Source organism: Peromyscus californicus, unplaced genomic scaffold, assembly GCF_007827085.1.
Source record: "Peromyscus californicus insignis strain IS unplaced genomic scaffold, ASM782708v3 Scaffold_5__1_contigs__length_169319896, whole genome shotgun sequence".
In the NCBI taxonomy this organism is placed as follows: Eukaryota; Metazoa; Chordata; class Mammalia; order Rodentia; family Cricetidae; genus Peromyscus; species Peromyscus californicus.
The window spans coordinates 10,180,376-10,251,355 of record NW_026294573.1 but is presented as its reverse complement, the minus strand read 5'-3'; the positions used below and the strand labels follow the sequence as shown (position 1 = coordinate 10,251,355).

The window sequence follows — 70,980 nt, the reverse complement described above, 5'->3', positions numbered from 1 at the left end:
AACTGTGGTCTGCAAGCCACTGCTGACTGGTCCCTGAAAGGGGCCACAGTCCAAAGGCTCAAATCCAGACCCGTCTCCACATGCTCTGCCAATCAAATCAGGCATTCCCCCAAACCATGAACCCCATTTAACATCCACAGTGCTCAATTTATGTCTCTCTTATGAGTTCTTCAGAACATTCTTCCTCCTTTCTTTTCAACACTGCCTTGTTTGTGTTCTTTTTTAAAGACCCAAATCAAGTGTCCCCAGTTCTGGGAACCTTCTGAGGATCCCCAAGGACTCTGGATGCCCTCCTCACTTCCGTCCAAGTCTCCATAAAGAGAATGTCATTGTGCTTGCCACTCAGTCTGATGATGGTCTGTTCCTTGACACTCCCTGAGGGTCCTTGTCCCCTCCACACACCATCTCATGAGTGTTTGCAATATGGGAGATCCCGATAAACACTTGCCACAATCACCTCCGCTCCCTCCCGCCCCTCCCCTCCCCTCTGTGTTTCCCAGACTCTAGGTGGGAACTGAGTCTGAGAGTCTTCATCCAGCTTCGCCTCCTCTGTGAGTCACCCCACATCAGGGCATTCATACCATCCGTGGTTGGTGGGGACAACTCCCAAATTGACATATCCAGTCCCAGCTTGAACGCCACAACCAGGATGTCACTGCTTCTCTTAAAGTCAGCAAACAGACAAAGGATGAGAGACACATAGCCGTCTGATAACTGCATGCGACTTGACCTCATGAGCCAGGCATTCTAGAAGTAAAGGAGCCAGCCCAGTGGGGTGCAGAGTTGTGCTGCCTAGTTTTCTGTCATCTTGACACAATCTAGAGTCAGCTGAGAGGAGGGGACTTCTATTGAGAAATTGCCTTCATAAGATCAAGCCGTGGCAAGCCTGTGGAGCATCTTCTCAATTGGTAATTGATGCGGGTGGTGCCTTCCCTGGGCTGGTGGTCCTGGGTTCTATAAGAAAGCAGTCGGAACAAGCCAAGGGAAGGCAAGCCAGTAAGCAGAACCCTCCATAAGTTGCCTTGGCTGTGGTGTGTCATCACAGCGACAGAGAAGTAACTAATACACGTGCCATACACCTGAGATCCCAGCACTCAGCAGGCTGAGGCAGGAGGATGGAGAACTCTAGGCCAGAGTGTGCTGCATAGCAAGAATTCTCCAAAAGAGAGAGGGAGGGGCCAGGCAGATGGCTCATCGGATAAAGGCATTCGCCACAAGCCTGATGACCTGAGGTCTATCCCCAGGACCCACATGAGGAAGGTCTCCCACAGTTGTCCTCTGACCTCCACACACTGTAGTACGGGCACACACAAATAGAATTTGATAACTAATAAATAAGTAAGAGGGAGAAAGGAAGAGAAAAAGAGAAGGAGGGAAGGATGGAGGAGTGTAGGTGGAAAGGGGGGAAGAAACAAGGAAGGAAGGAGGGAAGAGAGGGGGAAGGAGGGAGGAGGGAGGGAGGGAGGGAGGGAGGGAAGGAGGGAGGGAGGGAAGGAGGAAGGGAGGGAGGGAGGCCCAGAAAAACTGGTCAGATGCCTGCTCATCAAGCTGGTCCAGAGACCACAGCCAAGGGCCACCCCCAGACGCCTTGCTGAGCTCACCTCTGGCCCACACCAATAGGCCAGGGTCCGTGCACAGTCCCGAAGGTCTGGGCTGCAGGCCTAATCAGCACTTCCAAATAAACTTGGGAAGGAGGTAGCGTGCCTGGGATGAACAGAGATGCAGAGAGGCATCACTCCCCACAGAGCAGTTCCTAAGCCCTTGATCTTGTAAAACATTAGCTGTATCAAGCCCCAGAGCATCTCCACAGCCCTCCAGAGGCCATTATTCTCCTAAGCAGGCTCCGTGCCCAAGCGGCATCTTGAATGTCTGCCTATTGCTTCCTTTCCAGAGAGTCACTTTGTTACCCATCATCTTCCCAGACTCTTCTCGACTCCTACTTCCAGCTGGGACCCTTAACACCTGCCAGCTCAGGGCCCAGCTCCTCTAAATCAACCCAGAGGCCAAGTCCTCTCATCTTGCCTCATCAGCGGGCCCTCCAGCCTCTCTATCACTTTTATTGCCTTTTCCCGGCAAAACTCCCTCCAAAGTTATCAGTGAACTCCACATGGGAAGGCCTAAGAGAAAAATCCCCTGATAAGAAAGCATCCTCTCATCTCCCAGAGTGCTTTTCTGCGCAGATACTCCTCCTCAGGCTGATTACAGTCACGATTTGAGCCAGACAGGAGAACTTGAGGTTCCGGTCGGCTTCTGCCTGCCTGAGCCTGCATCCTCTCGGCCTGTTTCCCTGCAGGGCCTTTATCACCCTCTCGCTGTCCCTGCCCCAAGCACCTCCAACCCAAATAGCCAAGCCAGGGATCCTGAGGCTCGCAGCCTACCTGCTCTCCAGCATCCTCGGACTCTCGTAAATGTCCAAGGATTATCCTCACCCAGCCAGATCGTGTTAGCACATGATCCCATTTCATCCAGAAAGCCATTTTCTGCTCCAGGGTTTCCATTAATGGGAGGTAGGCACAGGTTCTGGCGGATTAAGCGACAAGTCCCAGGCAGCTGGGAAGGAAGCAACAAGACTTAAACCTGAGGCCTCACCTTTCCCAGGAACCCACGATTGACCCCTCAGTGCTACACCTGAGCAGTACATGATGCACAGAGGGACTCGAACTCTTAACTACTGCAACTCAGCAGGCAGTAGCCCCGGGCCCCTGGCTTCTGGTCCAAGCCAGTGAGTTACGCTCTAAAGAAAGTGTTCTCTTGTCTCCTTCCCACCTCACACCCTGGTTCTCGCTAAGATAAGAATGAAGAAAAACTCCTGAATTGGGTTATAAATCTCCTGATTTTACCTCTGGACAAGGGAGATTTTCTTCTTCCGGTAACTTTACATTGTCCTTTTAAAATTAGCCAGTCAGGGGCCAGCAACATGGCTCAGTAAGTAAAGGTACTTTCTGCTAAGCCTGAGGACCTGAGTTCAATCCCTGAGATCCATATGGTAGAAGAGAGAACTGTTTCCTGCAAGTTGTCCTCTGACTTACATACGTGTGCCATGTACACACACATACAATAAATAAATTGTAAAGAAATAAATGTTTAAAAATCATTAAAATTAAACAGACCAAGCAAAAACATGTACAAATATTATGACAGCACTATATACAACAACTAGAAGTGATAAGCAACTTAATATCCATTAAGGAATGGATGAATAAATACATACAGGCCATCCCTACTTGGAACATTACTCACCCATGAAAAGGGATGGCATTCTGACATCTAATGCATGCGTGAGCCTTGAAAGTGTAATGCTGAGTGAAGGAAGACAGAAGCAGAGTGTCCTCCGGTGTGTGGCCTACGGCTGTGAAATGCATGGGATAGAGAAACCCACAGAGACAGAGGCACTTGGCTTCCAGGGCTTGAGAAGACTCCTAGAGGTGCAACTTCGGAATCATGGGATAACTCTGTGTTCAACGCTCGGAGGAGCAAACAGAGTCCATGTGAGGCCGAGCGGGTAGGGATGCACCTGAAATTCCTTCACCCCTCGACTGGTACGGGAAGACAAGGAGGCACACAGGCCAACTAGCCTGCTTACACAGTGGGGACAACATAGACCCTGTCTCAAACAAGGTGGAAGGTGAGGATGGACAGACACCCTCTGATGTCCGTCCATACAATGACTCATGGCCACACTTACACACACACACACACACACACACACACACACACACACACACACTGAAGTGTATAGATGGATCATATAATATGTGAGTAATAGCTCAACAGAACTCTCTCTCTCTCTCTCTCTCTCTCTCTCTCTCTCTCTCTCTCTCTCTCTCCTGAAGAAACCCTGGTATAGAAGCCAAAGGTTCTCAGAGTGACACTCCGTTACAAAAAAAAGCAGGAAAGCCCAGGTCTGCATTCCCCCAGGTCATGGCCGTGGCCCTAATGTCACAAGTTTTTGAGTAAACATTCCTCCACAGAGGAATCTGAAATTCAACAAGTCTCAAAGGGTCTCAAAAGGAGTCCCCATTCTGGGTTGATTAGCATGGTCTCGTGCGCCCCCTGGTGGGCACTGAGGATTTAGACCAGTGCCAGTGGCGTCTGCTGGTCGCCCAGGGCCTGCAAACTGCACACTTATTCCTCTCAATCACCTGGGCCTCTTTGAATGACAAGAAAGCCAGTCTTACCCCCCACATAACTCCTTTTAAGCTTTTTTAAATTATATAATATATGAGTGAGTTCCAGGACAGCCAGGGCTACACACAGAGAAACCCTGTCTCGGACCCCCCCCCCCCCCCAGTAAACTAAACAAAAACAGTACAACTCCAGTCTTATTTCATACCCTCTCCCCCAACTGCATCATTGTAGCCAACTCCAGACACACTCTAGGCCCTCTGTAAATACTTATACATAAAAAATCAGGAAACCAAGGGACTGGAGAGGTGGCTCAGTAGTTGAGAACACTAGCTGCTCTTCCACAGGACCAGGGTTCAGTTCCCATCACCCACAGATGCTCACAATCACCTGACTCCAGTTCCAGTGGGAACAGCTGCCCTCTGCTGGCCTCTGCTGGCAACTGCGTTTACATATGCGCATACACATAGACACACAGACACATGTAAATTAAAAAAAAGATATAAAGAAACTTTGACACCACCATACTTATTACTGACATGACAGCTGAAAAGTCAATGTCACTGGCAGTCTCACCAATGATAAAATGTTGTTTTCTTTTCCAATCTGTCTGCATCAGAATCTACTCGGACTGATCTGACATTTCATGTTTTTCATCTTTAGGTTCTCTGTCCACTTTTACTTTCTCACTTGCAACATATTGTTGAGGAAGCCTGCTGGCCTGCTCTTTGTTTGTTTTGGTTTTGGTGTTCTCTATGTGGCCCTGGCCATCCTGGAACTTGCTCTGTAGACCAGGCTGGCCTCGAACTCAGAGATCCACCTGCCTGTCTCCCAAGTGCTGGGATTAAAGGCATGCGCCATCTCCTGGCACATGATTTATTGTTTTTTATTTTATGTGCCTTCATGTATGTCTGTGTAAGAGCACTGGATTCCTTGGAGCTGGAGTTACAGAGTTGTGAGCTGCCATGTGGGTGCTGGATCCTCTGGAACAACAGCCAGTGCTCTTAACTGTTGAGCCATCTCTCCAGGCCCCCCACTGTCCTATTCTAACCCAGATTTTATCCTTGTGGGCAGCCTGGGTGAACAGACCAAGCTGACTATTTCAGGGTTAAAGGCACAGGGGTATCATTTGTCTGTTTTTTCCAGTTGTTCTGTTACTTTTATCATTTAAAAAAAAAAAAAGTTTGTTTGTTTTTCCAGACAGGGTGTCAAGTAGCCCAGGTGATTCTCAAATTCGCTATGTAGACAAGGGTGACCTTGAATTTCTGATCCTCCTGCCTCCATTTCCTGGGTACTAGGATTATAGACATGCATGCCATGCCTGGTTTTATGTGGTCCCAGGGATGGAACTCAGGTGTCGTCCCCCCGCATCCTAAACAAGCACTCTCCCACTGATACAACCTCCTAAAAAATGATTTTAAAAAACAGAAACTGGGCTCTAGAGCAATGGCTCAGTGGTTAAGAGCCCTTGTTGCTCTGGCAGAGGACGTGGGTCCAGTTCCCAGCACCACATGGTGGTTCACAATCATCTGTAACTCGGTTCCAGGGGACCCAAAACCGTCTTCTGGCCTCCAGGAGCAGTGAACACATGTGTTGTACTTACATACATGCAGGCAAAACACTCATAACATAAATATAAGTCTTAAATATAAAATAAAATAAAAACAGACATTTCACAGAGTTACTGTCATAGAGAAGTCACGCGCTCCACATCCTCCTTCAAGTGACATCAGCCTGAGTTGTTTCGAGATGCTTCTGAGATTTCTGGGCAGTTAAGAAGGACTCTGTTCCTGGGTGGTGGTGGTGGTGGTGGTGCACGCCTTTAATCCCAGCACTCAGGTGGCAGAGTCAGGTGGATCTCTGTGAGTTCAAGGCCAACCTGGTCTACAGAGTGAGTTCCAGGACAGTCTGGGCTACACAGAGACACCCTGTCTCGAAAACCCAAACAAAATCAAGAAGGGGGAGGAGGAGGACCCTGTTTATGAATGCTTCTGGTGAGATAAGTGGAGGAAGTGGGGGACAGGTAAGACGGGGGGATCTTTGCTCTGCTTCTCTCCCTGATCACCTACCCTGTACCCTGTTTCTGATAGCTCCTCAACTTCCAAGGGGACATCAATATTAAATCTACATGTGACCACCTCTGGCTTAGTGGACAGATTTCGGGGGGTGGGGGGTCCCCTCTGCTTCCTAGTTAATGTCGACTGTGGGGAGGGGGAGTGAAGGCACTGTCCTTCGGAATACTCCCACAGGTGTCCACCAGGTGTCCACCAGACTTGTCCTGTGGCGTGAGAGGGAGGGAGGAAGCTGAGAGAAATTCAGCAAGGGCCCCGGTGGCACAGAAGCAAACCGCCCAGACTAATGCAGCCCAGCCCTAAGAACCTCTCCCGTGGCTGTGCCTCCTTTGCAGCCACTAGAGGACACAATGGCGCCAGAAGGAGCCGCAGGGACAGGTTTAGTTCTCCTGAGTGCATATACTGCCCTCTGAGAGGCAACTCCTGTTACCTCTGTGGTCTAGGCCAGCAGAGAGAAGGTAGTGCATTAACAATGATGCCGTGACTATTCTGCAGTCAGTATCGACTTAATAGGCTCCTAGCTGGCAAGCAGTGGCCAAGGACCTTGAGTCTCAACTGTCCTGCCCAGGGGACAAGCCGCCAGTCCTCGCTTCTCAGCCACCATCAGTCCTCTTGTTTGTCCCCAAGCCCTTCTCCAAGGGCACCTCCTCCCTTCCCCTCCACTCCTGCATCCACAGTATTAAGTTTGAGGGAGCAAGGTTGTGAGGTTCTGGACCAGGCCACACACACCTGCAGCAGCCTTCCTCTCCCCCGAGCCTTCCGGCTACCCACAGGCTCCTTTCGGAGCACCTGCCGGGAGTCTAACAGGCTCCCCTGGGTACCAGAGTCTAAGAAAGAAATACTAAATCCCAGGCCAACTCTGATTAAGTTATGTCCACCCGAAGCTCTCCCTTGGAGTTGATTCCAGAATCCCAGACAGCCTGGCTACGGATGAGCAACAGATGCCCCCGTGCCTGGATTCCAGTTGCTATGTGCCCTTTGATAAGTAAAAATATCCCCCATTAGTGGGTAATTCTGCCGATGCAATAAGCCAACCAACCTGAATTAGTAAGTCCAGATTTAATAAACAAAGCAAAGCAACTCCAGGGTGACTCTCGGGAAGGCAGGAGAGAAAATCACGGGCAAGTCTGGCAACCAGGTCTTAAATACCCTGTAGGCGTGGTCTTGAGCAGCCCCAGGGGACAGCTGACTCTTGGCAGGCTTTCTGAGGTCAAGGTTTGGAGAGGGCGGCTCCAGGGGAGATCCCCAACATGCTTCCCCAAGGAAGCATACAGACCTGGGGCTGACAGACTCTGAAACATCAGAGCACTACCCATGGCGTGAGTTTCCCATCTAGAACAGGGACACTGCAACTAGATGCGCCCTCCCCATTTTCCCCAATCCTTGGAGTTGTATATTCCCACCCCAAGTCCTCTCTGTTCCGCTTGCTACCCAGGAATCAGAAACAGTCTGGCTACGTGACCCCCTCCTCTAGCAGACTGGATGTGTGAACCCCCTTCCTCTGAGACCTGTAAGAAGGGACCCTACCTGCCTCATGGGTCAGAACTCTCCTCAGAGCCCTGCCAAGCTGCCATCTGCCTGCCTGTCTGTGGAATTAGTGAATCTTCTGATAAATCTCTTGTCCCAGTGATCACTCCACCTCGTGTTCTCCTTGAATCCTACACCCCCAACTTCTCAGTAATGAATTAGGGTTGGTTAGTTGGTTTTGTTTGGACTTTGGGATTTTTTGTTGCTGTTCATTTGGGTTTTGTTTTTGAGAAAGAGTGTACCTGTGTAGCCCAGGCTGGCCTCAGACTTTCAATCCTTTTCTCAGCCTCCCGAGTGTTGGGATTGCTGATGAGCACCACTACACCAGGCTTTTCCGGCTTTTCTAGACTATTTTTAAAGCAGTTTGAGAGTCACAGCAGAGCTGAACCGGAGGAATACAGGTTCCATGCACACTTTCTGCCCTGGCACGCCACAGCCTCCCCTCGGCACCGCCCCCCTGCCGCTCCCCCCCCCCCCCCATATCAAAGCCTTCTGGGGAAGAGGAGCACCTGTCACAGCTACTAACCACACTGACAATGTCAATATCTCCCAAAGTCCAGAGTGCTGCAGGGCTGGCTGGTGATAAGTATTTTTAAAATCATCTCCGATAGTGGGTAAACTCGACTGATGTAATAAGCCATTTCAAGCCGAAATGAAAGTCCATATTTAATGAGCAAAGCATCCCCGAGTGATCTCGGGGAAAAGGAGAAACCACATGACAGGTCTAGGGACCATGTCTTAAATACCCTGAAGGCCTGGTCTTGCCATCTCTGGGGGAAGAGCCGACCCTTCGCAGGCTTCCTAAGGAGTGGGGTCTGGAATGGGAGGGGTAGGGCTAGAGCAGAGATTCCCAACAGCTGGTTTCTGATGTCTGTACTGGTTAGTTTTATCAACTTGACACAGCTAGGGTCACCTGGGAAAAGGGAACAGCAACTGAGAAAATGCCTCCATCAGTTTGGCCTGTAAACAAGTCTGTAGGACATTTTCTTGATTGATGATTGATGTGGGAGGGCCCACCTCACTGTGGGTGGTGCTACCCCTGGGCAGGTGACCCTGAGTGTGGTGGTATTGTGTTCCCCAAAATATTGTGCACACTAATAAACTTATCTGGGGTCAGAGAACAGAACAGCCACTAGATATAGAGGCCAGAAAATGGTGGCACTCACACCTTTAATCCTAGCATTCCAGAGGCAGAGATCTGCCTGGATCTCTGAGTTCAAGGCACACTGGAAACAGCTAGGCATGATGACTCACACCTTTAATCCCAGGAAGTGAGCTTTTAATCCCAGGGAGTAATGGTAGAAAGCAGAAAGGTATATAAGGCGTGAGGACCAGAAACTAGAAGCTTTTGGCTGGTTAAGCTTTTAGGCTTCTAGCAGCAGTTCAGCTGAGAGGTATCCAGTCTGAGGAAACAGGATCAGCTGAGGAATTGGCGAGGTGAGGAAGCTGTTGCTTGTTCTGCTTCTCTGATCTTCCAGAATTCACCCCAATACCTGGCTCCAGGTTTGTTCTTATTAATAAGAACTTTTAAGATTCATGCTATACCTGAGTGTATTAGAAAGGTAGGCTGAACAAGCCCCGGGGAGCAAGCCAGCAAGCAGGGGTCCACTGTGGCCTCTGCTATAGTTCCTGCCTCCAATTCCTGCCTCGAGTTCCTGCCCTGACTTCCCTCGATGAAGAACTGTGAAGGGTAAGATGAAATGAACCCTTTCCTCCCCGGGTTGCTTTTGGTCAGGGTGTGTATCCGCAATGGAAAGCAGGCCAGGACAGTGCCCCACGTTCTATAGACTGGGACAACTCTATCATGCCACACATCACCACCGGGGCCTCACAGAGCACACTTTCAGCATCCCCAACCCGTCTGTGCTTCACCTGGTCATCGCTTCCTAACCCCTGATCTTTTCACTGTCTCCACAGGCATCTGGTGTCCCAAATATCATTCAGTTGGAATAGTATAGCATACAGCCTTTCACATTGGCTCTGTGGTGGCTAATCGTGGTTGTCAACTCCAACTGAGGAATCGCCTCCATCAGATTGGCCTATGAGTATGTCTGTGGGGACATTTTCTTGATTGCAGATTGATGCCAGAGGATCCAGCCTACGGTGGACCATACCATCGCTAAACAGGAGCAGAGGGGCTGGACTGCGTAAGGAGGAGCTGAGCAAACCAGAAGCAAGCTGGTAAGCAGTGTTCTTCCGTGGCCTCTGCTTCAGTCCCTGCCTCCAGGCTCCCGCCTTGAGTTCCTGCCCTGGTTTCCCTCCACGGTGGACTGTGACCTAGAAGCCAGACAAACCCTTTCCTCCCCAAGTTGGTTTGGGATGGTGTTTTAGCCCAGTGACAGAAGGCACTAGGACATGCTTCTCTCCGTGACATGCATTTAAAGCCAGGAGGGGCAGGAGCTCCTGTAATCCCAGCATTCCAGAAACTGTGGGGAAGACAGCTGAAAGTCAGCCTGGGCTACCTGGGGAGACTCTGTCTCAAGAACAAACAAACAAACAAACAAAAGCAACAAAATAAAATTATGTGCATTTAAATTTCCTCCATGTCTTTCCTTGACTTAATAGTTCATTGCTTTCTAGAATGTTCTTCTGCCATCTTCATGATCCAGGTCATCCATTCACCTTCCAAGAGACATCTTGGTGGTCAATTCCAAGTGTGTGTGAGAGAGAATTGGTTCTCAATACAGCATGCTGTGATGTTGATTGACATTGCAACAAATTCATAGGTCAGTCTGGGGAGAACAGACATCTTGGCAATATTGAATCTTCCTATCCAATGACATGGAATCTCTCTCCGTTTAAATGGTTCTTCCTAAAAATATATTTATTTAAATTTTTTATTAATTTGTGTTCATTTGTGAATGCGTAAATGCAGTATGTGTGTATGGATGGATGTGCCCACAGAGGCCAGAAGAGGGAATCAGATCCTCTGGAGTTGGAGTTACAGGCAGTTGTGAACTGCCCAGTGTAGGTGCTGGGAACTGAACCTGGATCCTCTGAAAAGGCAGCATGGTTAGTTTTTATCAATTTAACACAAACCTAGGCATACCTGGGAAGAGGGGATTCTAAGTGAGGAATTGTTTCCATTAGATTGGCCTATGGGCATGTCTGTGGCCCACTTTCTAAATTACTAATTCTTCTAAGAAGGCTCAACTCACTGTGGCTAGTGCCGTCTCTGGGTGGGTGGGTCTGGATGAAGGAGCTGAGCAAGGCGGAGGGAGCAAGCCAGTGAGCAGGCTTCCTCCACAGTTTTGCTTCAAGCTCCTGCCTTGAGTTCCTGCCTGCCTCGCCTTCCCTGATGACAGACCAAATTAACTCTCCCTCTGCCCCCCACCACCAGTTGCCTCTGGTCATGGTGTTTATCATACAACCGAAGTCAAACCGGAAGCAGCAGCAGGTGACCTTAACTGCGGAATCAGCTCTCCAGCCCGCTCTGATTGCTCCTGTAGCTGTCCCTGTGTGGATTTTTTACAGGCCTTTATCTCAATATTTTATTTTGGAAGTGCTAATATAAATGGTAATAGTTTTGAACTTTCTGTTACGTTTGTGTACTGGGTGGGGCGCGTGTGGTACAGTGCATATGTGGAGATCAGAGAGTATCTTGCAAGAGTCAGTTCTCTCCTTCCACCATGTGGGAATCAAATTCAGGCTGCCAGCCTTAGCAGCAAGCGCCTTTACCCAATGAACCATGTGGCTGACTCAGTAATATGTTTTTAATTTCCAATTCCACTTGCCCGTTACCTGCATTAGGAAGGCAATATATACTTTATATACTAGCCAGGCTGACCCAAGACTTTCTCAGAGGCCCCGACAAAAGGACAAAGGGTACTTTAGTTCTGTGTCCTTTCCAGGAATGGACTTGGCAAGGCTGGTGTGAGGCAGGAACCAGTGTTTCATAGGAGTCAAGGCTGCTGTGGCTCCTGGAAACCCAATGTTTCCCACTGGGCTGTGGTTGCCAGTCCTCAGGCACCTGTGTCTGAGCTATCCGTGTGTAGTGACCAGTCCTCGGGCACCTGTGTCTGAGCTATCCGTGTGTAGTGACCAGTCCTCGGGCACCTGTGTCTGAGCTATCCGTGTGTAGTGACCAGTCCTCAGGCACCTGTGTCTGAGGTATCCATGTTCTCTTTGCCATCATTGCCCGACTTAGCTCTGCTGACATGCTGGTTTCCCCCTGTAAATAGTACACAGATATTGTACTTAATCAACTTGCTTGGCGTAAGTCATGAGCTTATGCAAGACCTCCTGGTCCCAGGTATTTCTTTTTTTTTTTTTTTTAAATTTATTTATTTATTATGTATACAGTGTTCTGTCTGCATGTATCCCTACACACCAGAAGAGGGAACCAGTCTCATTACAGATGGTTGTGAGCCACCATGTGGTTGCTGGGAATTGAACTCAGGACCTCTGGAAGAGCAGCCAGTGCTCTTAACCTCTGAGCCATCTCTCCAGCCCCCTCCAGGTATTTCTTTTGTCTTCTCTATTTCTCATCCCTGATTCCACTCAGCACCTTGCCATTAGGGTCCCTTATTCCTCCTGCTAGTTCAGGTCAATGTTTATCTCATAACCTTTCTATGCTCACTTTTTATATTTAGTTTTTGTTAGTTGCAGGAACACTCTTGCTGATTAAAATAAAGAAAGGAAGAAAGAAAAGAAAAAGGAACCAGGCCTTTTATGCTTTCTGTTTCCTTTCTGGTCTTATTGCATCGGTTAGAACTTCCAGTGTGGTGTCTAACAATAGCGGTGAGAAGGCACTTGCCTTGAACCTCGAGTCTGTCGGTAGGAGAGCTACCGTTTCTCATCATTCACGTGGCACTAACCATTCTCTTCCTGCAGATTTTTATTATCAAGTTGAAGTTCCTTTATTTTACCTGTTTGTTGGGAGTTTTATCACAAATGTGTTTTGTATTTTGCCACCTCTCTCTCTCTCTCTTTCTCTCTCTCTCTCTCTCTCTCTCTCTCTCTCTCTCTCTCTGTGTGTGTGTGTGTGTGTGTGTGTGTGTGATGGATAAGGTTGTTTCTTTTTCACTTCAGACTCTTCATATGGTAGATTCTACTAATTGGTTTTTTAATATTGAGCCAGCCTCACATCCCTAGCAAAACTCCCTTCTAGTGGTGGTGCTGAGTAGATAATTGATACACCAGTCCTACGGCAGGATGTGGGTCCCTTAGCTGACACCCCTATCCCAACAACATTGACGGAGAAGATGAAAATGTCTTTCTAGCCTCGGGCTACAGCTCAGCCTGTGACTCGGAGGATTTCCTTCTACCCTCCCCAGGCTTGCTTTCATCGTTTCAAAGCCAAAACCATAACTACTGCACCGCCTCTGTTCTGCTGTCCCAGGGCCTTGTCCTTAAGCTCTGCCCACTTGAACCCGGGACAGCCGGGACCTTCTGGGCAGGTCTAGAGCCCCCACCCTCACACACGGCTCCACCTGGCCATTTCAGCCTCGAATCCTTTTACCTTGCTTTAACTCCAAATCCTTTGAGCTCTGCTACATTCAACAACCCAGCAAGCAGCCTCCACAGTTCAGAGGTTAACTGAGGGATGAGGCTGGTCCTTCATCCTGCTTCTGGGAATACAAGCATAAGCTAGACCCTGCCCCTGCCCTTGGGAACCTACAGTGCTGTGGGAAAGAGCTGTGAATAAATCACAGGGGTTCAAGGTCAGAACAGGGCGGCAGGATGGTGTGGTAGGCAACTCCTGTGTCCTTTTGCAGCCATCGTAGCCTACGAGGCAACCTAGGATCCTGTTTCAGCTTCGATGGAATCTCCCTGGCTCTCCCTCTGGTGCCAGTCTGGGAGCTCTGTCGCTGTCCCTTCCTTTCCACTGTAAACAACATCAATGGCCGACCACGACCCAGACCAGTCATCACTCCAGATTAAAAGCCCCTGAAGAGACTGTGGAGACGGCCCAGTCACTAGAACGCCTGCAGCCCAAGCATGAGGACTCGGGTTTGGATCCGTAGTGTCACGTGGACACACAGGGTGAGGTGGTGCACATCTGGAGTTCCAGCACTGCAGGGGCCAGGGGTCTGTCACACGTGGGTTTCTGGAACTCACTGGCAAGCCAGGCTAACAAAGTCTCACTCCCGTGAGAAAGTCTGTCTCAAAATATGAAGAATGATTGAGAAAAACATCTGATGTTGACTTCTGGCGCTCTCTCTCTCTCTCTCTCTCTCTCTCTCTCTCTCTCTCTCACACACACACACACACACACACACACACACAGACACACACACACACACACACACACACACACACATACACACACACACACACACACACACACACACACACACACACACACACACAGTGCTTCTCAGCCTTTTAGCTAAGATGAGTTCGAGGGAAGAAACAAATAAACAAACCAACACAACCCCTTGAAAACAGGGGGTATTGTGGGCCAGGCCCTCCCTGTGTTATTGAGCAGAATTTCAAAGGCAGAGACGGACATTTATACTCTAGGACCATAGATCTGTGTTTATTGTGCCAATTTCCTGACAGCCAAGGGTCTTGAAAAGGGATAATTTCTCTCGTTTTTCTAGAGGAAGTTTCTGGCCTGGGGCTGAAGCGTCAAATACTCGAGTGGGGGTGCCGCCTTGTGCTAGGTGATATCGTGGACACTGTGCCGGGTGAAGACAAAATGGGGGGAACCAGGACTCAGGGTGGCTCCAGAGTGCACTGTGCTGTCTGCTGCTGGCACTCATTGCCCACTGGGGCAGACACATAGGGCTACTGATTAACGAAGGCCTCCAGGCCCCCATGTGAGGCTTGCATCCTGAGCTGGGGGTGGGTAAACTTCTCAAATATGGGTAGAGATGTATCTATTATATCTATTACAGAGGTTGAAATAAAGTTTGTAAAGAATCAGGAGGCCTGGATTCAATCCCAGCTCTCTGTGACCTTGGACGAGTCCCTTGATTTCTCAGTCCCCTAATCAGGGGGATTCCCCCCCGCTCCAGCCTGTGGTGAAGAAATACAGCCACACCGGCAATCCTACTCAAAACAAACCTTGATGCTGGAGACTGTTTAAGAACGACACTGGGGGCTGGGGATGTAGCTGGCTTCCCTCATATGCACAAGGTTCTGGGCAAACTGGAGGTGGCAGTACATAAATGTCACCCAAGTACTCAGGAGATGGAGGCAGGAGGATCAGAGGGGCAAAGTTGTCCTCAGCTGCATAGAGATCAAGGCCAGCCTGAATTATATGAGACCCTGCCTCAGAAAGAGGAAGGAAGGAAGGGAGAGAGGGAAGGAGGGAGGGAGGGAGGGAAGGAGGGAGGGAGGGAGGGAGGGAAGAAGGAAGGAAGGAAGGAAGGAAGGAAGGAAGGAAGGAAGGAAGGAAGGAAGGAAGGAGGCTGAGGAGATGGCTAATAAAATGTTTGAGTCTGAGTTCAATCCCCAGAACTCATACTTTAAAAACACTTGTGACCCCAGCACTACGAAGGAAGAGGCAATGAGGATCTTTGGGGCTCGCTGGCCAACCAACTGGCCTACTTGGCAAATTCCCCCGCCAATGAGAAACCTGCCTCTAAAAAGAAAGTGGAGGGGCTGGAGAGATGGCTCAGGGTTAAGAGCACTTGTTCTTGCAGAGGACCCGGGTTCAATTCCCAGCACCCACATGGAGGCTCACAACCATCTGTAACCCCAGTCCCAGGTGATCTGACACCCTCTTCTGACCTCCTTGGGCGCCAAGCACACGTAGTTTACAGACATACACGTGAGTAAAACACACCCACAAACTAAATAAATCTGAAAATGAAAGAAAGTAGACTGTGCCTAAGGAATGACACCCAATGTTGTCCTCTGGCCTACACACACACACACACACACACACACACACACATACACACACACAATTTTTTAAAAAGTTCCAACTCTTCTGTAAAGCCTGACTGGGTGGTCTTCATGACAAAATAGTCAATGTTTTCTTTTGTGGTGAAAGGGGCCTGTAAATGTGAAAACCCTGGCGCCATCTAGAGGGTGTGCTGGAAGCCCCTTTCTCTGAAGACTTCCATTCTAACTTGTACATAAAGAACCAAGTTCCACTGTGCCTCTGTCTGAGGAAGGACACAACTAGATGCAGATGCTCTAGAGGTCACCCCCATGCCCTGAGCCCACATTCCCTACCCATGGTCAACATATTTGTCCCCAGGGAAAATGGGAGAAAAGTCAGGCCTTGAACGTGGGTGGTAGGCAAATACTGACCCATTGATTTGCTCTAGGTTTGCCAGGGCTGTGCTCAGGTGCATATTCTCGCTGGGGGAAAAGGGGTGTGGGTAGAAAATAACAGCATGGGAGATTCAAACAAGTCCTAGCCAGGCTCCAGGAAGCCAAACCCATTAATAACCAGACTGTCTGACCAGCGCTCAGGCTGCGTAAGTGGCCACCCAACACAAACAATGACCGCCGAGTGCCTTTCCCCAAACCCCGAAGGGCCGGTGGCTCCCAGGCCAGCATTTCATCTGGTGGCATCAGCTGCTCTGCTTTGCTGGGAGGAGAGCTGGGAGCAGAGGAAGGCAGCCCACGTGACTTTCCTGTTTGTTTGTCCTGGTGAGACAGGCAGACCAACTCCCAGCTGGCCTGGGAACTGTCACAAAGCTAGTTCCGGACTTCGTGTCCCTCGGACCCCCGTACTCTCTTCCTGTATTGTTTGCTATTGTTGCTGCTGGCTTTTTGAGATGGGATCTCACTGTTTCTCAGGCTGGCCTCTAACTGGCAGCAACCCTCCTGCCTCAGCCTCCCCAGCACTGGCTTTACAGTGGTGTGCAGCCGTACCCAGCTATTAGATGTATTTCAACAATCCATCTGCTTCACTCTGGGGCACAAGGTGAGGACATGGGCAACCTGAGGGGACGAATATCCATAGAAACAGTAGCTAAGAACAGGCGCAGGCACACAGGGGTGGTCTGGGGGACCCTGGGCACTCTCATGATGATGGTCCATAAAACAAAACAAAACAGAAGTTTATGCTTTAGTATTCTGAAACACATGGGTTTAAAACCAGCATTTTTGTTTTTTTCAAGACAGGGTTTCTCTGTGTAGCTTTGGCTGTCCTAGAACTCCTCTGTAGACCACAACAGCCTTGAATGCAGAGATCCACCTGTCTCTGCCTTCTGAGTTCTGGGACCAAAGGCATGCGCCACAACCTGGCTGAAACCAGAATATCAAAGGAGATTTACGCTCTTTTTTTTTTTTCCTGGAGTAGGGAGGTTAGGCAGAGTGTTGCCCTGACTAGATCAAACTCACCACGTAGCTGAGGATGCCCTGAATTCCTGATCCTCACGTCTCCATGTCCTGAGTTCTGGGATTGCAGGCATGTGCTTCCATGCCCAGCTGGCCCTCCTTGTTCCTTCCAGACACTGGTGGCTTCGGGTCCCTTCCCTGTGTCTGTGTCCCTCTACCTCCCTCCCTTTTCACACAGTTCTATCTTCTATCTTCTCCTGCCTTTCGGAAGGGCACCAGCTTTCGGATTTAGCGTTCACATGCATAATCCAGGATAATGTTGTCTTGAAGTCTTTAACTACACAGCATCTGCCGCAGACATTTATTAAAAACAAGGTCACTGGGCAGAGTGGAGGCAGAGGCAGGCAGATCTCTAAGTTCGAGTCCAGCCTGGTCTACAGAGCAAGTTCCAGGACAGCCAGGGTTACACAGGGAAACCCTGTCTCAAACACACACACACACACACACAAAATAATAATAATAATAATAATAATAATAATAATAATAATAATAAAATAAGGTCACTTCCAAAGGTCAAGGTAGTCATATCTTAGTGTGGAGTTTGGGGGAACACACCAGTAAACTCAGCAGGATCATTTTCGGTTACTATAATAAAATACCCGAGGCTAGGTACTTATAATAAAAGGAGATTCAGTTATTCCATTTTAGAGGTTGGAAATCTAAAAGCAGGACTGTTTGTACCCCCTGCACACCACAGCACCTAGCCTTTAACCATGGACTCTGCAGATGGAGCCCAGATCCTCACCTCAGACTTGCAATAGAGCAAACAGTTCGCCAGCTGAGTTACCTTCCCAGCCCCGCTCTCTTCTCACCCCCTTCACTCCACAGCCTGAGACTTGGGGATGCCCATGGCTGGCTTGCCATATGACATGACAGTTGGATACACAGCCCTCGGGTAAGCTTTCAGTAAGCCCTGGGCTGGCCTGAAGGGCTCTACCCTAACCCCTGCGTTCATGAAAGGATTTGAGCTGTTGTCCATGTGCCCTGGAATTCACCGACTTCAAGTGTGGAATCCAATGCCATCGGTAATCTTCATGGAGTTACACAATTTCCACAATCAGTTTTCAAACATTTCATCACTCCCTCAAACAAGCCATATCCTTTAGCTGTCTACCCAGTTCACCTTCCCCACCCCCGTCCGGCCTCAGACACTGATCCACAGTCTGTCTCTGGATTGTTTGCGCTGGACGTAGAGAGAATCATACATTATGTGGCTTTTAGTGTCTGCTTTTTTTCACTTAGCAGCTGTCTTCCAGGCTTCTCCCACTGAAGCAATCTTCAGTACATCTTTCCCTGTTCAGCTGAGTCATGTCCCATTGGGTGGTAATAACGTACCACAAGCTTATTTCTCCATCCATCAAGCTGATGGACATTTGGGTTGCTTGGCTGTCTAGCTATTAGGAATAATGCTGCCTTGAGCATTTCTATAAGTAAGTTTTTAAAATGCTGCTTTTCTTTTGCAATCCCCAGTCAGGAGATGTACTGATGTCCTCAAGAGACTCTTGTGTTCCACCTGGTCAGCAGCACAGGGCAGCTAGGGTTATGAACTCCCCCACAGGCTTCACAGAGGAACGGGGGGCTGCTTAAGACTCCAGGGCCTTTGCAAGGGCTGTCTCGGGCTCAGATGTACTTCCAAGTGTGGAAACTGTGCCCAGTCCATCCTTGCTCCCCCTCCAGCTCTTACCATCCTGTCAGGGGGACCACGATGGCACTAGGAACTGGGGATTTGGGGATCTGCTGTGTAGATGGCTTAGGTCTGGTGACACACGTTATGTAATTCGTGGTCAAGCCTGTATGTTACTATAACAAAGGCTTCCCAGAGGCACCTGCACTGCCCTCAGTAACTCACGTTGCTGGGACACTGCACAGACCAAGAGTATAGGTAGGAGGGTATGCTATTACTGCACTGAACCTCATCCCCCTGCCTCCACCTCCCGAGTGCTAGGATTAAAGGTGTATGCCACTGCTCCTGGTATATGCCTTGCCGGGGATGGAACTCAGGGCTTCCCGTATGCCAGGCAAACATTCTGCCAGCTGAGCTACACTCCCAGCCCCCTAGAGTCTTCTTTTAAAGACTGTTGATTTTATGTGAATGGCTGATTTGTCTGTGAACCATGTGCATGTAGTGCCCAAGGAGACTAGAAGAGGGTGTCAGGGGGCTGGAGAGATGGCTCAGTGACTAAGAACACTGGCTGCTCTTCCAGAGGTCCTGAGTTCAATTCTCAGCAACCGCATGGTGGCTCACAAGCATCTCTAGTGGGCTCTGATGCCCTCTTCTGGCATGTGCAGATAGAGTATTCATATACATAAAATAGATAAAAAAAAAAATCTTGAAGAAGGAGAAGATGAGGAAGAGGAAAAGGAGGAAGAGAAGGGAAAAGAGGGCACTAGGAACTAGATACAGATGGTTATGAGCTGCCATTAGGATGCTGGGAATTGAACCTAGGTCCTCTGCAAAAGCAACAAGTTCTCTTAACTGTTGAGCCATGTCCCAGCCCCATATTTTGTTTCATTTTGTTTGTTGTTGTTGTTGTGTTGTGTTTTGTGTTGAGACAGGGTTTCTCTGTGTAGCTCTGGCTGTCCTGGAACTCACTCTGTAGACCAGGCTGGCCTCGAACTCACAGAGATCCACCTGTCTCTGACTTCCATGTGCTGGGATTAAAGGCGTGTGCCACCACCTGCTGCTGCAACCCATTTTTAAGTGAGAGAATAACAATATATTTTATCGTGTTGGTGTTACACTGTTGGATAACAAACTGCTGCAGGACTTAGCACACTTAGTAGGTATTCACAGATCTATGAATGGGCAGTTCTGTTGACCTGGGCTGGGCTCTGCTGATGTCCTGGCTTGGTGTGTCTATGTTAGATGCTGGGTTGGGGTGGGCTGCCTGGTCTGGAATGGACTCATGCTCATTTCTGATGGTAGAAGGGTAATTGTGGGGAGGGATGAAGCTTCCTCGACACCAGGTCTATTGTTTTCCGATGCGCTGGGCAGCAGACTTGTCTGCTTGAGGGGATCAGGATTCAGGGTGAAAAGCTTCAGTCCACGGTCACTTAGAGCCACCTACTTGGGCAGAACATTACAGCAGCAAGAGTCTGTGGTTGAAAAAGCCGCTCACTTCACAGCAGACAGGAAACAAAAGCAAACACACTGAGCTAAACACACTGATCTAAAGTTTCCTGAGGCTGGGGATGTAGCTCTGTTGGCAGAGTACTTGTCTAGCACGCCTGAAGCTGGCTCAAATCCCAGCACAGCATAAGCCAGGCCTTGGTAATGGGGAGGCTATCCTTGGGTACACAGTGAGTGCAAGACAACCTGGACTACATGAGATCCTGTCTCCAAAAAAAAGTCAGACAAAAAAGTATAGTTAGCTAAGCATAGCACAGCTGAGGCCCTGCATGCAGTCCCTGTCGTCACCAATTAAAAACAAACAGCTATTAGCCGGGCCATGGTGGCCCACGCCTTTAGTCCCAGCACTTGGGAGGCAGAGACAGGAGGATCTCTGTGAGTTCAAGGCCAGCCTGGTCTACAGAGAAAGTTCCAGGACAGGCTCCAAAGCTACATGAGAAACCCTGTCTGGAAAATCAAAAAGAAAGAAAGAAAGGAAGGAAGGAAGGAAAGAAGGAAGGAAGGAAGGAAGGAAGGAAGGAAGGAAGGAAGGAAGGAAGGAAAGAAAGGAAGGAAGGAAGGAAGGAAGGAAGAAAGAAAAAAAGAAAGAAGGAGAGAAAGAAGGAGAGAAGGAAGGAAGGAACGAAGGAAGGAAAGAAGGAAAGAAAGACAGCTTTCAATACTGAAGTCACTTTGGAAGCAAGGGGAGACTGAGGCTGGAGACAGGAAATTGTTGCTAAACACGACACTGGCTGGCAATGTCATGTTGAACGGGATCTAGATACAATCCAGAGCTCTGCACAGGTGTGCTGAGATCAAATAACGAGTGCACAGACAGCAGACGGTGTGAGTAGGTTCTCACTGAAAAGTTCCGGGTAAGCACAGTGGGAGGGGAGGGCTGGTGGCGTGGCCCAGCAGTAAAGGCGCTTGCTGCCACGGCTAAGGACCTGAGAACCGACTCTTAGAGGTTTTCCTCTAACCTCTGACCTCCACGGGCAGGTTGTTGTGCACACACACACACACACACACACACACACACACACACACACACACAATTAATATTTTAAAAGGGGGAAAACTAGAATAAATGGGGTGATGCTGGATTAGAGCTGGATCAAGACATCAGTATGACCACAGGTTTCACTGTGAGAGTGTGTGCGTCTGTGTGTGTGTGCTACTGACAAGACCTAGAGAAGTGGTAGCAGTGAGCAATAACATCTTGGTTCTGACGTATTCCTCATACACACACACACACACACACACACACACACACACACACACACACACATGATTGCGCTGGAAGGGTGGATGAGCACCGGGCTCAGCAGGAAGAACCCCTCCACAGCATGGGAAGGAAATCGACAGTACTCCATGGATCCGTGGTTAGATGCCAGGGTACCAGAGACTGGTAGGTTTTCTCTTCAAGGTCATCATTCAAACTTAAAAAATTAACTGGGCACCATGGTGCAAACCTGTAATCCCAACACTTGGGATGCTGAGGCAGGAGGATCAAGAGCTCAAGGTAGCCTCTGCTCACAGCAAGTTAGAAGGCAGCCTGGGTGACACGAGACCCTGTCTCAAAAACCTCACAAAAGGTTGACTATGTTTCACGCCACGTTACAGCAGCATCCTCAGGCTACATGGAGGAAGTGGTCTGTCTGTCTAGGCATGGGTGACCCACTCCATGAGGTTTGCACAATGCCAGCCTTGTATTTCTCACATTGTATCCCCCTTGTTAAGAGATGAATTTGGAGACCATGTTTAAGGAAGTCATTGAAGTTAAATGAGGTCATAAAGCAGAGGAAGAGGCTCCCTCCCCAGAGCGCACACAAACAGAAGGAAGGTCATGTAAGGACATGTGAGAAGGCGCTGTCTTCCAGCCAGGAAGACACCTCTCAACAGACTCCAGCCCTGCCCACCCCTGGATCTCAGACACCCAGCCTCCAGCACTCTCTCTCAGGCCCAAGTGTCAGCCGCTGGAGCCCCAGTCTGTGGGACCGAGTTAGCTTAGTGGCCCTCCAGACAGATGCATTATGTCACCTGCTGTTTCCAGCTCCGGGGACATTTGCACCGCTGACCGATGTGTTCCTCAGCTGAGCCGACTCTGGAGCTGTACTAGAGGCAGTTTCTGAATGTCCTGCATCTCATCACTGAAACACAACTGTCTAGTGTGAAATACTCTCACAAGCGTTGAGAGACATAAAGGGCATTCTTACAGCCTCCAGTGGGAAGCAGGCCATTGGCCGTAACTTACAAGAGTGCTTCTAAAAGAAATAATAAAGTAAAACACAGAGTGAGACTGCAGCTGAAGTGCCAGGACCCACACTTCACCTCTGGAGGCCTGGTTATCCAGTCTTCCACTGTTTGGATCCTAGGAGATAATTGCTGATATCAAATCTGAATCATAAAAACATAAAGCTTAAGGTGAAGTGTCCTACCTCTGTCCCTCCTGGTACTGATATCTGAACGAAACACCTGCTCACAGTCACTTTCCCAGGCTCGTTATTCAGGACTTGGGGCTTGTGAGCAAACCTTCCATCCAGGAACAAAACCCTTCGAAAGGTCTAGGCATGTGAGCGAGACTGGAGACTGTAGGGTGCCCGCAAGGGTGCAGGTGGGGCCCAAGTCCCTGCCTTGTCTTTAACAACCAGGATAGAAGTGCCAGCCTGGCTTCTCTGTTCAAAGTTTGGCTTGACCTGAGGTTGCCTGAGCAGTGCTGGCAAGTCTCAGCTTCTCCTGGAAGATTAGCGCGCGCGCGCGCGCGTGCGCACACACACACACACACACACACACACACACACACACACACACACACACACGCTTCCATCCCCAGAGGGAAAACCCTAGAGCAAAGGACAACTGAAGAAAGACAGATTTCCTAGGACAACAAGTTCCCAGGAACCGCTTGGGACTCAGCCAGGACAAGCCAGTCTCCCAGGGAACAGCAAGGAGGGTGAGGGAGAAGGAAGTAGTACAAAGTGTGTGCTAAGTAATGGAAGGTGCAGCTGGGCGGTGGTGGCGTGTGCCTTTAATCCCGGCACTCGGGAGGCAGAGGCAGGCAGATCTCCCAGTTCGAGGCCAGCCTGGTCTAGAGAGTGAGTTCCAGGAGAGAATGGTAGGTGCATTTACTGATCTATTGATTGATTGTGTCTCATACATGTGTGTGGGCACGTCATATTTTCAGAGGCAGCGACTCTGGGACTGTATCAGTCAGGGTTCTGCAGAGAAGTGGAACCTAGGAAGAGATTCAAAGCCCATAATCCCAGAACCTGATGGGGGAGGGAAGAAAGAAGGATTGATAGTTAGAAGCCAGCCTGGCCTACACAGTGTGGGTGTCTTGGGTTTCTATTGCTGTGATAAAGACCATGACCAAAAGCAATTTGGGGAGGAAAGGGCTTATTTGACTTACAAATCGCTGGTCACACTCCACTGAAGGAAGCCAAGACAGGAATCTGGGGGCAGGAACCTGGAGTTAGGAACCAAAGCAGAAGCCACAAAGGAACTGTGGTTACTGGCGTGTTCCCCATGGTTCCCTCGGCCTGCTTCCTTATACAGCCCAGGACCACTCACCCACAGTGGGCTGGACCCTCCCACATCAATCAAGAATCAAGAAAATGCCCCACAGACTCGCCTACCTCACAGACTCGCCTACAGGCAGTCTGATGGAGGCATTCTCTCAATCTGATGGAGGCATTTTCTCAAGTGAGGTTCCTCTTCCCAGATGACTCTAGCTTGTGTCAAGTTGACAAGAAGTCAGCCAGCCTAGAGACCTTGTCTCAGAACAACAGAAAGACAAGAGAGGAAAGAAGAGGGACTGAGAGGCGGGGAGACAAGAGGTTTGTTTATTTATGCGACTGCGGAGGTGGCTACGTGCCGTTATCTGCAGGCCGGACACCCAGAAAAACCAAAGCTACAGTTTCAGGCCAAACCCAAGGGATTGGGCGCCAAGAGTCGGTGTTATGGGTCTCAATTCAGGCTCAAAGGCTCCAAATCATGAACTGCAGTGCCCCAGGGCAGGTAAAGAAGGACATCCATGTGGAGGGAGAGGGAGGGTCACTCTCCTTTTTGTCTTTGCGGTCTCCTTGGGCCACCAATGGATGGGACAGTGCCAGCATCAGTGAGGACCCGCCTTTTTTTTTTTTTTTTTTTCAAATGTGCATGGGTGTTTTGCCTGCATGTATGTCTGTATATCATGTGCATTCCTGGTGCCCTCAGAAGCCAGAAGAGGGCTTCAGATCCCCTGGAACTAGAGTTACAGACAGTTGTGAGCCACCATGTAGATGCTGAGAATCGAACCCAGGTCCTCTGAAAGAACAGCAAGAGCTCTTAAGTACTGAGCCATCTCTCTATCCCCAAGAGTCTAACTTTTGACTCAGGATACCAATTTAAATATTAATCTTTTCTAGAAAATCTCTACAGGTACACCCAGAAACTCTATGTTACTAGCTGTCAGGGCATCATCCTTTGACCCAATCAAATTGACACATGAAATCCAGTGTCAAAGGGCCCAGGAGTAAGGAACCACCCAGCATCCCTATAACCATCTCCCTGCACTTTTTAATTTAATTTCTTTTGAGACAGTGTCTCATTATATAGCCCCGACTGGCCTGGAACCTGTTAGATCTCAAACAGGGACAAATGGCTAAGGTGCCTATTTAACATATCAAAGTGGATGCTGGCCTCTAGGTTCTCCCTGAATCCCTCAGTCCCTACCTGTACAGGGCCCTCCAGGCTGGCATACCCCACCCCCTACCCTAAACTTCTCCAGCCCAGGGGCTGGGCTGCCCTTCACGCAGATGTCCTTCCCAGTATAATCCAACCACTTTGGTTACCTGGTCTCTCTTGGTCTACCTTTATCATTCTGGCCTCTTGGTCGGGTACTCCCTCTTCCTTATCCCCTCTCCTGACAGGCTCAGGGTCATGTCCACTCTGGACTCTCCCATACGTCCCTGCCTCTGGCCACATTCCTTTTTATTAACAATAAACTTTCTCCTCCACCATACCTAGGAGGAGCCATGTCCTTCCTTTTTGTTTTTGTTTTTGTTTTTTTTTTCACTCAGAACCCACTATATAAACCAGGCCAGCCTCGAACTCACACTGACTGCCTGCCTCTGCTTTTTTAATGGAATGCTGGGTTCAAAGGCATGCTGCATCTTATTGATACCATTTGCTGTTTGAGCCTGCATCCTCCCTCATGTGTGGCTCAGCTGTGTCAAACCAAGTCTTAGAGCGGTGACATGTGGCATATGAACTAAGATGTATTCACAGCTGGGCTGCTGGATCCCAGGCCTGGAGCCCAAAACCCATCCCTCCTCCATATTGACACTGACACCTAGCTGCTCCCCAACTCTCTCCTCCCCTGACTCCCCAGGCTTCAGCCACACTGGCCTGCTTCTGCCCCTTACACAATCCGAGCTTCCTCCCACCACAGGGCCTTAGCACTTCCTGTCCGCACTGCTCAGACAGTCTCCCTAGCCTCTTACAATGTCATTTCTCTGAATCCTCCATGTCTCAACCTCAAGCCAGCTCTGCACCCTCCCCGAAGGGAACTTCAGATGCGCACAATTACCTGCTTACTGCCTTCCTGCACTGAATGCCGGAGGAATTTAATGGGCCTTTATTCCTTTGTTAACGGTTGATCTCTATTAGAAATGAGCTCCACGAAGAATAAGGAGTATTTCTTACTAACCCTGGAGTCCTGGGCCTGACATTGAGGAAGAATTCGGGTAGAAGCTGTGTGTATTTGTGCATATATGTGTGTATGTTGTACGTGTGTGTGTGTGTGTGTGTGTGTGCGCATATGTGGTGTATGTACACATGCAAGTGCACATGTCAGATGGAGTACATGTGCGGAGGCCAGAGGGAGACCTTGGGTGTCCTACTTTCTCACTCCCCACCTTATTCCCTAGAGTCGGGCTCTCTCACTGAACCCGGAGCTAGGCTGGTGGTCAGCAAGCCCCGGCAATCCTCCTGCCTCCGGCCTCCAACCTCCCACAGCTTTACATAGGTGCTGGGATCTGAACTCAAGTCCTCACGCTTTCACAGCAAGCATTCCTACCCGCTGCTGTCTCTCCAACCTCATTCCCCTCTCCCCCCACCCCCACCCCCAGCCCCCCACACACACTTTTGCAGTGCTGGAGATAAAACTCACTCAGGGCCTTGCACACACTCAGTGCATGCTCTCCCACAGAGCTCCACCCCTGCCCTATGGCCTACTTAATTTAGCAAAATGAAAACACACTTCTCCAGCGCCCTTAAGGACTGGAGATACGGTGCCCTGTCCTGGTGGAACCCACAGGTCAGTGGGAGGGGCCTGAGGGCAGAGCCATGAAAGCTGTAAGGAAGGAATGGGCAGATCCCCAAGGGAGCAGGAGAGGCCACTTCTAACCCTGAAGAGCCAAACCACACAAAGCAGGTCCTGGGGCCTCAATCCATTTTTTTGTAAGTGGGGGAGCATCGATAATGTAGCCTCCACTTTATGGGGGTGTAGTGAGTGAATCGCAAAGAGAACAGCATGGAACAGATGCTCTCTACATGTGACCAGACGCTTGGTCTGACGGGCCTGTCCCCTCCCCTTGCCTGGGTCCGGGGTGGCGGCCTCTTTCACACGGAGCCTCCTAACCCTGCCCTGCTCACACTGTGGTCATGCCAAGTCTGCAACTGGAGCCAGCTCCTTTGGAAGGACACAAATGTGGGGTCATTTCTGCAAGCTAATGAATTTTTCAAACCCTTGGGACTTACCAACCCTGTGCAGAGTGTCTTAATACCTTCTCTCAGGGTGACTGGACCCAGAAAAAAAAATACCCACGGAGGGCTAGGGCTGTAGCTCAGTGGTTGCCTAGCTTGCATGACGCCCTGGGTCCCATCCCCAGCACTGGGTAAACTGGGTGGGATGGTGCCAGCCTGTAATCCCCACGTGGGGAGAGGGAGGCAGAGGAATCATCTTCAGCTGGATACTGCGTTTGAGGCCTACCTGAGCTGCTCAAGAGCCTGTCTCAAAACAAACAAGGAAACAAAAATTGCTCATGGAAAAGCGACGTGGCGAGCCCTGAGCTGCTCTGCCTCACTTACGCTACAGGGACTTCTATGTGAGTCGCTGCTGGTGTCACCCTTGGGGACCTAGGCCTTTCTGCTTTGTGTGCTTGGAGGTGTTGGGACTCTTCAGTTCCTGATCGGCCAGAGGGAACTTGAGTCTCTTAAAATGCTGTCGGGGCAGTTGAGGCGCAGCCACGGAGCAGACAGAGCCCTCTGTACCCAGCCACGTCAGCCTCATCCGCTGCGCTTCCTTCCCGGTTTGCCTCTAGGCAGGTACCTAGCAGAGCCAGAGGAGGGCTCCCGGATTTCAGCACCAGGGGCTCGGAAAGCCAGCTGCCCTCCGTGGATATTGGATTGACACTTGGGCCGAGCCTCTAGGTGGTCACACGTTGAAACCCTAACCAGTTCAGGCTTGGTTGGAGGGCCCAGCAGGAGCCCCAGAAAGTTTAGTGCTGAAGGTGAATTGCAAGCCATGGCTCTCGACAACCTAGGTTCAGCCACGATGTTCTGCAGAGGGGCCAGCCTTCTGCTGGTCAGAGAGACAGCGCATGAGATGCAGAGTTGGCGAGAAAAAACACACAGACTTCTTTTCTGAGGGACAAAAGCTTGTCTTTCATTTTATTATTCTTTCTGTTGCTTGTTCTGTTCTGTTTTCCTGTCCTGTTCTTCTACCCTGATGTTTCCCTTGTCTTTTTCCTAATGGCTTCCTCCTCCATCCTTCCTTTCTCTAGCTTTCCTGGTGTTTTCTTTCTGTGTGGCTTTATTTCCTCCTGACAGCTTATATACCCGAGCAAAATCTTTCAAGCAATATGAAAAAAATCTTAAGAGAATCCCAAATCTAAACTTTTCTATACGAAAAACAATCAGTCAGCTCTACTTTCAATCCTCAGGCTGCATACCCACTCATCAACGGGTTTTCATATCAGGAAGCCGAGGGCAGTAATGCGCACAAGGAATTAATCGTCACCCTTGATCACCAACCCATCCTATCAAGAGAGGCACGTCAGCTGATAATAACCAGGTTGTCCTTGTTCTTGTTTCTAGACCTCAACGAGTCCCTCACTCAACTATGTGCCTTTCTAAACTTTAAATTGTTCCCCAAGATTTTCTACCTAAAATCCATTAACAAAAACACCTGGGGGCTGGAGAGATGACTCAGGGGTTAAGAGCACTGGCTGCTCTTCAGGAGGACCTGGGTTCAATTCCCAGCACCCACATGACAGCTCACAACTGTCTGTGACTCCCATTCCAGGACACCCTCACACACAAATATATGCACATAAAATTAAAACAAACAAACAAAAAACACCTAACCTTACTAACAATCTACATGTCTAAATTCTTTCTAAGGGTGGTGGTTGAATCATTAATCTGCTCCAGCAGCAATGCCTGGAAAAAGTCAATCACTATTACTATAAGTACCAGTAACAAAACTACTCAGTGAGGGGCTAGAGACCCCTTGAGAGTTTTCATACAAATCATAGACTGTGAGGGATGTGGTGACCACGAGGTCAATACGCAGAGCTATGCTCAATAACATCATGAGGTCCTCAGGAAACGCAATCCTCGGGGCTCTGCCTCGCCAAGCTTCACTCAGGTGTGCCTTTGCTGACCGCCTAGTCATGTTCCAGAAGTTCCAAAGCTGTTTGTTGGTCCGCTCTCATGGCCCCTGACAATGTTCACATGGAAAGCCCAGGCCAGAGGAGTTGCTGCCCTCCTGACTACAGGAACTCCCATCTTGTGTGGACCCAGTGAGCAGGCTCCTCATTGGTTCCCATAAGTCATCTGTTGGCTACAGAGGCCGTGGCTACCCCATCCTCAGCTTGTCACTTGGAGTTTCCCTCAAAACCTCTTCCCCCCATTTCAGTGCTGTGACCCTGGTCTCAGGCTTACCCCTCCTTGTCTGCACCGCCCCACCCTTCTCCGCCCTAACCTCCAGGTCCCGCCATATGCCAACAGATTCCTTTCCACGGTGCCACCAAGACGACCCTTTCAGAACTGTTCAGCATTTTCCATTGCTCTTGGGGTAGAACAGTAAGCCCAGGCTCTCTCTTCCTCTCCCTTCCTGTCACTCTCCAGCCTCAGAGGACTCATGACTTGCCAGCCTTCCTCTCCTGGCTTCAGGCCTTGTCTCCCGATACTCTCTATCCTGAGATCTCCCAACCCTTGCTGATCAATCTTCAGGTACCCCTTCTTCAGAGAAGCCCTTCTAGTGCCTCCCCAGAGGAATATGATGACTTGTTCCATCCATACCTTTTAGGGCTTTTGCATTTTCTGAGGACCTCCATGAAGCCTGTGCTCTGGAGACGGTGCCAGGGTCAGATCTGTAGCAGAGAAAGGGGCAAATCACTCTTCATTGCATGCAGACATGAATAAATGAGTGAGTGAATGAATGAGTGAGGTCTGTTCTGCTTCCCCAGCTCCTCTGGGGTGGATGCTGCTGTGGATTCAGGTATTATTGCATCTCCACCATGAGATGTCCATATTAATGCCCTTGACCCAGCATCCCTCAGAACTCAAGGCAGTCAATGCTGGGTACCAGGCTGAGAAGTAATTTACCCTCTCCTTTAATAGGTTTTCTGCCCCCCAGTAATAGGTTTTTCCTCTGACGCAGTAAGCCAGATCAAGTTGAATTAAAAAGTAAAAGACCAGGTTTATTTGGGCAAATCACTCCTGGGTGACCCTCCAGCCCCCAGAGACTGAGGCAGGGGTAAGGCAGACTGGAGAAAAATCACACGGCCCATCTAAAGCAGGGCGTTTATGTACCCTGTAGTTGAGGGATGATAACATGTCTGACACAGGCTGGGTTTGTGCCCCAGCATGGTACGCTTTTAGGCAGGGTCTTGGGCAGCTAGCAGCTTCAGGGGAGGAGCCGCAACAACCTCCAGGAATTTAGAACTGGACTTTTTGGAGGTTTTTCTGAGAGGGCAGAGTTCGGAGAGAAAGAGAAATGGGGCTAGACCACTCGTGGGGCCGAGCTGGAGATTCCAGCCGGACATCCTCAGCTCAGCGCCGCACTCTGGACAAGAACCCAGCATTAGCTCCCTTGTGCTGAGGGTTCCCGAGACCTTTCTATGAATCAGTGTTGCCTAAACCCGTGCAGAGAACCGGGGAGCCAGAACTAGGAGACTAATGTAGCGTATATTAATTGGGTCTTTCTCTAGGCAATCCCAATTATCCTGTGTAATCCTTATCATGCCCTGGGAGGTAGCTGCTGTTGTGACCCACCTCATTGTAGCTGGGGAGAGCACTGCGCAGCAAGTCTCATCATCCTAGGATGTGAATCCATCTGGTCTGACTCTCCTGAGAGTTGCTCACTCTCCACATCAGCTCAGCATTACATAACCCCACTCTGCAGACAACTCTGAACAGGACAAGTTACTTAAAATCTCATCTATGCATACGTTTGTGTGAGTATCTTCCCGTGTGGGGGTGCAGCATGTGCACATGTATGCACAAGCCAGAGTGTGACATCTCATCTGTTTTTTTTTTTTTTTTATTTTGTTTTGCTTGTTTGTTTTAACGGGGTCTCTTACTGAACCTGGAGTTCGCTGATCCAGGCTTGATGGCTGATGAGCTCAAGGGACCATCACCCTGTCTCCACCTCCTTGGCACTGGTACCAGAGTTACAGGTGCATACTATCGGCCTGGCTTTTACGTGGATGCTGGGGATCCAAGTCCTCACGCTTGTTCAGCAGGCACTTTAGTAAGCCATCCCCAGAACCTACTTAATGACAGCTCACAACTGTCTGTAACTCCAAGATCTGACACCCTCACACAGACATACATGCAGGCAAAACACCAATGCACATAAAATATAAATAATTTTTAAGAGGGTTTTTTTTTTTTTTTGGCTTTAAAGAAAGGAAGGGTACATGAAGGGTGCCATGGAGTCCAGGCTTAAGGGCCAGGACTAAGAATACAGCTCAGTGATAGAGTGCTTACTTAGTGCTGTGGGATAATGCTCTTGTACACTGTAAAGATTTGTCATTCAAATTGGTTTAATAAAATGCTGGTTGGCCAGTAGCCAGGCAGGAAGTATAGGCATGGCAACCAGACTAGGAGAATGCTGAGAAGGAGAAGGGTGGAGTCGGGAGTCGCCAGTTAGACGCAGAGGAAGCAAGATGAGACTGTTGTACTGAGAAAAGGTAACAAGCCATGTGCCTAAACATAGATAAGAGTTATGGGTTGCTTTAAGTGTAAAAGCTAGTTAGTAATAAGCCTGAGCTATCGACCAAGCATTCATAAGTAATATTAAGCCTTTGAGTCAATTATTTGGTAAGCAGCTGCTAGGTATTTGGGAACAGGCAGGTGGGAGAGAGACATTCCACCTACAACTTAGCACATGTGAGATTCCAGGGAGAAGAGCAGTTGGGAGAGGGCTGGTGTCCAGGGACAGAGATTCTGGCTGGTGAGCTTGGCAATGGTTGTGGAACTCACCCACCTCTGTGTTTGTAGTCATGGACACCATCGGTCCCTGGTAGCCATCAGATGAATTGAAAGAGTTCTGAAGTGGCTCATCCACAGTTTTAAACCCCAGAGTCACAAAAGCTAGAGGTTAACCTTGCTGGCATCAGAAGCCAACTGGGCAGGACCACATCTGGCAGCACAGCTCGACCTTTCCTGGCCACAAACCATTTAAAAGATGCTTATAAAGTCCCTGCCTGTGACTATTCAAAACACTTTATACCTGAAAATGGAATGCCACCCAGAGTCGGATACATCCTATATCGAACTTCTTTAAAATCATTACAACACAGGCCCATGAAACACACCCAGGCCTCTGCTCTCAGATGCCCCCCCCACCAGGTATACCCCGACCAAGGCTTTTGGATGAGGGATTGTTTATTACACCCTCTGGTCCACGGCTGGCATATAGTAGGAGCTCAATAAGTGACTGTCCTTTCTTCTTTGAGGATTATGACATCCTCAAAATCTTTCTTTACAGTCCAGCCCAGTGTTTGAAACATCAGTTCTTTTTTAAAAATGATTTGTGTGTGTGTGTGTGTGTGTGTGTGTGTGTGTGTGTGTGTGAGTGTGTGTGCACATGTGTGTGCATGCTTGCATGTACCTATTAAATGCTGTGGGATGTCTTTCTGTATGCTGTGAATATGTGTGGCTCCCATTAGATAATAAATAAAGCTGTTTTGGCCTATGGCAAGAAAGCTTACAGCCAGGCAGGAAATCCAAGCAGAGATATGGAGAGAAAAAGGGTGGAGTTGGGAGAGACGTCAGGCCACTGCCGAAGGAGCAACAAGATGCCAACAGACCGGTAATGCCACAGCCATGTGGCAATATGTAGATTAATAGAAATGGGTTAATTTAAGATTAAGGAGTTAGCTAGCCAGAAGCTAAAGCCGGGGGCCATACAGTTTGTAAGTAATATAAGCCTCTGAGTGATTATTTTATAAGCGGCTGTGGACCTTAGGGCCCGGTGGGACTGGAGAAATTTCCAGCTAAAATTAAGGCCAGAAGAGGGCATCAGATTCCCTGGAATTGACGGTTGTGAGCCACCTGATGTAGGTGCTGGGACCTAAACAGGTCCTCAACAAGAGCAGCAATTGCTCTTAACAGCTGAGCCATCTTGGGCTGAAGAGATTGCTCAGTGGATAAGAGCACTGGCTGCTCCTCCAGAGGACCCAGGTTCAATTCTCAGCACCCACATGGCAGCTAGCAGCTGAGTCATCTCTCCAGCCCCAACAGCCATTCTTATTCCTCCTTCTGAAGTGTCAGCTCAACTAGCCTTGCCTCACAAGCGAGGAAACTCAGGCACAGGGGGTCTTCGTTCACAGAGCCTTGTGCTCTGCTGCCTCTCAGAAGCCGAGACCAAGACAATAGCAGGAGGGAAGAAAGGAGATGTTTTCCTGGCAGCACCTACCCACTGGCCAGTCTACTGACCCTGAGGTGCCACTGAGTTGTAAGAGTGACCACCAAGTTTTCAACATCATTCAACATAATTGGCAACACCAGTGCAGGCTTCTTAAATTTGACTTTATTCCAAAGGTGATTTTCTTCTAAGAAACAATCAGGGACACTGTGGGCAGGGACGAGGGACTCTCAGAGAGTCAGGGAAAGCAGGTTCCAACCTGGCAGACAGACTTACAGGCTGCCCTTGCTTTCCTTGCCAAGTAAGGACAATGCTGGCCTTTCATTAACCAGGAAGCTTGGCTTGCAAAATCTCCCTAGGACCATCGCTGGGAACCTGGCTCAGGCTGAGTCTGTTACGAAGGAAGAGAAAGGCGAGGGCAGTGGCCTGGCGTCTGTTGTTTGCCTCCACACCACTGCTTCTACCCTCCCTGCCCAGGATAGAAACAAGTCTCACTGGCTTCCCATCATTTGATTATACATGAAGCCGCCAGAAGCTTCCAGAGAAAGAAGTGAGCCCTATCCTGGCCTCTGGTGCCCCTAAAGCAGAAATGCTCCTTACAGCTTCCCACAGAGCTATGAAGTCCCAAAGCCACTATGGTGGCGAGTGATTGCTGGTGCCTGCAGCAAAACAAGAATTCGAGAATTAGAGGCTTGAGAGGCAGCAGTAGGGAGAAGAGACAAGACAGAACCTGCATCGGGTCACCGGAAGCCACTGGCCCTTGGAGGCCCGATTGGGGAAGGATTTTCTTCTTCCACCTGCCAAGTTGGCGACGACAAATGATCAGTGGGCAACCGGGTACTATATCTCTGAACTTGATATAGGGTACATTTGTTCACGATATCTCCTTATTATGCTAGTGGTTGGACCCATGGCCTTGTGAATACTAAGCATGCACTCTACCACTGAGCTACACCCCAACCCCTGGCAGGCTGGTGGTACGTGTAGTTGGCCTTGCTTTTTTCTACCTAATCAACTTCACTGGGATGTAATATACATACAATAAAATGTATTCATTGTTAAGGAGACTTTGGTGGTGGTGGGACAGGTCTCATATGGCCCAGAATGGCCTCAAACTTGCTATGTAGTCGATCATGGCCTTGAACTCAGGATCCTCCTGCCTCTGCTTCCTGAGTGCTGGGATTATAGGCGCTGTCAGTACACAGTCAAAAGGATGACACATGGTGAACAATGCCTTGGGGAACTATGAGAGAGGGTCCAGGAAAAAAGGCAGAGAGCCTTTCACCTCGGGTGCGTTTTGTTCGCTGGGTTGTTCTTGGGTGTGATTTCATGCCTCCTGTGACAAACATTTACATTCAACTTCTAAGACATATCCATTCTTGTTGGATATCTGCACATAGCTGTAGAACCCAATTTGGTCAGTGTACCCTGGATCTGGATATGGCCCTCTGCCTTCTCTTTGTACTTCCCTAGATATAATCTATAGTACATGCCGAGCAATTGTGTTTAAATCAGTCTGTCCTGAGAAAGTTCTGGGAAAGGGCTGCTCTGTTAATATTTAGCATGTGCTTACTAACGTTTATTTACATGTTTTTCTGAACTCAAACAACCTTCCTTGGATCATTGCTTTCTCTGTTACATTCATGTACAAAAGCACACTGAAACTGAAATAAGGTTGTTTACAGCATTAGACTGTAGTCTGCCCCATTCTTTTAGGTCCTCAGATCCCAGGTCCAGCAGACAATATCTGCACAGGTTGGCTGAAAGGTCAACAGGCATGATTCACCGTTCAGAGCAAATTTAAACTTTATTTTCACTTTGGATACAGAGTATCATGGATCCTAGGCTGACCCCGAACTCACTATGTGGCCAAGGATGACTTTGAACTTCTGATCTGCCTCAATCTCCCAAAGTACTGGATTAAAAGTATGTGCCACAAGCCGGGCAGTGGTGGCACACGCCTTTAATCCCAGCACTCGGGAGGCAGAGCCAGGCGGATCTTTGCGAGTTCAAGGCCAGCCTGGTCTACAGAGCGAGATCCAGAAAAGGCGCAAAGCTACACAGGGAAACCCTGTCTCGAAAAACCAAAAAAAAAAAAAGTATGTGCCACCATGTCCAGCCTCCGAGTGGAACTTCCAATTAATTTTATTCTTATTATGTTCTTATACCTATATATCAGAACATAGAGCATTTTCTTGACCCTAAGAAGTTCCCTCCAGCTTCTGCAATACACTGGACAGTTTTATGTCAACTTGACACTAGCTAAAGTCATCTGAGAGGAGGGAACTTCAGTTGAGAAAATGCCTCCATAAGATCAGGCTGTAAGCAAGCCTATAGGGCATTTTATTAATTAGTGATAGATGTGGAAGGCCCAACTCATCGTGGGTGGTGCCATCCCTTGGCTGGTGGTCCTGGGTTCTATAAGAAAGCAGGATAAGAAAATGATGAGGAGCAAGCCAATAAGCCGCATCCCTCTGTGGCCTCTGCATCAGCTCCTGCCTCCAGGTTTCTGCACTGCTTGAGTTCCTGCCCTCACTGCTTTCACTGATGAACTGTTTTGTGGAACCGTGAATGAAATGAACCCTTTCCGCCCCAGGTTGCTTTTGGTCCTGGTGTCTCATCACAAGAATAGTAAGCTGACTAAGACATAGAGGTGAACCCTTTCTCATCCCCACCCAGGAAGCCAGCCACTCATTTGTTCTGTCACGGTGGTCACTGCTGCCCACTCTAGAATGTCATACAAACAGAACCATGGACTCTTTCATGACCGTTTCTTCCTCTCGTCCCCATCTCTTTTTCTCTCTCAATGCTATTATAAATAAGATTTTTTAAATTACATTTATTTGTATGTGTGTGGTCATTTATGTGCCATGGCACACAAATGAAAAAAAAAAAAAAAAACCAGTTTGCAGAGCCGGCTCTCTCTTCCCATTGTGTGGGCTCTGGATACTGAAGCTGGGTCATCAGACTTGGTGGCAATACCTTTACCTGCTGAGTCATCTTGTTGGCCCTAAACAGGGTTTCTTAAAGCTTCACAAGCCAATCATTTGCAAAATGAAGCTTCTTTTGAATAGCACCTTTACTTCCTGTGACCTTGCTGAGTTTACCAATTAGTTCTGAGTTGTTACAGAAATTCCTTGTGATTTCACAACAATTACATCATCTGTGACTAAAGAGACTTTTACTTCTCCCTTGCAAATGTTAACAAATTCAGGCCCATTACACAGAAAGTCAATATCCAAGAGATTAATGTTGAGGAAGAGACAGCAGGGCCTCGCTGAGGATGCTGCTTGTTCGACTGGAAGCTCCACCTCAGTCCCCCTCCTCCCTCTCCAAACCTTGCCTCTCAGAAAGCCTGCCAGTCAGCGGCTCCTCCCCCAGAGCTGCTAAAGACCATGCTTACAGGGTATTCAAGCTCCCGTCTATAGGCCTGCCACATGATTTCACCTCTTCCCCTGAGATCACCCGGCTTGATCTGGCTTATTGCATCAGCAGAGAAACCCATTACTGTGGATTCAAAATACTTATCACTATTTACCTAGACTAACATATCCAGACCTCCTTCCAACCTTTGGGAAAGGAGGAGATATTTACATGAGGAACAGGTTAGGAGCTATATAATGAACTATGGGCTCTGGATACTGAAGCCAGGTCATCAGACTTGGTGGCAATACCATTTCCCACCCCCATGTTCCTTCAACATGCCTTTTCCAGCTTCTTCTCTCTCTCTCTCTCACCCACAAAGTGCAGTTGGTGCTGCCCATATATGCGTGGGTGTGAGGCCATCCACTAGAGCATGAAAAACCCATCAGTGGCCACATCCTTAGAAATGAATGACTCGGGGGCTGGAGAGATGGCTCAGAGGTTAAGAGCACCGGCAGCTCTTCCAGAGGTCCGGTGTTCAATTCCCAGCAACCACATAGTGACTCACAACCATCTATAATGAGATCTGGTGCCCTCTTCTGGTGTGCAGGAATATGTGTAGACAGAACACTGTATACATAATAAATAAATAAATCTTAAAAAAAAAAGAAAGAAAGAAAGAAAGAAAGAAAGAAAGAAAGAAAGAAAGAAAGAAATGAATGACTCTTCTTCCCCCAGCAATTATCCACTGCCAATGGCTCCTCAGGAAAGAGTAGGGCCTGGAGATCATCTACCCTGTCTACGCCAGGATCCTGGCTAGCTTGCTCTTGTGCGGGTCTTGTGTAGCTGCTGTGCGTTCATGATTGCAATAGTCACATCCCGTCCAGAAAACAGCATTTCCCAGCAGTCCTCTCCAGCCACCTCTTCCCCCGAGCCTCAGAGACATTATTCCACCGGGGCTGAACTGAGCCTCTCATTCTCTAGAGCAAGACAGTCGGAAGGCCGAGTGAAGACATACCCCGAGAATGAGAGAGAACCGGGATCAAGCAAGATGGAGTCACTGGCAACAATATAGTCTTTGTGCCTTTTGTTTCTTTTGTTACTTTGTTGCACGGTCTAGGACCGCTAACAGCGATGGTGAAGAAGAGGTGAGAGCTAGCGTCTTTGCTGCTGATCCTGGGGATTAGGCAGTGGCTGTTTTCCATTAAGTGGTAGGACTGTTTTTGTTTTGAGAGTCTCAGAGAGCTCAGGCTCGCTTTGAATTCCTGATTCTCTTGCCTCTAGGAGTCAGAAAGATCCCAGGTAGGCAGGCAGAAAGGGAAAAGAGGCTCCAGGTGGATTAATACACTTTTCACTTAAATATTCAAGGTGGTTGCTGGAAGACTAAGATTTGGTGGGCTTTTTCCTGCCAGGTGGAACTTTTTAGTGGCGCTTTCAAAGAAGGGTGAGGTCGGTTGGTTTCCTGTGTTGAAAACCAATCAGTTCCTCTCAGCCCCCTGTGACATCCCAAACTGGCCACTTCTGAGGCAAAAGGAAGCCAATCCCCAAACACAAAAAAGTTTGTCTCTGAGACAAACTCCAAAACCACTTTAGGTCCTTTTCCACCTGGGAAGCTGTCTCTTTATGTGCTTTACTTGTGTGTGTGTGTGTGTGTGTGTGTGTGTGTGTGTGTACGTGTGCACGTGCACGTGCGTGTGTGTTTCTGCTTTATAAAACTTGGCTGAGGGAGCTAGAGAGATAGCTCATTGGTTAAGAGCACTGGCTGTTCTTGCAGAGGACCAGCATTCACTTCCCAGCATCCATATGGCAGCTCACAACCTTGCACAGCAGGTCTGATGCTCTCTTCTGGCCTCCAAGAACACCAGGCCCACAGGTGGTACACACTCATACATGCAGGCAGAACACCCAAGCACATAAAATCAAAATTAAAAAAAAAATAAATGGCTGTGGTGAGACCTTGCTTTTCCTGCTTTTTATTCTTTAAATAGGCAGAGGAAATAATAGGTTTCTACAACCCTAGACGACTCACCATGACAGCACACAAGGGCTAGAATTACAGGTGTGTACTGCCACGCCTGGCTTAGACACCATTTATCAGCGAGAAGATTGCTGAGTGCTTTTATCATGAATAGTGAGCATGTTTGCCAAACACGTTTTCTGTGTTTATTGACACTCTGGTTCCCCCTCCCCACCCACTTTTGTTCTGTTGACCTGCTGACGACATGGTTTCCTCACCCACCCACCCACCCTGCTGAAGTATATTATTGTTGTTCCAGTGGTAAACCCACTTACCATTCCCAGATCATGAGTCATTTGGTCATATTTTACCCCTTTTCTGTAATTACTGAACTTGATTATGTATTTTTTTTTTTTTGAGACAAAGTTTCATATAGCCCAGGCTGACCTCGAATTCACTATGAAGCAAAGGATGACTGAGAACTTCTTATGCTTCTGTCTCTGCCTCTTGAGTGCTGGGGTTACAGATACATACCACCATGCCCTGCTGTGGAATAATCCTTTTGTACAATGAAGATGTGTTACTCTCATTGTTAATAAAGAGCTGACTGGCCAATAGCTAGGCAGGAAGAGGTTAGGCAGGAGAGCCAAACTGAAAGAACACTGGGAAGAAGGAGGGCAGAGTCGCCAACCAGATGCAGAGGAAGCAGGGATGAACATGCCATGCTGAAAAAAGGTACTGCCCTATGGTAGAGTGTAGATAAGAAATACGAGTTAATTTAAGTTGTAAGAGCTAGCTAGTAATGAGCCTAAGCTATCGGCTGAACATTTATAATTAATAATAAGTCTCTGTGTGGTTATTTGGGGGAGCCATGGGTCAGGACAAAAAAACTCCATCTACAATGCCCAGTTTATTTATTTTTGTTTGTTTGTTTATATGTATATGTATGTTCTGTCTGCACATATGTCTGTGTACCATATATGTCTGGTGCCCTTGGAGGCCAGAAGAGATCATTGGATTCCCTGGAACTGGAGTTATGGTCAGTTGTAAATAAACTGCCATGTGAGTGCTGGGAAGCAAATCTTGATCCTGTGGGAGAGCAGCCGGTGCTCTTAACTGCTGAGCCATCTCTCCAGCTTCCCATGCCCAGTTTTTATGGATATGATACATAAGGCTTTGTGCAAGCACACTACCAACTGACCCAAAGGTGTGCATGTTTCATAAAGGATGTGTATCCATTTCAGCCTCTGCTGTACCCCCAGAGCCTAGAATACTGCTTTAAACAGGATAAAGTCTCATTAAATATGCTAAACAAACAGAACCAATAGCTTCCTCCATGTGGGACTGCCGAGCTGAAGAACTTATTTACATATGTCAACAGAAATTTCCATACTTCCTTCTGAAAATGCTGCCCTGGTCCTCCTTCCCAGCAAGAGATCCACCAGGGAGTAAAGGCTAGTGTAGTTCACTGTAGATGATTTCCATGCTGTAGCTCCATGGTACAGACGCTGCGGTTAAATCCTTTCAGGGGATGGGACAGGAGCAAGAGGCCGAGCAGGCTTGATAGACTCACTGCAAGGGGGAGGGAGGGGAGAGATTCTAGGTCCAGAAGGAACCTGGGCAGTGGAGGAAGGGTGACATCTTGGCATCAGAAGCAGCACAATTCAAGAGTACAGAGGCATGACAAATCATTACATCAGCCGCCAACTTAGCTGTTGACCTTGAGTAGATCTGTCCTGCTTGTTCGTAAAAGGGAGCAAAACAACAGGGCTGCCAGCAGCATGGGTTTGCAGGGAGACAGTGTACGTGAAAGGCCTTGGGGAAATTCTCACAGCAGAGCTGCATCGCTGCTGACAAGACGGGAGTCTCAGCTGCGTGTCCAGCTAACGGGCAGACGGGAGTCTCAGCTGCGTGTCCAGCCCAGTACTGCACTGCCAGGCCTGAGGAGAAGAAGCCAGGAGACTGGCTCTGCTTGGGGGTCAGAGCCTGGCTACCAGCCTCACACAGCAGCCCAGGAAAGGGGTGGGCTCCAAGGGTGGCACCTCCTCTGATTTAGGCTGGGGTGTGGTGTCGCTTGGGGGCTGTGAGTTCAAGGTTAGTTTGGTCTACATAGAGAGTTCCAAGTTGACCAGTGCTACATAGTGAGACCCTGTCTCAGGACACAGAGACAGACAAACAAAACTCAGAGTTCTGCCTAGAGAGGGGCAGTGCCCTTCTGGTTAACAGCCTGGCAGTGCTCTGCGGAAGTTCTCGTTACCCTACAAACCACCTTCAGCCGGGGCTGGAGAGACTACCTTCAGCCTGGGCTAGAGAGACGACTCAGGCATCTTGGAGAGGACTTCAGTTCTCTTCCCAGCACCAACTTGGTGGCTCACAACCATCTGTAACTCCAGTTCCAGGGGATCTGACTCCCTCTTCTGGCCCCTTTGGGCACCAGGCATATATGTGGCATATGTACATGCAGGCAAAAACACTTATACAACACATAAATGCTTTTTATTAAAACTTTAAAAATCAACTTTAGCTAAGACAAGCTCTCACTTCCTAAGCAACTAAAGCAAAGAATTTGGTAGATACAGGAAGCATGAAAAATCTCACCTTTTTCTTTCCTTTCTCCAATATTAGAACACAGCTGGCATGCACCCCCCCATACACACCAAGAGCTCTACCACTGAGCTACATTCCCAGACTTGGAGCGCTGCCGTGCCCCTGCTCCGCCTGGCAGCGACGGCTTTAATGTAGAGCCATCACTGTGTCTGTACTTGAGATGACTGAGCCTGGCAGCTGCTCCTGAGCAGTGCCCACTATCAAATACAGATCGGCTGTGTTTGCTCACAACTCGCCTCCTACTCCACTTGTCCTGTGTGTACACACAGGGCGGCTAGCAGCTTGCTCTGCTAAAGGTGGTGCTTTTCATCAGGTCTGGGAAAGGGAACACAAAGGGTTGGTGTATTCCGCCTCCAGATGCTCTGGAGGGTAAAGGGACAAAGGAGTGGCCTGTGCGGAACAGGTGGCTTTTAGCTAGCTGCGAAGCAGGAGAGACAAACACAGACTTGGAATTCCGTGCTGGGGAGAGGCAGAGAGAAGGGAGAGGGATGGGGAGGGAGGGAGAGAGAGAGGAGAGAAGAGAGGGAGGGAGGAAGAATGAGATAGAGAAGGGGGGAGGGGGACAGAGGAGAGGAGAGGAGAAGGGGGGAGGGAGGGAGGGAGATAGAGAAGGGAGGAGAGGGACAGGAGAGGAGGGGAGGGAGAGAGTGAGGAGGGAGAGAGAGAGGGAGGGAGAATGAGATAGAGAAGGGAGGAGGGGGACAGAGGAGAGGAGGGGAGAGGGGGAGGGAGAGAGGGAGGGAGGGAGGGAATATGAGTCAGTTTGGAAGCAGGAATTTATGGCCTTGGTGCCTGCGCAAGAATAGAGTGATCAGTTCAACCTAGGCCATTTGTTTATTAGTTTCTTGGGCAATGTTAGGTGGCAGGTACCATGACAGGAACAGTCTGTCAAGAACAACCACGAAGTCTAAAAACAAGGTCCCTGCTCCCAGGAAGCTCACATTCCAGGATGGTTAGAACAGTTTAAATAAAATGACAAAGTAAGTGAGGAAGCCCACGTGAGGAAAGTCACTGGAGTCATGTGATCAGGGTGCTGCCAGGGTAACCAGGCAAGGCCCAGCCAGAACCAGGGCTGGAGGTAAGAAGATGCCAGTCTCAGTGTGGCAGTTGTCCAGGACATTTAAGCAGAGAAGCAGTTGGATATCTCAGTCTGCATATCAGAACACACAGTACCAAATTCACACTGAAAAATACATACCAAATATAATGCTATTTATAGAAAGATCAAGAATGCACAAAATACTAAGGATGTGCTGGAGGAGGGCAGGCTCTTTAGATCCAGTGTTGTTTTTTTTTTTTCTCTTAAGCTCAGAGCTGTGAGATACAATATGTAATCTATATCCTTTTTTTGCATATGGAAATACTGCAAAATTAAATTCTTAAAAAGATCCAATGGGCTGAGGAGGTGGCTCAGGGTAAGTACTTGCAGCCAAGTCTGATGACCTGAGTTCAACTCCTGGGATCCACATGATAGAAGGCAAGAACTGACTCCTGTAAGCTGCTCTTTGGCCTCCACAAGGGCAGGGTGGCGTGTGTGGGCCCGCAACACCCCCAGCACACACAGACTGCTGGGTGTGGTAGGTAGCGAAAACCTTTTGTTTTGTTTTGTTCTTTGAGACAGGGTTTCTCTGTGTAGCCCTGGCTGGCCTGGAACTTGCTCTGTAGACCAGGCTGGTCTCGAACTCACAGAGAAGCGCCTGCCTCTGACTCCTGAGAGCTGGGATTAAAGGCGTGCGCCACCACTGCCCGGCAGTAGTGCATACCTTTAATCTCAGCACTGGAGAGGCAGAGATAGGTGGATCAATGTGACTCCAAGGTCAGCTTGGTCTACATAGAAAGTTCCAGGCTAACCAGAGCTGCAGAGTGAGACCATGTCTTAAAACAACAAACATGAGCCGGGCAGTGGTGGCGCACGCCTTTAATCCCAGCACTCGGGAGGCAGAGCCAGGCGGATCTCTGTGAGTTCGAGGCCAGCCTGGGCTACCAAGTGAGTTCCAGGACAGGCGCAAAGCTACACAGAGAAACCCTGTCTCGAAAAACCAAAAAAAAAAAAAAAAAAAAAAAAACAAACCAAACATATGCCAGGCCTGGTGGCACACATTTTTAACTCCAGTACTCAGGAGGCAGAGGCAGGCAGATCAAATATGAGTTTGAGGCTAGCCTGGTCTACATGGCAATTCCAGGCTATCCAGGGCTACACAGTAAGACTATCTCAAAATAAAATCTCACACACACATAACTTTTTCTTTCTTTCTTTCTTCCTTCCTTCCTTCCTTCCTTCCTCTTTCTCTCTCCCCCTCCCTCCTTTTTTTTCTTTTCTTTATCTTTTTATTTTATTTTATTTTGTTTTTTTAGGCGAGGCTTGGAGCGTGGGCCCTGACTGCAAGGACCAAGCCGCCTGGGCAGGTTTTCAAGCCATCCACTCGCTAGCCTGGCTAAGCTAGCAGGGCCAGCCTCCCGGGACTGGCCCCGCCCCGCGTCTACGCGATCGTCACGCCCACATCCACCTGTCGTCCAATAGCCACACGAGATCCGGGCCCACACCCCCGCCTCACCCCGCCCCGTGACGTCACGGCCCAGCCTCCGCCACGTGACGGCCGCGCGCCGGGCTCTGGCTAGCGGCTGGGAAGCGCCGCAGAGGCCGCTGACTGGCCGGCCGCCACGCCGCCGAGGGAGCCGGGCGCCTGGGCCTCCCTCGCGCATGGGAGCGGCGGCGGCTGCCTGAGGGAGGGCAGCGAGGCCAGCGGAGCCCGAGACCTCGCGCGTCCCTCGAGCGGCTGCGGCGGGCCGCGGAGCCGGCGCGGCCATGGCGACGGGCGCTCAGCAGAAGGAGAACACGCTGCTTCATCTCTTCGCCGGCGGGTGAGCCTCGGGCCCGAGCCGTGCTCTCCTCCGCCCCAGCGTGCCGCGTTCCCCGCCCTCCGCGGACTGGGGTGAAACGAGGGCGGGCGGCCCGGGAGGGTTGGGGCTTCGGCGTCCCCACGGCCGCCGCCGCCGCCGCCGCCGCGGCTACCAGCGCGGCTCTCCACCCGGCGCGGCCCCGTTCCCATCCCCCCACCCACCGCCCGCCCCTCGCCGTTTTCCTTTTGAACAATTCCTGGCTGGTGTGACTGTCACCGGGGGCGATCGCGTCGAGCCCCTGTGGCTCCAGCCCCTACTTCTTCTTCCTGGCTACGCGGCAGTCACTCACCGCTTCAGAGGTGCGGATGCTGGCGATCCCGGGGTAGCGCAGGAGGTACTGCGCACGGTCAGAGGGCTGCAAGCAGGTGTCGCACGGCAGCCGTGGCCTGCGGAGTGCGGGGGAACGGATGCTGGCCTGCACCACGTGGGAGGGAAAATGGGGACCTCGGAAGGCAAGTCTGTGCTAGTCGATCCTTAAGCACCTTCAGTGGTTTTCAGTGTAGGGACACATGGTATGAGTGTCCATACGACACTATTACGAATAGGAGTTGAACTAACCCCCTAAAAAACCCAGAAGTTAAATTTTTTTAAATACTCGTATTTTTTTTCCTTTGTCATAGCTGCTAGTGGCACGCATCCTTTTGGTGCTGGTGTTTTGTTTTGTTTTTTGAGACAAGTTCTCATGTTTTGTAGCTGAGGATGATTCTAAACTTCTGGTCCTCCTGCCTCCTCCCTCACGAGAGACGTTAGGGTTACCGGTGTGGACCACTGAGCCTGGATTTTATGTGCTGCTAAGTATGAAATCCAGGGCTTTGCGCACGCTAGGCAGACTACCTATGGAGTTATGTTCCCTAGCCCAGGGGTCTTGAGGAGCTGCTTGACTTAGCACAATTTAAAGTGTAGAGTGTTTTACGTAACATTTATCCTGTGTTTTCATCTTGACTGGAGTACTTCAGCTGTGACCTGGACTATTTATCACTTAAACAGTTCCTTATACTAAACAAGTAATGGTTGAAGAATTACCCAGAAAATAATCTTGATGAAAGTTTCTGATGTCTTTGTGCTTTTGCTCATGACAGGCAGTTACCTTCTCCAGACAGATAGCTTTGATGGTTGTGCTCAGACAGGAAGTTTCTTACTCATTTAATTTCTGTCCTTCCATCCGTGTCTTCATTGACACTCCCTTTGAGAGTGACACTCAGAAGGCACCCTAGTAGACCACTCCATAAAAATTTGTCAAGCCTGGGAATTTAAAATGTTTTGGGCATCTTTTTAAAGCCAAGAGAATTTTTTATAAATAAGTTTATAATCAGCGGGGATGGGGGCGTGTTACATGCTCTTTTTACTGAGGTGGTCAGTAAGACACTGTATGTGTTCACGCTCCAGAGTGGCCTGTGTTGAGGCCCACTGTAGTTGATGGCCTTGTCTGGATGGATCTCCCTGTAAACACTTGACAGTGCCCTCTGGCTGCCAGCCTCTTCCGTTCTGACAGAGAATGCTGCAGTGGGCAGTGCAGCTTCCAGGACTCATTAAGGTGCAGGAAGTTTATTAGGGCTGTACCTGAAGCCATGGTGCTTAATGAGCTCCAGTTCCTTCATTAGCACTTTGCCGTGCTTGCAGAGAAGAAATGAACCTTCAAAAGGATGTTTTCAGAGTACTAATTGGATTTTAGCCTAAAATATTTCTGTCTCTTTTAAGGTAGAGCATGAAAGGAGTTGAGTATGATAAACAGGGCACAGGCTGTAGTTAAAAGTTGTCAGCCCAGGGGTCCTTGTAACGTTTTCCTCTGTTGCTAAGCTGACCTCTTTCCAGGGAGCTAAGTTCAATGCCTTTGAGAAGTCAGAGATCGTGCCTTTAAAAATCTGTTGTGTTTCCCTTGTCTATTGGATAGTCATTGGAGGCTATATTCTCAAACATTTAATGCTATCCCAAATTAATAGTAGTGCAAACTTTTTTTTTTTTTTTTTTTTTTTTGGAGACAAGGTCTAGAACTCACAGAGATTTTCTGTCTCTACTTGTGCCTCACAAGCACTGGAATTAAAGATGTGTACCACCAGGTCCTGGTGATATACAAAGATTTTTACTCGCTGTAACAGGTTTATCAATTAATATAACCAGTGAAAACTGATTTTAGATCCTGGAAAAATAAAGACTGCACCAAAAAAGTTCATAGTCTTTAATTTTTTTTCTTGAAGAGCCAGATTTCTAGATTATTTCCAAAGGTTGTTGCCAAAGGAGAAAGTACTATATTAACATATAATAGTCAGGTTTTCAGTATAGCTATTGCTCTTTGAGAAGAAAGCAGAAAGACCACATCTAGAAAAAAAGCAGTTTGGAAAAGGTCCCAGTGTGTTTCATACTCACTTTATAAATAGGATTGTGTTCTTTATATTTGTTTATTTTGTGTGGGCAGGTTTGGAATTCACTGTATAGTCCAGGCTAGCCTCAAACTCCTGCAATCCTGCCTCAGCCTTCCAAACACTAGGTTTACAAGCATGAACAGTGATGCCTGTCTAGCTTAAGCCCCTGTTCTTCACTTTGCTTTCTTAATGGTATAGTGAATGATCATGGTAGTGTATTTTGAGTACAGTTTATTCTTAGTGAATCTGTGTTTAATATTCAGTGCCAGGGCTGGGCGGTGGTGGCGCATGCCTTTAATCCCAGCACTTGGGAGGCAGAGGCAGGTGGATCTCTGTGAGTTCAAGGCCAGCCTGGGCTACCAAGTGAGTTCCAGGAAAGGCGCAAAGCTACACAGAGAAACCCTGTCTCAAAAAACAAAAAAAACAAAAAACAAAAAATATTCAGTGCCAGACTGTGGAGAGAACAATGAAGGCAAATTCAGTTTCTAAGGCCTATGAGCGTGGATCAGTGAAGATGTCAGCATAATTTATAACAAGCTCCTAAATACACTGACATCTAATTTTCACTTTTTGTTCCTTCTCATCTATTATAAATCATATCCTTATCTGTGGACAAGATCTATTTCCTTTTAGTAAATTAGTGGAAATACAGCTGCTGAGTCAAAATATTTTTAGATTTTATTTTATGTGTATGTGTCTACATGTAGATCTGTGTATCACATGTATGCCCTATGCCAATCAGAGGCTAGAAGAGTGTGGCCGTCCTGTCCCCTTGAACTGGGGTTACAGATGGTTGTAAGCTGTCATGTGGGTGCTGGTAATTTAACCTGGGTCCTCTGGAAGAATGATAAGTAGTCTTTACCACAGAGCCATTTCTCCAGCCCCAAACTAAAACATTTTTAAGGCAGTTGGTCTCAGCATTTTCAGTTTGCCTCTTAGTGTGTGTTGCTTCTGCATGAATAAGCTTCATTCTTTGTGTTAAGAGTATCTCTAAGTGTAAACAGAGGCAGAGTTTTTCTATCCCAACTTCCCAGTCCCAAATAAACTCATAAAAGCTTATATTAATTACACAATGCTCAGCCAATAGCTCAGGCTTATTATTAACTAGCTCCTACTTTTAAATTAACCCATTTCTATTAATCTATGTATTGCCATGTGGCCTGTGGCTTTACTGGTCCTCTGGCATCTTGCTTCTTGGGCAGCTCGCTCATATCTCTCCTGACTCCACCCTTCTTCATCCCAGTCCTCAGTTTGATTGTCCCGCCTAATTTTATCCTGCCTTGCTATAGGCCAAACAGCTTTATTATTAACCAATGAGAGTAATACGTATTCACAACATACAGAAAGATCATCCCACAGCGTCTAGGGTCTCTGCTTTCCTCCCTCAGTGTTATTAAAGCAAGAGAGTACTCAGACATTACTCAGAACAACCACAGTCTACATTCCTTTCTGTGACTTAACCCATCCCATCAAGAAAAAGGCCAGAGTGCTCTCAGGTGGCCCTTCCTTTTAAGACCTGACTTTTGCCTTTAAGGACCTCAGGGACCTATGCCTTAGTGTTAGTGACATCCTTTGCCTGCCATGCTACTCCTGAGGTGGTGATTAGATCTGCTTGGTACAGCTTGATTAAGCTGTGGTAGATTTAGATTGACAATCTGAATTAGATGCTTTCAGTATTTTTTGGTAGAATGTGTGTTTAGTATGACTGTGGCCCCAGGTTCTTGGTTTAATCCCCAGCATGCTCCAAAGAAAATATTTTAATGGAATATGGTAGATCTTCTAGCCCATAGATAGTTTCAGAATTTACTGTCTTCCCACAGATCATTGGCAGTGGCTGACAGGTATACTCTGGCACTCTACCAACTTGATTACTTGGAAGCATTACAGAGATGGCTGTTCCATTATCTAGGGATACAGTGTAGAGACCATTCAGAACTCACCTGGGGTCTGAGGCTCAGTGTGAAGCATTGCTAGCATACAAGTCCTCAGTGGACCCACTGAACTATATAAACCAAACAACAGCACATGCTTATAGGAATTTTGATTAAACAAATATAGTGAGTAATACTTTTTATCAGACTGCATATACTATTATGAATATAAATTGACTTTAATTTTTTTGGGGGGGGTTGTTTTTTGTTTTGTTTTGTTTTTTGAGACAGGGTTTCTCTGTGTAGTTTTGTGCCTTTCCTGGAACTCATAGAGATACACCTGCCTCTGCCTCCCAAGTGCTGGGATTAAAGGCGTCCCAGCTAAATTGACTTTAATTTCATCTACTGTATTTGTATACATGAAAAGATTTTGAGGTATTTGTTTGCTTGCTTGTTTGTTTTGATGGGGAATGTCCCATAGGATGGAAGTTTCTTGAAGGTAGGTACCATAAGCTTTCTTCACTAGACCATTCCATGTGTGGTGCCAGGCAGGTTACAGCTGACAGTCAGTATTAAACAATTGACTACCTTAACTTGGTTGTAGTTTGATGTGGTCTGAATTGTCCTAAATAAAGAGAAACCGTACTTTATTGCTGATTTACTCATTAATATTTGCTGAAAGGTTCAAGGTAATGTTAATTTAGATTTCTCTTATTTGTGAAAGATATGATTCTTCTTCATTTGGGATGCTTTTTCCCCCTTAAGATTTATTTATTTTTATCGTCTGTGTATGAGTGTTTTGCTTGCCTGTATGTATGCGCACCATGTGCATACATGGTGCCCACTGAGGCACAAGAGGATATTGTATCCCCTGGAACAGGAGTTATATAAATAGTTAGGAGCCACTTTGTGGGTGCTGGGGACTGAGCCTGGGTCCTCTGCAAGAACAAGCAAGTACTCTTAACTACTGAGCCATCTCTCCAACCTTAGTAGTGCTATTTATATTTTTCTTTCCTAATGAAATGGAATAAAGGATGTGTCTTCTAAAAGAAAATCAGCAACATCCAAAATTGTTTTTTTGCCTTAATGAAATAATATACAATTTACATAATTGACATCTCATAAGCCTTATGTCAGATATTCAAATAAACTTTCCAGAATATTACAGTATATGCCAAAAGCAACTAATGTATTTCAAATAGTGATTACAGAAGTAGCAGAAAAGAGGAAAAATTATTGAATTGCCAAAGATTAGGAGGCTCCTAAGGCTGCAAAGTTCCTGTTAGTATTATTTGTTGGTAGAGTCCATTTTGTACCTATGTATAGTCCATGAGCATGGGAACCAGCTTACCACTAGTTGGGTAGTGATTTTTATAATAAATAGCACATTAGGACCAGCAAGAGGGCTGGGGGGGGGGGGGGGGCAAAGGGCTTCCTGCCAAGCCTGGCAACTTGAGTTCAGTCCTGGAGCCCCGCGTGGCAGAAGGAGAGAGCTGTGGTTGTCCCCTGACCTCCACACGTGCGCACCAACACACCCACCCACATGAAATAAATGAATGTCATAAATGTTCATGGGCCAGCCAAATGGCTGTGATGGTAAAGGCACTTGACACCAAACCTGACCAGCTCTGTTCAGTATCTGGGAGCCATATGGTGGAAGGAGAGATCTAACTGATCACCACATGAGCACTGTAGTGTGCGCGCACACACAATAAATAAATGTAATGTTTTAAAAGTAAAAACTTTTTTTTTTTTTTTTAAAAACACATTGGCCTTGACGTTAGTGAGTAAGGTGAATGAGTATATGCTCAGGAAACAGCATATTTTACTGGAAATATGTTTAATTTTTTTTCTGATTATTTGAAATTCTGAGGTGAAAGGTAATTTATGTGCATAATTTAAAATTGTATGTAACTTTGTGATCCCTTAAGAAGAGCGGAAAAATCCAGTGTATATTTTGTAGTAGTAGTTCTATCCGAAACTGGAGGAGAGGTGCCTAACCCTGGAGAAATGAGGCAAGGGCCATGTGGATATAAAAAGGTAAAGGTTAAATGTGCCTTTGTGCAGTAAGTGATACTTCAGTTCTGAAAGGGAGAGTGGGAGCAAGCAGAGAGATGCCTACAAGCATATTTGTATATCAAAGGGAACAGGTAGTGAAAAAGAATCTTCAATCACAGTCGTTCAGTGCGTTCTGTTGCCGTCGTCCGGTCCTTCCACGTTTGCTCCCAGTAGAACATTGCTCCCAGAGAATTTTACTGGACTTTGGCATTACTGACCAGTGCAAACTTACCCTGGGAGAGAAATGAAATTAACGGCCAGGAGGTTTCCATGTAGACATTGGAAATGTAGCGTCCTCCTCCACAGGAGCGCCAACTGCCCTTTGAACATTGTCTGCAATAGTAAACGTCCTCCCTGTGAGCTTCCTTGACAGTTAGTGTCAATTGAGGAATTGTAGCTGTAAGCAATAGAAAAGCCACCCTCCACTGGTTAACTCTTGGCACATGCACCTGAATTCTAGAGGGAGGGCAGGCTGAGGAGAGGACTTTAGGAAACTGCTCCACAGTCACTGTGGAGCCCTGACTGCTCTGCCTCCCAGTGATATGTGCATGGTCCCCTCACCTGCATGCACTTCTCTGTCTCTCCCACTGCTGAGCAGGTCTTGAGTTTCAGCTATGGGACCAGCTTGGAGACACACCCATCTCTGAACCAGTCACTGCTCTAAGGGAATTGATGCTGAGTGTCTTGGGCCAAATCACATTCTCTTCTCTGAACAGACTGGCAGAGTGGATGGTATCATGTTAATGGGCTTAAATGAGTCAGAGTTAAAACTAGAATGGCCTTGATCCCATTCATACTGTATGGCTTAAGAAGTGGATCAGTTAGGACCGAGGAGGGGAGGCTGCCAGCAATGCTACCTTGTTTACCACGCCTCCAAGATGGGTTGTGTGTTTTACTGGTATAGAGTGGAGTTCTGCAGCTTTGGCAGTGTGATTAATAGTTCTGTCCTATGCATTTGAGGATGTTTAGCAGCATACTGGCCTGTTAATAACAACATCACTTCAGCAACCCAAAATGTCTTCAGACGTTGCCAGATGTCACTGGGGTGGAGGCAGAATTGCCTGGGCTAGGAACCAAGGAAACCAAGGCTAGAATAGTGGTCTCAGATTTTGATCACATGGCCTTAAGATTAAAATGTTCTTGCATCTCTCCATATGTAGTTGGTGTGTGTATGTGAGTGTGTGTGTCAACTTTTTTTTTTTTTTAAAAGATGGAGTCCTAGAACCTGAAGCGCCTTGATTTGGCTACATTGGCTACCAGTGAACTCTGTGCATTCACCCATCTCTGCCTCCCCATCAGTAGGGTTACTTGTGAGGCAGACTTTTTATTTTTTTGAGACAGGGTTTCTCTGTGTTGTTTTGGTGCCTGTCCTGGATCTTGCTCTGTAGACCAGGCTGGCCTCGAACTCACAGAGATCTGCCTGGCTCTGCCTCTGAGTGCTGGGATTAAAGGCAAGCACCACCACTGCCCGGCTGTGAGGCAAACATTTTACAGAGTGGGCCATCTCGCCCACCCATGCCATGTGTAGTTTTATTAACCTCTTAATACACATACAATATAAATTAAGTTGTGAAGATTGTAAGTAAAATAAAATAAAATTTTCTCTCTGTGCATTTCTTTAAAAAATTGTGTGTGTGTGTGTGTGTGTGTGTGTGAGAGAGAGAGAGAGAGAGAGAGAGAGAGAGAGAGCTCATACCTTTCTTCCAGAGAACCAAACTTTGGTCCCCAGTGCCCACATCCAGTCCCTTCCTCTTTGTGTTTGAGGCTGGGTCTGTCTTGTTACTTCTGCTGCCCTTTGTATGTGAGCTTCAGGCTGATTCTCCTTTGTCTGTCACCATCTTAGTATAGGTTGCTGGGACCGAGGTTACAGGTTCTAACCAGCTTTAAAAAAAGCAGCAGCAGCAGCAGCAGCATTCTAGGAATCAAACTCAAGTCATCAGGATTGTGTGACGTACTTTCGTGCACTGCTGAGCCAGCTGGCTGGCCCTAGGTCCCTAATTTAAGTTCTACCTGGTGGTTTTGTGTTTTTCACTTGGGGAGTGTATATTAAGTGCTGTGTTACTCTCCAGATTTGCAACATTTAGATTCAGTGCTGTAGAGAGGTTAATGTAAGAGTCTGCATATGCTAGCATGCCGGGAGTTCTCTAGTGCAAGAGAGCAGTGAGTACAAGGCAGAGTGAGTGCTTCCCCAAGTGTTCACACGTTCAAATATACTCTCTGGCTGGCAAGACGGCTTGGTGGCTGTGGGTCCCTGCTGCCAAGACTGATGACCCAAGTGCAGTCCCCAGACCACATGGTGGAAGAAGAGACCCTCCTGCAGGTTGTTCCCTTTCCTCCACACACGTGCTGTGGCATGCTTCCCCACCCCCAATAAATGCAATAATAATTAAAGAAAGGCTTTCTCTGTGAATTCTCAGCTGAATAATCCTTGGCTGAGCACTTACCCTTTGTGAACTTGTTTGGTCCTGATGCCACGGATGCAAAGGTAAGTAAGACCCAGGTCCCACCTTGGACTTGCTCTGCTGTAGGACCATGTTTTCCAGGAAGGAAAATCCCTGGTTGGATGGTGGTAACCTTAGATGGCCCATGACATCGTTTGTTAGAGCTAGCCCGCCCAGCATGGTTTTGTAGATAGTATAACGTAAGAGAAGATGGAAATGGGTAGTTTAGGGCAAATAAGTGAGCTGTCTCGAAGAAAGGTGTCTAAGTTGGGTGTGGTGGTGACACCTGTGATCCAGCTGCTTGGGGGTGCTGAGGCAGGAGAACTGCAGACGGGGCAATTTAGTGAGACTTTGTCTTGAAATAAAATCAAAAGGTCTGAGATTGTAGCTCAGTGATAGAGCATTAGCCTAGCATGTGCCTGGCTTCAATTCTTGTACCAAAAAAAAAAATTGTTTAAAAAGTAATTCAAGAAATGTTTTGCTATCAACGTGCTGTGAAGGGCTGGACTGAAGTGATTGACTTAGAGGGATGATCCAGAGAGACAGTAGCTAGGAAAACGGTGTGTGCCAGTCAGTCGTGAATGAAGGAAATAGGGTTTCACTAGTTGAAAATATGCTGTAATGTTCAGTAGTGTCCATGTTAGAAGGTCTGTGTTGTAACAAACATAGATTTTCAAGTTAGTGGAGTTACCTGACTGTTTGGCTTGAATGTGCAGCGATGTGTTTTTTTGACTATTCAGTTCATGCTGAGTCTCATGGTGAGACTGGATGAACATCCAGCAGTGGGAACTGGTTGAAGAACTGTGTGGAGATACAGAGGGATGGCACCAAACTCTTGCAAGTGGTCAGTGGCGTCTGCACTCACGGTCATTGTGAAGTGGTTCTCTTTAGTTCTCGAAGCTCAGCTGACATTTTTAACTCCCTTGTATGTTGTATTAAATGAATGCAGGCACTCTGTTTTAAAGAGGAAAAGGCTAGTTACCGATCACATTTCCTGCAGAGACTCGATTGCCCTCTGACCTGCTGTGACTTCTTTCCTGCAGGTGCGGGGGCACAGTTGGTGCTATTTTCACATGTCCACTAGAAGTCATTAAGACGAGGTTGCAGTCTTCCCGACTAGCTCTTCGAACGGTGTATTATCCTCAAGTTCATCTGGGGACCATCAGTGGAGCTGGAATGATGAGACCAACGTCTGTGACCCCTGGGCTCTTACAGGTTCTGAAGTAAGTGCAGTTCTAGTCATGCAGCTCTCTCCTGTCACTTGCCTGTTTGTGTTACACAGTTCTGGTCCAAATAGAAGAGTTCGATTCTTACTTATTTTGCAAGGAATGGGTGGTGTGCCGTAGCGTGCAGGTGGAAGACAGGGCTCTGGGGATCAAACTCGGGTTGTTAGACTCGGTGACAAATATCCTCACCCACTGAGCCATCGGGCTGCCCAGAAGGATCAGGCTTTCAGTTTTGATACTGAGGAAGGGAGTGAAGTCCCAAAAGCAGGTGGTTCTCGATAGGCACAGGAAGACCAGGCCAGGGTATGTAGAGGCAGCATAGATCTCGCTGAGGACAAACGGGAGCCATGGTCCTGCTTGGTGTCAGGTGACACCTTTCATAGTGTCTTGGCCACAGTGAGATGGAGGTAATCAGGTAATCAGGCTACTTCACTAGCATTCAGAATGAGCAGCTTCATACAGACTTGCCATATAACTTGTGACCAGTTACCATGTACTCTGCGTGAGAAACCATTACCCAAAAGCAGGAGCTATGTACAGGGCTAAGCCTTAAGGTGAATGAGAATGTTTCTGTACTGCAGGTTTTGTGGAATGAGTTCCCTCCTTCCCTAGTTTCTCCTATCTCCAGGAGCCCACCTCCAACAGTTGTTCATTACAGTGGAAACCAAAGGCAAAGGGCGCTTGGTCACTGAAAATTCGGGAACCCCTTCCACACCACACACAAGCCAACACTTCACCACAGACCTACACAGTCATTGGTTAATACAGTCAATGGCTATGAAGTCACAAACTGCCACTTCTCCGTGAATATTCATTTATACTGTATTCATGTCGAAATGTAAACCATGGGACTAAGTCACGTTCTTGTTTGAATAGCGCTGCCCATGTTAGAAAGAGTCCATGAGGTTGTCTTGCTCACTCAAACTGTATTTCCTTAGCCTGTCATGTACATTTTTAGGATTCTCCTGCACCTGGGCTGTCGTTAGTGGCTTTCAGGTTTTGAAAAGATTCTATTGAGTTTTTCCCAACAGCCTTAGAGAATTAGCATCTGGACCGAGCTCCCATCTTAGAGAGGAAGACATACAGATTAGCAGTTGTGCGTACCCAGAGTCATGTGTAGAGCACTGCCTGCTTCTTTCTAGAACAGTTGAGAGCAGCTAAGAGCAAGGTAAAAACAAAACAGAAGAGCCCAGATCCCAGCTCTTTCAGGCCCTGTGTGGAGGTGTAGATGGTGCTGATCCAGAGGGGCCAGGAGCCTCGGCCTCTTCACTGGCTGCTGCTTCTGCTTCCTAAACTGTGTGCTGCTGCCATAGCACCTCACCTCTTCCTGCCGCAGCAGGATCCCAAGGTTCCCTCAATGACAGCTGTCCCTCAGTGGTCTTATTTATCATCATGAGTGATGGCATTTCTCACACCCACCCCCTGCTGCCTGTGTGTTCAGCGTGAATGTTTTCTACCCACCCCAAACAAAATGGGAGCACACCAGAACTCCCTGCTCTGCTGGGCCCAGAGCCTGCTGGGTTAAAGCAACTTCATCGTGCAGTTAGAGTTCTGGGACCTTGGAGTCACTCTGGAGACCTCTCAACTCACAGTCAATCCTGTCAACTCTGCTTTCCAAACAGAGAAACCTGACCACTGTCCCTGGTTTCCCCCAGTGCTATCCTGTGCGCAGTGTTAGCATCCTAGCTGGGCTAGCCTGAGCTAGCCATCCACCCTCCTCCCTGCTCAGCAGAGCAGCCGGAGTCCTCTGCTTACAGCCATCGTTCAGGCTCTTCACTCAGCCGTCCTGTGACTGTACTGTTCCCCTCCAGCTTCCTTGTTCCTTGAAAGGCCCAGGAAAGGGCATGGCAGTGCATGCCTTTAATCTCAGCACTCAGGAGGTTGAGGCAGGTGGGTCTCTGTGAGTTTGAAGCCAGCTTGTTCGACATAGAGAGTTCCAGAATACAGTGAGACCTTGTCTCAAAAATAAATAAATAATAAAAGCACAGGAACATTTGCTAGCACAAGTTCCTTGTTCTGGACATTATCTATGGTTTTGACACCTTTGCAGGAATATCCTTCCATGACTTAGTTATTTGAATGGAGCGTCCCCACACCATTCTGCTTTCCTCCCTTATCCCCAGCACCTCCCTCCCTCCTCCAGCAGTGCTGGGTACCTATTTACATGCTCTTTTGTTTCCTCCCTCTCACTCCACCCTTGGAGGTGGAGTGTTTGTTTCTATCAGTAAAGCTTCCTCAGGCTCCTTAGAATATTGTGTGTGACTAGAGAAGGACTCAGAACCAACCACGTGGTCCTGTGAAATTGGGCAGGTTAGTATTGGTCATGGAAAGGGCTTACTGGCCTCCCACATGTAGACACATGTGCAGCTGGTGTCTTACAGTGAGTACTTTGTTGTACTTTTTAAGGTAAGGTGTGCAGTAGAGTCTCTTTGTATAATGAGCTCCAGTTCCCATCCTAGAAGCATCCCCTCGGGCCATGTGGACGTCCCTGTGGCTACTAAGATCCCAAAGCAGTGAACAGTGTCCTGCCCTGGGTGGTGTGGTCAACGACGAGAACTGCTTCCCACTCAGGCACTGGAGCCAAGTCCAGGGATGATGCTCTACCAGAAGGGCTCTTTGTGAAAGAGACAATAAGCAAGGACAAGCCCCAGACCTTTTCTATCCACTACAAGGCCCATCCTGGGTTCTGTTCTGAATTCTAAGAGACACTGGTTATCAAAAGCCCAGATGAGTATCGTGGTCATTCACTTAAACTCAGCTGCTTGTTACTTGCCCTGCTCCTTCTGTGACTGCTATTATAAAAGTCACACCAAATTACTTGTGTACAAGGCTTCAAAATACGAATTGCTGTTGTGTCTGAGGTTAACTTAATAGGATAATATGTGTTCTACTGGAGAATGGATGAAGTTATTTTGAAAGAAAAGGGGCGAGGGTTGCCATGATGGTTCAGCCTTGCATCCTGAGTTTGACCCCCAGATCCCATGGTAGGAGATGCCCAGTTTACACACACACACACACACACACACACACACACACACACACACACACACTTTAAAAAAGAGAAAGAAAGAATGTTTTGTGGGCGGGCCTGGGGAGATGGCTCAGTTGACTAGTAAGGTGCCTTCTGTACAAGCATGAGACCTGCGTTTGGATTCCCAGCGCCCACTTAAGAAGCTAGTAGTGGGCTAGGGCTGAGAGAGGGCAGAGTGCTTCAGAGTGCGTCCTGCTCTGCCAGGACCTGTGTTCAGTTACTAGCATCCTCATCGGGAGCTCTAAGGAGCATAATGCCTTCTTCTGACCTCCTCGGGCACTGAATACACATGGCATGTACTCACACATATACATACACACGTACAAAATCTAAAAAAAATTAATTAAAAAAACAGTACTGGTGATGTACATGTGCCTGTAATCCTAGCACGGGGCAGGGGCAGGGGGTGTGGTGGGGTGAGACAGGGGTCTCTGGCACTTGCTGGTTAGCTGGTCTTGCACAGTTAGTGAGCTCCAGGGTTAGTGAGACCCTGTTTCAATAGATAGGCTGAATGTGGTGCCGCCTTTAATCCCATCATTCGGAAGGCAGAGGCAGGCGGATCCCTGAGCTCCAGGCCAGCCAGAGCTACATAGTGAGACCCTGTCTCAGAAAAAAAGAAAAAGGGAAGAAAAGAATGGAGAACAAAAGAGGAAGAACCCTGACATTGACCTCTGACCTCCACATGGATACACATATACGGCAAACAACACATAATTTCTAAAAATAATGTTTTGTCAGGTGTCTCCTTTTTTCAAATGAAGATTTGGAACTACTGAGGTACCTTATTTGATTTTTTTTTTAAGGTCTTTAAAAAGGTTTTAATATTTTTAAAAAGCTTAAATGTGGGCTGGAGAGATGGCTCAGAGGTTAAGAGCACCAGCTGTTCTTCCAGAGGTCCTGAGTTCAATTCCCAGCAACCACAAGGTGGCTCACAACCATCTGTAATAAGATCTGGTGCCCTTTTCCGGTGTGCAGGCAGAGCACTGTATACATAATAAATAAATAAATCTTAAAAAAAAAAAAAAGCTTAAATGTATATGCCTGTAGATGGGTATATACACTAGTGTAGGTGGCCAGAAGGGGGTCGACTCCTCTGAAGCTGAATTACAGACTGTTGGGAAGGGAGCTGCCTGACCTCTGCAAGAGCAGTGAGTGATCGTGACCCCTGGGCCAGCTCTCCAGCCCCCTGCTTCAATCTGAAAATTAATGTCCATCTTCCAAAACTGCCTTGCTCTGGTAGATACTCGATGAGATGAGATACTTGCCTCTCCTGTGCATACAGGTCTGACTGGGGAGAGGCAGGACTCCGAACAAGACTGTTTGCTTTTCCATTTTTCCAGTATGAAAGTGGCATGCATGTGGAAAGGTCAGCCTGGATCCTGCACTGGTCTTCCAAAACTGACATGTGCCATGTGGCGGGGACTTGATGGTTCCAGAAGAACTTATACACACCCTGACAGGGCAGAAGTGCAGCTTATGTAACAGATTGGACTTGTTGCCACTGTTAAAGGCGTAGCTATGGAGACTGTCTTTCTTCAGCTCTTAAAAGGCAGGAGTCACTTGAGGACACACACTCCCTGCTACATTATGGATGAGGGCACCCAGCTTCCTGGAGCCAGAGGTTCCCTCAAGCTTCTTAAGGGGCCTCTGGGCTGCATAGTGTTCATTCCCGCAGACCACAGTTGCAGTCCACTAAGTGGCTGTCAGAAGGAGAGCATTTGAATCTTTAGTCTCGCTGTGTCACCAGGTGCAGGTCACCTCAAGGTGCTTCTGGAGACATGTTGTTCAAGGAGCTCGGCCTTTGGAAACAGTCCTCTTTGAGGAAGATAATCATAGTGAAGGTTCTTGTTGGAAACCTTGAATTGTGCCTCTGTGCACACCTGGGGTTTACTTGTGGCCATTGTGACTCTTATCTGAAACGCCATGCCTTCATTTTGAAGCACTGTGCTGATAGGAGCCCACGAATTATCTCCTAACCCTTGATTTTTATAAACTTCATGTGCTATAATTTTGGTTGCGGTTTTTATGACCTGTATTAAAATTTGTTGTGGTTTTTAAAGATAACCTTTTATTTTGAAATAATTTCAAATAGTAGAAAATTTACAGGTATGGCACTAATGACTTATACCTTTTTATAGACTCACCCAGTTTTTAACATTTTGCTGTCATGGCTTTTTCATTTTGGCACTGTGTCCATATATACACTCCGCCGAACCATTTGAAAATGTGCATCATGCTTTTCCCTGTACCCTTAACTCTTTACTATTTATTTCTTATAAACAAAGTATCCTCGAAATCACAGTATAGTCTTCAAGTTCAAGAATTTTCATCTTAGGGCTGGAGAGGTGGCTCAGTGGTTAATAATGTCAGTGCCCATGCTGGGCAACTCTCAGCTGCCTGTAGCTTCAACTTAATGGGATTCAACACCCTTTCTGGCCTCCGTGTGCTTGTATGCATGTGCTCCCCACCCACCCACACACACAAAGCAAGTTTTAAAAAAATTTCATCTATTAAATATGAGGTGTTACATACATGTAATCCTAGAACTTAGGAGGCTGAAGCAGGAGGTTGGCAAGTTAGAAACCAGCCTGGGCTACATAGTGAGGCTGCCTCCAGAAATAATGATAAAATCACACTGATGTAGCGGGGCCCAAGTTGCAGGGGAAACAGCACTGAGACCCCAACCTAGAGTCTCCCATGGGCAAGGTAAGTGCTCTCTGCCACTGGCTTGTGTCCTCACCCCCCCCCCCCACTCTTTTGTACTTTATATATTTTGAGATGGGAGCTCACTGCCCTGAACTCCCTGTGTAGTCTAGACAGACCTTGAACATGTGATCTTTTGCCTCAGCCTCCTGAGGAAGTGAGATTTCAGACTGAAGTGAGAGTAACTGAGAAACAGGACCAGGGATTTCCCCGGACGGTAGTTCTTCTGGGTTTACTCTTTGTAGCATTCCTGTCTGATATGCAGCCTGCTTTACATTGTAGCAGAGGGAAGTCAGAGTCTAGGGGCTCCTAAATTTTATTCCTTCAAGGAGGTGGTGTGAAGGTTGGCTTCTTACTACCAAGAGGGGCCTTGCTCAAAGATCTTAGTTTTGTTTTGAGGCAGTCTTGTGTAGCCCAGGCTGGCTTCAGACTCTTTGTAGCCAAGGATGACTCTGAACTTCTGATCTTCCTGCTCCCACCTTCTGAGGGCTGTGATTACAGGTGTGTACCACCACACCGTTTATTGCTGAGGATCAAACTCGGGCTTCATGTGCGTTAGGTAGGCACTTACCCAACCACCCCATCTGAAGCTATGTCTTTTCTTATTCAGGTCGATCCTGGAAAAGGAGGGACCAAAGTCACTTTTTAGAGGCTTGGGTCCAAATTTGGTTGGAGTTGCACCATCAAGGTAAGTACTTAACTGTTGAGCAAGCTCCCTGAGATCAGTGTGCAGCGCTGAATCTCTTCTTACCCAAGGGTGACACTGTTGAATGGCTGCTTTTCCTCCTATCTTAAAATTGCCTAACCATAGTCAGGCGGTGGTGGTGCATGACTTTATTCCCAGCACTCGGGAGGCAGAGGCAGGTGGATCTATAAATCCACCATCAGCACTCAGATCTCTCTACGTGAGAGTTTCTTACCCTAAGCGTGGTGTGGTCAGTACCTAGGTATAGAAATGCCCAGTGTTATGGTGCATACAGATCCATGTTAGTATCTGCCTTCTCAGCCAATGTCCAGGTGACTCAGGACATTAGTCTGAAGGAATTAAAAGGCTCTTGGGCTTTACTTTCTAGAACATTACATCGTTGGTTTTTAATTCTCTTTAAAGACTTTGTAGACTGTACTAGCCCAGCACATTAAGCTGCTGGCTCCATTCACCTTTTTAATTAGTTAAAATACTGGCCACTTTTCAAGGACTCATTATCCATGCATAGCTAGTGTCTCCGAATTACAGAAAGTTATTGGGCAGTGCTAACAGAGAAGGGAACTGTGTGTGTAAAATAGACAAGTTGCAGTGTGTGTCACAGGCCAAAGTTCTAACGATACAGTATAAAGGTTTTAATTGCCTTTTCTATTCTGGAATCTAGCAGTGCTTTATTCTATAAAAATAAGATTGGTGGGTTTGTCTGTTTAGACAGAATAGGCTGTAAAAAGCATAGACAGGGACCAAAAAGTATACATCAAAAGGTCATACATCTCAGAGTTACAAGGGAAGAACAGAAAGAACAATAGAAAAATAAATAACTGGTTCACATCAGGTTCCTCTGTTAGAAGGACTAAAGCAGAGGAAGCCTGCTTATGGTGACTGGAACTGTCCCTTTGTGGGACCTGTTGCTTTTCGCTAACCCTGATTTACAGGAAGGCCGAATAACTTGGCTTGGTAACCGGAACTGGAAACTTCAACACAAATGATTACTCCCCAGCCCCATTTTCTGTCCTGTCTGTTGGCGTCTGGAGCCAGAGTTTAGTCTAAACCAGTGGCTTCCTGGGATCCTGTTCACAGTAGTTAGGATCCTAAGTTGCAAACAGGTTCTGTGATTGATCCATTGGTCAGCAGAGACTGAGAGAAGCCTGTCTCCTGCACTGCAGGGATAAAGCCCTGCTCCTGCTGTGGAGCTCCTGAGGAACTGCAGGCAGGCCAAAGTGCAGTCCACACACACTTTTCCCACAAGGCAAGACAAGTGGAACAAGTTTACATCTTAGAAACACTCTACCTCTCAAAATGACAAGATACATTTCTACTCAAATGATTAATGTTTATCCAGAATAAAGAATGTGGACGGACTTTCATACTTTTATATATGTTACCAAAAATCTCATTTTAACTCCGTTATCTTGGACACTTTTGTCACTACTAATTTCTGGAGGGGTGTGACCATCTCAGGGATGGTGGCAGGTCTGGGTGTGAGTCCAGCCTCTGGCTCCTTGCCAGCTAGGAAGATCCTTACTCTGTTCTATAGTCTGCTACATGCGGTAGGTGTTGCAGAGGGATGTATATACCTTAACATGCCACAATGATTTCTTCATGGCATTCTCTGTTTGTCCTAACAGGGCTGTGTACTTTGCATGTTACTCCAAAGCCAAAGAGCAATTTAATGGCATTTTTGTGCCGAATAGCAATACTGTGCACATTTTCTCAGCTGGCTCTGCAGGTATGTTACCCTAGCAAGTGAGATGAAAACTCACATCCTAAGCATGTGTTGTTTTGCTTTCTTTGCAGGAATTAGAAGTTAACTCCCTGCCTCTTTTGCACCTAAAATCATTTTCCAAAAGCTTTATATTGGTTTTTGTAGAATATGACTGTTGGCAGTTTGTAAATAGATTTCTCTGACCGCTCAAGCTTCTTACTGCCCTCCAGACTCACACCTTTCCCTGCTTGGGTGAGCTGTGCTTCTTTTAAAGGCATGTGAATGTGTTTTTCATATCTTCCTGCTTTCCCTATTGGGTTCTAATGTGGAGTGGGAGCTGCCTTCTGTCTGATTCCCTGGATACCTGGGGTGCATCTGCCCTGTACAGCAAGGACCAGGGTTCTGTTTGCTTTGTGTGTTGGTGGCATTTGAGGTTTAACTTAAGGCCTTGTGCTTCCAGTCGGCTTTCTTTTGAGGAGTCCTTCCACTGACTGCAGAGCTCAGGATAGGACGTTCCCCCAGGGAGTGCTTGTAAGGAAGCATGGGCTCCTGAATTGCTAGAGGCTCTGTCCATTTAAATCTAAAGGTATTTTTAGAGAATTTATGTTAGCGTTTTAGAATTCCTGCCTTCTGCTGACAGAAAGAAATTGCCACACCAATTTCATCTACCTTTGTTACTCTCAATAAAATTACTAACCCAGATTATGATTTTTTTAGTCAGAGCAAAAAGTAATTAAGTACTTCACGAAAAAACAGAGATTCCCCTTAATACTGAGCCCTGAGAAGGAGTGTACCATTCCAAAACAGGTTGATCCGTGATGAATTAGCCCTAATCCTGACCCTGTTAATCAGCTTTGTAACGATTGCACCATTAATCCAGAACACTGGGTAAAGCAAGCACACCTCAAGGGAGCCTTTCAAAGCAGTGTCCTCCAGTGTCTAATTAAGCTGCTTACTCAGGACTTTGGACACGCTGTGCAGAAGGAGTGCTGGGCATTGGCATTTGGGGCTGATCTGGAGTGTTAAAATGCTGCAGAAGGCTTACCAAAATAATGATTCCTAGGGGTCGATCGGTTTTAAAGTTTTTGTTTCCTTAAATTTCCAAGTTTGAGCCGGGCGGTGGTGGCGCACACCTTTAATCCCAACACTCGGGAGACAGAGCCAGGCGGATCTCTGTGAGTTCGAGGCCAGCCTGGGCTACCAAGTGAGTTCCAGGAAAGGCGCAAAGCTACACGGAGAAAACCTGTCTTGAAAAACAAAAAATAAAAAAAAAAAACAACAACAACAAAAAATTTCCAAGTTTGAATTCAGGTAACTGAAGACTTAACACTTGTATTCAATGTTAGGTATAAGTAGAGATCAGCAAGTGTAAAAAAAAAATTATTTTTGAATCTGAAGCTTTTCAGTTGAAATTTTAGATGTTTTTGCCCTGGGATTCAAATGAAGCAAACGCTAGCAGCACCACCTAGAGGCTGGAAAGGCTATGCATGGCAGTAGCTACAGCTGTAGCCCTGTGGGAACGCCAGATAGATAGATAGATGGATGGGTAGATAGACAGACAGACAGACAGACAGACAGACAGATGCTGCAGCTTGACCTCAGGGTACTGTGTGGTAAAGACAGCTTCAATGAACACTGACTGTATCAGTGATGACTGTTTTCTCCCTCCAGCTTTTGTCACAAATACCTTAATGAATCCTATCTGGATGGTTAAAACAAGGATGCAGCTAGAACGGAAGTAAGTTAATAGTTCCTTCCTTATCTGAGAAACCTGGTGTGCTTTGTTTCCTTCTCCCAATACCAAGTGTGGATTAAAAGCGGAGTCCTTAGCTAGCCCCTTCTGGATTCCCTGTAAGTGTATGTGGAAATGTCTTTTGACATCTACCCTGGCAGAATTGTGGGGTGAGGAGGCCACAGAGCACAAGGGAAGATGGACAGAAGGTCCTCTCCATGACCCCAGCTTCCTTGGGTGTTCCTCTCTGGGGTTCTCTGTGGACCCCATGTCAGGAGGTGTGCTGTGGACTCTGCAGAGGCCTACCTGTCTAGCCAAAGACACCAGAGAGGGCCCCCTTTAACTGTAGCGCCCAGATGGACCGGCCATCTGCCCTTAACCTAAGCTGGAGTTCCTAATGTATTTTATATTGTGTTCCTAATGTATTTTATATTTTATTCCAACAAAATATTGGGCTTTGTTTTTTTGCTGAGACAGAGTCTCTCTGTGTAGTTCAGCCTGCTTCAAACTTGCAGCCTGTTGCCTCAAGCCTCCCCAGGGCTAGGCTTACTGGTTATACCACTGCCTTGGATAGAGCAAAGGTTTTTAAAGAAGTGGAAACCAACTGAAGTAAGTCATCAGTATTTTAAAAGTCTCTGATTCACCGGGCATGGTGGCGCACGCCTTTGATCCCAGCACTCAGGAGGCAGAGGCAGGTGGATCTCTGTGAGTTTGAGGACAGCCTGGTCTACACAGAGAAACCTGTCTTGAAAAAACAACAACAAAAATTGTGATGTACTAACAATGCTTCTTTTATACAAAAATCAGATTTCTCAGCAGGCCAACAACTTCTATGATTTTCAAGGAATCAAGGATACTAAACAAACACTTTTTAACTTTATGACAGTGTGGTAGAAAAATGTTTCTATTTGTGTGAAACCAAGGCTACTACTTCTGTGGGCTGTCACCCACACTCATACTTCTTGAAGGAATGCTGGTTTCCAGTAGAAATGTGGGCTCTCCCAGTCTAAGTTCAAGGAACTGCCTGGATTCTAAAAGCCTTTGTGCTGTGTGACCCAGAAATTTGAACCCTGGAAACACTAGCAAGCCCATCTTTCCTCCAGCTCCCTCTAAGAAGAGGAGAGAGTGAGATGTCCCTGCAGGGTGAAGGAGGGACATGCCTGGGCTCATCATCCTCTTGTGACCATGCATCCCCTGATCTGAACCCCCATTGTCCCCAGCCTATTCTGCCGTCTGAAGTGCTTGCTAGAATCCTACAGCAAGGATCAGTTACTTCCACAATAAAACAGACAGTCCTTTGCAGTTTCCCAAAAATGTCATGTGTGTCCTACATGTCCATCTTCCTGAGTGTGCAGTCCCTTGCTGGGAATGTCCCTTCCTCTTTATGGTTGTGCTTCAAGCTTCTGGCCAGCCTTGTTTCCTGGCAGCCTTTGGTATTGTCTCAGCTCAGTGTTCAGTGTCCCTGTGTCACCTGTGTTTAGTCTGTTGACTAAGAACCTTTCTAGTGCTCAGGACGTTTTAGATTTTTATTTAAGTGGGCTCTGTGAACATCTGTAAGCACATCTTGTTCCAGTGGCTGCCAGGGAAATTGCTCCTGCCTTCTACCTTACAGCATTACAACCGATGAGCTAAGAGAAATCGAGTCTAGTAGGACAGGGGGTATGAGGTACCCAGCATGCTGGGGGTCCATAGGACAAGCTCAGCAGGGTGGAGCGACAAGAGAGCAGGAGAGCTTCTGAGGCGGCAGCAGCTTCCGCCCTCTTGAGAGGAGCTAGGTGCAAGTACGGAAAGGAGAGACAGGTGCACAGAAAGATGGGAGCAAGAAAACAATGAGTACAAAAGGTCAGCTATTTAGCTCTTTTTCTTTGTCAGGGTTTGTGGATTTGTATTTTATGTGCATTGGTGTTTTGCTTACATGGATGTCTGTGTGAGGGCATAGGGTCCCCCAGAGCTGGAATAGCAGACAGCTGTGAGCTGCCATGTGGGTGCTGGGATTGAACCCAGGACCTCTGAAAGAGCAGCCAGTGCTCTTAACCACTGAGCCATCTCTCCAACCCCAGCTTGTCTCTTTTTTTGGTTGGTTGTTTTTTTTTTTGAAACAGGGTCTCATTTTATAATCCATGCTGGCCTGAAACTCACATCCATTCCCCTACCTCAGTTTCCCAAATGCTGGGATTATAGGCATGAGCCATCACTCCTGGCTGTTTATGTTATTATTTCATGATTCTGGTATGAGCAGCACTTATTCTATGAAACAGAGTAAGTCTTCAACGACTCTCAAGCAGAGGACATTGATTTATATAGGCAAAAAGGAGTATGTATCAAAGACACACAAAAAGTAGATTGATCATTTCTGTTACTTTCCTTGTAAAGTAAGGACAGAATCAGAAGAGTGGTAAGAAATGGAGAACATCAGCTCACTCTGAGTTACCATTTTTCAAAAAAGATTAAGGGTAACCTTAGAAATGATAGGATCAAAATATACCACCATGGGGTGGAGAGATGTCTGAGCAGCTAAGAGCATTTATTACTCTTACAGAGGACCCAGGTTCAGTTCCCTGTGCCACATCTGGCTGCTTATAACAGCCTATAGTTCCAGTTCCAGGGGATCCAATACCTGTACGCACACACACGTAAAATAAATGCATCCATAGACATTTTAAGGTAAATAAATGAGTAAAATATCAGATAATGTGCCTAGATTAAAAATTCTATGTTCCGCCGGGCGGTGGTGGCGCACGCCTTTAATCCCAGCACTCGGGAGGCAGAGCCAGGTGGATCTCTGTGAGTTCGAGGCCAGCTTGGGCTACCAAGTGAGTTCCAGGAAAGGCGCAAAGCTACACAGAGAAACCTTGTCTCAAAAAACCAAAAAAAAAAAAAAAAAAAAGTTCTATGTTCCATAACTAAGAAGAAATATGTATATACACGTGTGCACACATACAAATTTATACATACGTGTGTATTTTTTCCTCCATGTATGAGTCCCTGGGTTCAATCCTTGTCATGCACATAAATCACACTCCAGAGAACAGTGTTAAGAAGGAGGACCTTGGGCTGGCAGATAGCTCAGTGGTGTGGAACTTGCCTGCCACGCACAGAGCCCTGAGTTCAATCCCGTATACCAAAGAAGACGTCTCACCAACCTTTTCCTTAGCGTTTTCCTCTTGTCATCGTGTTTTACTTTGTGTGGAATTTTACCCAACCTTTTTTTTTTTGGTGGGGGGGCGGGGCGTTTGAGACAGGGTCTCTCTAGCCTGGCTGTCCTGGAATTCACTCTGTAGACCAGGCTGGCCTCAAACTCAGATATCCACCTGCCTCTGCCTCCCAAGTGCTGGGGTTAAAAGCGTGTCCAGCTTTCTACTTAGCTTTCCCGTATCTCTCTGCCGTCATAACTCATCATCTTGTATGTGCTACAGTTTACTTACCTATCCCTGTTTTTAGATATTTCAGTGGTTCTGACTGTTTTCTCTGACAAATACTATCCTCCATTAGCGTTTTCTAGAATTGGGTCAAAGGCTGTAAGCCTTTGTGACTATCATTTCAGATGCCATCTATTCTGTGGACCTGTCAGGTTTCTCATCTAATTGAACTGGCCTCACGGTGGGTCAGAGGTCAGGTGGCCTCAGAACAAGAAAGACAGGTTTCCTCTCCAGTGTCATGTCTGTGTCGTGGGTGATCCTCATGTGACTTGGGTGTGATGTGTCTCAGCGTCTTATCATTGATCCCCTCTGATAGGGTGAGAGGCTGCAAGCAGATGAATACACTCCAGTGTGCTCGGCATGTGTACCAGACAGAAGGCATCCGTGGCTTCTATAGAGGCCTGACTGCCTCGTATGCTGGGATCTCAGAGACAATCATCTGCTTTGCTATTTATGAGAGTTTAAAGAAGTGTCTGAAAGAAGCTCCGATAGTCTCCTCCACGGATGGAAATGAGAAAAGTTCCTCTGGCTTTTTTGGACTCATGGCAGCTGCTGCTGTTTCTAAGGGATGTGCCTCCTGTATTGCTTACCCACATGGTATGTTTTGCTCTTTTCTCCTGGAGCAATAAAACAGTTGGTGAGGGGGAGCCAGATGGTGATGGTACAGGCCTTTAATCCCAGCACTTGGGAGGCTGAGGCAGGTGGATCTCTGAGTTCAAGGCCAGCCTGGCCTGCAGAATGAGTTCCAGGACAGCCAGGACTACACACAGAAACCTTGTCTTGAAAAATTGGAAAAAAAAAAAAAAAAGAAAGAAAGAAGCAAACAGACAAAAACAAAACAAATCCCAGCTGTCGGGTTTGTCATTTGTCACTGTACGTAGACTCCTACAGCTCTGGTAGCACAGACTGAAATGAATGTGACATAGGCGGAGTATCCCTTACCTGAGATGCATGTATCAGGAGTGATTGCGTCCAGAGATTGTCACTTGGAGTATGTGCATGGTCTCACTGGTTAAGCATGTCTGATCCAGCCAAAGTGACAGGCTAAACTTTTGGAGATGCTCACTCTGTCCCTGCAGGGCACCGTGACGCCATCATTGTTTGCATTGACACGGGTCACGTGAGCGCTGGCCTCTACCTGGCTCAGCTCCACCTCAGTGTGGCAAGAGTTTGCTGGGCCAGAATCGGGGTTACTGAACCTCTGTTTGCAAAGAAGCTCCAAACTAGACTTTACCTAAAATTCCCTGATTCAAGAAGCTATGGGTGGGGGACAAATGAAACTGTTTAGCTTCCACTTTGAGTTGGGTGCTGCATACATCTACTAGTTGGGCTTTTTTGTTCCTTTGAGTGTTTTTGTTGTTTTTGTTTTTTTTTTTTTTTTTTTAAAGATTTATTTATTTATTATGTATACAGCATGTATGACTGCAGGCCAGAAGAGGGCACCAGATCTCATTACAGATGGTTGTGAGCCACCATGTGGTTGCTGGGAATTGAACTCAGGACCTCTGGAAGAGCAGTCAGTGCTCTTAACCTCTGAGCCATCTCTCCAGCCCTGTTGTTTTTGTTTTGAGACAGCTCTCCACATAGCCTTGGCTGTCCTGGAACTCACTCTGTAGACCAGACTGGCCTTGAACTCACAGAGATCTGCCTGCCTCTGCCTCCCAAGTGCTGGGATTAAGGCCTACACCAAACCGGGTACACTTTCTTACTAGGGATTGAGCTAGGGCCTTGTGTATGTTAAACACATGCTCTGCCACTGAGCTGCATCCTTAGCCAAGGTGCAAGCGTGAGGTGACTCCTGTCCCACTAACCTACTAAAGATCAGTTCATTGTGCTGTGAAAACAGGTTGTGCTTTCCAAGCCTCCTGCACGGCAGTGACAAATACACCGTTGTCTCAGGAACAAGTGTTAGATCCATTGTGTTCTGGAGCACCACCCAACAAGCCACAAAGGCATGACGGGAGAGGCACCAGCAGTTCCTCCCAGGAACCTCAGAAGGTCTGCTCAAGCAGGAGTGACCAGCACTGGGCCAGTGTGCTAGGAGGGAGGCCAGGTGGCTTTTCAGCTAGACCAAGTAGGATGTGGTATATATAAAAAAAAAAAACTTTTCTTTCTTTCTTTTTTTTCTCCAAGACAGGGGCTCACTATGTAGCGGTGCCTGTACTGGAACTCATTTTGTAGACCAGGCTGGCCTTGAACTCACAAAGATGCACGTCTCTGCCTCCCGAGTGCTGCGATTAGAGCTGTGCGCCACTATGCCCTGCTGGAATTTAGCTTTCATTATCCCTCTGGGCATGTGACTGCCCTGTCCAGGTTAGAACCACGCTGCCCAGTAGACATAGAGCCTTGACTTCTTCCCACTGTGTCTCCACAGAGGTCATCAGGACACGGCTCCGGGAGGAAGGCACCAAGTACAAGTCGTTCGTGCAGACGGCGCGTCTGGTGTTCCGGGAGGAAGGCTACCTTGCCTTCTACCGAGGACTTTTTGCTCAGCTCATCCGGCAGATCCCCAATACTGCCATTGTGCTGTCCACCTATGAGTTCATCGTGTACCTGCTGGGAGAGCGTGCTTAGTAACAGGCCACACGGTTGTGCTCTAGAAGAATAAAACTGAAAACCCTAGAGATTTTCTTTTCCGTTGATGTTTAGTGTTCAAAACTGAGACAGCAAAGGCCATAGAATACCTGGCTCGTGACACCTGTTGGACATTTCCTTTTGGATTCATGTTTCTGGAAGGTTTTAATTCATTAACGTTAATAGTTAATTATAACTTTTTTTTTTTAACTTAAGAGGATTGAGGATTGAGCAGCAAGTAAATTAAATCATGCTATTTAATTGAAGTTTGTGCTGGGTTTGTGTTCTCTTTCCTGCTCACTGTGCCAGCCATAAACCAGCCACAACTTGTTTTCTAAACAACTGTAAGGACTCTGCCACACAGGGAAGAGCAGTCACATTTGGTGACACTGTAGCAAACTTCTCACAGGTTTCCCTCTATACATTTCCAGTTCCCATGTCGTTTTAGCCATAATCTGTTTCCAGGCACTGAAATGGGGGGGGGGGGGGGGATAAGACTTTAGCCCCCTGCCTTTTTTTTTTTTTGAGACGGGGTCTTGCTACTGTAGCTCAGGCTGATCTCAGACTTTAATTCTCCTGCCTCAGCCTCCCAAGTGCTGAAAATGCAGATGTGTACCGCTGGACCTGACCTGACTTGACAAGAAATACTGGTAGCTGCATTATAAACCTTTTCCCGCATTTATCCTCTTCTCCACGTTTAAACAGTTTTAAAGAACTGCTTATTGGCTGCTGCTTGTCTCCTCAGTGTATTTGCAGAAGTGAAGTCTGTTTAAGCCCAGGCACGCTCTCAAGTGTGGGGTGCCAGAGCCTCCAGTGTGGGCCTCAAACACTGAGTGCGTTGAGCAGTGCCACGTGGGCTTTGCTGCTGAGGGATGCAGCCCTAGGGACGTACTTCATTCTGACGTACTTCATTCTGACGTACTTCATTCTGACAGGAGGGATTAGTGTGGTCTAGAGCCCTCCTTTTTTTTAAGTAATTTTTTTCTTTTTCTTTTTAATTTTTTTAAATTTTATTTATTTTTATTTTATGTGCATTGGTGTTTTGCCATGGCTGTCAGGTCCCCTGAAACTGGAGTTACAGACAGTTGTGAGTTGCCATGTGGGTGCTGGGAATTGAACCCTGGGTCCTCTGGAAGAACAGTCAGTGCTCTTAGCCGCTAAGCCATCTCTCCAGCCCAGATTTTTCATTTTCAAGACAGGGTTTCTCTGTGTGTAGCCCTGGCTGTTCTGGAACTCCCTCTGTAGACGTTGGCCTTGAACTCAGAGATTATCCTCTTGAGTGCTAGGATTGGTTTGAGAATTGTGCAAGCCACCACTGTCCAGCCTAAGGTTTTTTTAAAAAAAGAATTTTAACCTAATTATGGTGGTGCACATCTATAATCCTAGCA

The 70,980-nt window shown here is 47.6% G+C and overlaps 1 protein-coding gene and 1 long non-coding RNA gene across 4 annotated transcripts; one reads left to right on the top strand and one right to left on the bottom strand.

Moving 5' to 3' along the window:
* Nucleotides 1-23,756: 23,756 nt before the first annotated feature.
* On the bottom strand, nucleotides 23,757-45,697 carry LOC128096484 (uncharacterized). Of its 2 annotated transcripts, none has more exons than XR_008213659.1 (4): nucleotides 44,059-45,697; nucleotides 29,368-29,438; nucleotides 27,517-27,643; nucleotides 23,757-23,854 (listed from the first exon to the last, which is right to left on the bottom strand). It is a non-coding gene; the product is annotated as an uncharacterized LOC128096484 (long non-coding RNA). The 2 variants fall into 2 exon arrangements; XR_008213658.1 differs by having other exon boundaries at nucleotides 27,517-27,640.
* Nucleotides 43,469-69,858, top strand: Slc25a33 (solute carrier family 25 member 33). 2 transcript variants are annotated; one of them, XM_052716079.1, is made up of 7 exons: nucleotides 43,469-43,730; nucleotides 53,543-53,722; nucleotides 60,070-60,147; nucleotides 61,791-61,891; nucleotides 63,539-63,605; nucleotides 67,335-67,615; nucleotides 69,393-69,858. In XM_052716079.1, the coding sequence occupies exons 1-7, from the start codon at nucleotides 43,675-43,677 to the stop codon at nucleotides 69,590-69,592; spliced, it is 963 nt and encodes a 320-aa protein (XP_052572039.1). In that variant the 5' UTR covers nucleotides 43,469-43,674; the 3' UTR covers nucleotides 69,593-69,858. The 2 variants fall into 2 exon arrangements, with proteins under 2 accessions (XP_052572039.1, XP_052572040.1); XM_052716080.1 differs by lacking the exon at nucleotides 43,469-43,730 and adding an exon at nucleotides 43,952-44,068.
* The last annotated feature ends 1,122 nt before the right edge of the window (nucleotides 69,859-70,980 follow it).

Bases quoted from the DNA above. Each gene is read 5' to 3' on its own strand.
- Slc25a33 (XM_052716079.1), top strand. From the start codon at position 43,675: ATGGCGACGGGCGCTCAGCAGAAGGAGAACACGCTGCTTCATCTCTTC. The intron at 53,723-60,069 runs GTAAGTGCAGTT...TTTCTTATTCAG, and splicing joins GGGCTCTTACAGGTTCTGAA to GTCGATCCTGGAAAAGGAGG. The intron at 67,616-69,392 runs GTATGTTTTGCT...GTGTCTCCACAG, and splicing joins CTGTATTGCTTACCCACATG to AGGTCATCAGGACACGGCTC.